The sequence below is a fragment of the Rhinopithecus roxellana genome, chromosome 18, assembly GCF_007565055.1.
Source record: "Rhinopithecus roxellana isolate Shanxi Qingling chromosome 18, ASM756505v1, whole genome shotgun sequence".
In the NCBI taxonomy this organism is placed as follows: domain Eukaryota; kingdom Metazoa; phylum Chordata; class Mammalia; order Primates; family Cercopithecidae; genus Rhinopithecus; species Rhinopithecus roxellana.
Genome location: NC_044566.1, coordinates 2,508,373 through 2,580,461, shown reverse-complemented (window position 1 = coordinate 2,580,461; position 72,089 = coordinate 2,508,373).

The window sequence follows — 72,089 nt, the reverse complement described above, 5'->3', positions numbered from 1 at the left end:
TTTCAGGATTGGCTAAAACCTACTTCAGAACAACACGGGAAGGAAACGTTCTCTTTGTTTCAGGAATGCCAGCTTCGGCTTCCCTGGTGAGTCAATGAAGAAACTGCCTACGACTGCTTGGCCTCAGACTGCCTTGCGAAGGCTCCTTCTGGCACAGTTTGGGCTTTGAACTTCTCCCTTAATTTCTGAATCCGTGTTGTGATCATTGGCTTTGGAAAGGTTACCAGAGGTTGAGTCTGGCCTGACAGGAGACTCTAGCCAATGCCAGAGAAATAGGTTTGGTGTCTGAGCTCACCTCAGACCCACATCTCCAGGGAGTGGACAGGAACAGAAAATCCGCCAAGCTACTGTGACCCAGTCCTTCCACAAATGTTGGAGCGTTGCAATGCCTGCCCCCACCCTACCCCGGAGCGAGGCTAGGCACCTGAACACTCTGTGGGGTACCCTGCGTCTGTGTTCTGGGGAAGGAGGCCGTGAAATTCACCCAGAGATCTGTTTAAGACCTGCCCTTTCGAAATGCCCTCAAACTCTTTTATCAGGACAGCACAGCTTGGACAAATGGCCACAACAGAGAGGCGGTGACATCCCTTGGACCTCCGGGAACAGCAGCCCTGTCTGCCTGTGAACGGACCTTCCCCCGTCAGGCTCCTCTCACCCCTCCAGGCTGCCCTCAGCGGAGGATGGCCTCACCCAGTGAAGGTTAACTGGGCCCTTTGTTTGCAAATGGCAGGACCCGAGCTGGTGCTAGTAGATCATCAGGCTTTTTACAGCATCAAAGTGCTGCAGTTTACTAAGAAATCAGGAAAGCATATTCCAAAACAGGGTTGTCTTCTAGGAAGGAACAGAGAGGACTCTGCCTTTCTACTTTCAGGCATGCAGCCCTGTATGTTCCACCTGGGTATCTGTGAGGAGAGGCGGCGTGAGCAGGCCCAGTGGAAGCAGGGATGGAGAAGGAGGGGTCTCCCATAACTCACTGCAGACGTTGGGTATAATGAAAATGTGAATTACATGTGTCTAACATGGTACAGAGGCGCAGGTAACTGAGCCAGGTTTTCTTCTTGAATGTAGAAATGTCTGTGTAAGGAGATCATTCCACCTTTTGGGCTACCTTTAACTGTGTATTTTCAAAGAAGTATTCTTTTTGTAAAAAAAAAAAAAATTTTAAATGCAATCTGTCCTTGTTCTCTTTAAAGCAAATATCTACAGAGATGTTTATCACATTATCATACCTCTGGTTGTAAACAATGTTTTTGACTTGATGGATTTTATGTTTTCACTATTAGAAGCTACTCCTTTATTCCCAAGTATAAAATTCTAGCTTCAAAGTAAATGCTTAGCCAATCAACACCAAATAAGGCTGGAAAGAAAGAAAGAAAAAAAAAAAAAACCCAGAAAACTCACAAAGCCTCAGATTATAAGGGGCCTAGTCAGGTTTCAGAAACGCTAGTCCAAACAGGCATTCCTAACCTAGCCCAGGCAGCTCTTACCTCAGGCACTTAGCAACACGCAGGCCTTTTGAATTTGCTTAAAACTATTAAGAAGTAATTAAGTAGTTAGAGGGTCTTTTTCAGCCCTGAGGTCCAGGAGGTGGGCTAAATGAAAGAAAACAAGTACAATCGCTCAGCCTTGTCTTCCTTTTAGCTGACCTTGCACGCTAATAAATTCATCCTGTATTTTTCTGCTACTGCCAATTTATGGCCTACAGGAAACTAATCTTGTACAATAACTACCTTCCTGTACTTAGTTCCTAAATAGAGCCAAATGGATTTGGTGGCGGAAGAGCTCCCCAGCAGTTCCTGTGAAGCAGTGCTGAGCCCAGCAAGATCTGATAGGGGCATGATGCTCTTATCGACTCTGACGATATAATTATGTTCTTGTTTTGGCTGCCCTGCACTTAAGCACAGAAAATAAAAAGCAATCCTCTATACAACGCCTACCGCAAGGATTTAAACTTCAGACTGGAGAGTAAGATGTGTATTTGAAGCAAGCCACATAGGCACAGTTATTGTGAACTGAGGGAGTGAAACACACACAGGCGATCAATATTTCACTGGAGTCTTTGATATAGAATATATATCTGCTCTGTGATTTCAAAATATGCACAAAGGAGTAAATTTTTTAATGAGCTAATGAAAGAACTGTGTTCTCATTTCAAACAGGGGAAGAGAGATAGAAAGACAGAGAGAGGAGAGAGAGAGAATAGAAATATAGAGCCATTTCTTCAGTAATAGTTTACAATCAGGTTGCCACAGGCTTGGATTAAAGTAAGGAAAGACTGTCAAAAGGCAGGGTAACCTGTATGATATCTTTTCAGACCCTCAAATAGCTCAAATACTACGCTGGGAAAACTCAGACTTTGTCCTTTAAAGAACCCGAAAGTGTTTAGTCTTTGATAAGTACTGGCTCCTCAGGGTTTCCGCTTCCCCGCAGCGGATGTGCCTGCCACCTGCCCACACCGATCTGATGACTTCATGTGGACATGGATCGGTCCCGTAGGACAGCGTCTTCTTCCTGTGCTCATTTGTTCTGGAACTATAGCAAAGCTGCTAATGCAAAGGGAAGCCTTCTACAAAAAGGCTGAAGACCAAGAGACAGAAGCAAAGATGAAAGGAAGGCATAAATAATCGCAGCTCGGGTCCAATGAGACTTATTGCTGAGGCTTTTAAACCTAGAGAGGTGGTGGGGGCGGGGTGGGGGTGTCTCTACGTGGGGGCTGGGGGGTCCCACCCAGTTGAACTGTATTAGAGCCCGTGGGGCTGCATCCCGGGCTTTTGTGTTTCCCAAAGTTCTGTGGTGGCGGGGGGCCTGGCTGTTAAGGATCTGAGGATGTGGTTACCTATGGCCTCTGAGGATGACACCAGCTATCCATCACTGTGAAATCAAACAATGGTAGTGGGCCAGAAAGATGGCTCAGCTTCCTCCTGAGTATGAGCAAGTTTCAATAACTATGAATCATCCTTCTCCAACCATAAAAGTGGGCATAGTAATACCTGTCTTGTAAGAATCCTGTGAAGATCAGGGATAACAAATGCAACTTAATAAAAATAACCTGTTATATGTTGGCTGGTGATGACATAAATGTATTTTGTAAAATCTTTATAATGGTGACTAACCAGAATATTATTATCATTATTAATAGCAATAGGAGTATTGTCTGATTCAAAGGGTGCATTTAGATTGTGGTAATTCTGTGTGTGATTGGATGGGAGACTGGAGGGGGCTGGAGGGGTTAGGATGAGTGGGACAGTGTTTATTGGAAGTGAGTAACAAAGACATCAAAGAAGTAACTTTGTTCCTATTTTTTAAAATCATCATTCTACCTCACTCTCCTAAAAGTGATGAGGATCATAATATTTATACCGTACGTTTATACAGGACTTTATACTTGAATAGCCCTTTTATATCTCTGGTCTATTTTAGAAATTTGAGCCTAAACATGGAAAGCAGAAAAAAAGTAAATGTGAAAGAGCACTGTGCTCATCCCAGTTTGGCCAGAATGATTTCAGATTGTTATCAAGAAAGGGAATAGTAGCAGCATAGTTTGGTTTTCCTCCCTCAAGAGGACTGGACACAAGGAAGGAACAGGAAAAAATCTCCTGAGCAAAGCAAGATTCAAGAACAGAGACTGACTCAAAGCCTACACGTGGTTAGTGCACAGCAGAGGTGCCAGCTCATGGTTAGTGCACCGTGGAGATGCCAACTCATGGTTAGTGCACAGCGGAGGTGCTGACTCATGGTTCATGCACAGCAGAGGCTCTGCATTTTGGGATTCATCTGTTCTAATTTTAGCCTTTCACTTACTGCCCTAAGACTGGCATGGAAACTGTGTCTTTGAGTGGTGAAAGGGCATCAGATGTGTGGAAGCTCCTTGCAGCGTTTCTCCACATTGTCTCCTTGACAGAATTTAGCTTGCTGCTGGCTTGCTTTGCACATGGCAGTCACTCAGTGCATGCTGGTGGAATAACTGAACGGAAGCTCCAGAGCCATCACCTACACCTAACTCTCTGGAGGCCCTTTCTTCTCTCATATCTCAGCTTCCCACTGCTGCCAGGAGGAGTAACTCGGCCGCCGCTCAGCTTGATGTCAGGGAGACATCCTTGGTCTCCGGGAGGTGAGAGGGAACAGAATACTAACACCCCAGTGAAACACAGATTGACTCACTGTTTAGCAGCAACCAGCCAGGCATGGGCTCCCTCCCCGCTGCCAGCATCCACATGCACCTCCTCCGTATCCATGGTAATATTTTCCACATGCCACACAGTCCCTGACATGGTCCTAATGAATATAATACTTTATGTTTAGCCCAGAACATGGACATTATCCATATATTTCAAAGAAAAGGCTCAAATAAAAACAAGTATGCCTGATGCGAAGCTCCCAGCCTGTGGGTTCTTTTTCATGGGCCTATTGGATGGGAGGTTTGGGCTGCAAGACGAGCTGCGACTTTACCTCCTTGAATGTGCTGATTTTAAAGAGTCGATTTCAATCTAAGGAAGGACGTTGGGGGATTGGAAAAAGTGAAGAGATTGTACAAAAGCTCACAGCTAGCGGGTGATGGAGGCTGAACCCAGGAGTGCTTTTTCCACTCTCCCAGGCTGCTTAAAAAATAAATTGTATCTGAATGTGCTCCCATTAGTTTTGCTACCCATTTACTTTCGTCAAGATAGTGTCAATGAACACAAGTTCTTAAAACACCTGCAAGTCCCACCTGGGAGGTGGGGCAGCACAGGACATGAGGAGTTGGTTGTGAGTGAGAATTTGAGAATGTTCAGTTCATCCCTCATTAGCCATATGACCTCAGGCAGCCCACTGATCATTTCTGTGTCTCAGGTTCCTATTCTGTGAGGGAGAGAGAGATAATGATTGCACCCCCTTTGAATGCAAGCATCTCCCTTAAGAGATGAATACACACAGTGGAGTGACAGTAGCCAGGTTTTTAACCTTTCTGAGCTTTCAGTTTCTCTTGCCCCATATGAGATAGCAACGGTACTCACTTCCCCAGACTATTGCGACGACAGCATGCAATAGGGTGAGTGGAAGCGTCATCACATAGATTAAATGATAGCTTTGGTTATTTTTAGTGCTGCCATTATCCTGGGTGCTAAGATTCTCTGGTCTCTTCCTACTGGGTGTTCATTTGACTAGATTCCAAGAACAAAAAATACTTGACCCGCACTGGTAGGGCTAGGCAATCTTTCCAACCCTCCTGGGTTGGCAGCTAAAGGATATCATCTGTTGGTCTCACTGTCCTTTACTGAGGACACTGGCAAACTTGGGGGGGGGGTTCATCACCCTGCTATGCACTGGCATCGTGGAGCATGCCTGTCTCATTACAGCAGAGACTCAAGTGACCTGGGAACCACTGCAGGTCAAAACTACAGGGCATGAAAGCCAGGAGTTTACCAAATGGGTGCAGAGGCTGCCCAAGTGTTTGGGGAATTTATTTTCATTGGAAATATTTGTTGTCTCTCCATGCATAAAGGTACCAGTTACAAGAAGTCTGAAAATTTTTTTTTCTAACAAGTACAAATTACTTACAAAATAGTTGCAAGGACAACACAAATAATTTTTTTGCTGGACCTTTTGAGAGTAAGTTGCCTACAGGAATCCTGTCATCCCTGAATACTGTAGTGTGTATTTTGTACAAACACAAATATGCTTCTACACAACCACAGCAGAGTTAACAGAATCAGATAACCAACGTTGATATATTACTAATGCCTAATTCTCAGACCCTGTTCATATTTGCCCCCAAACACTCTTTAAAACAAAAGGAACCATCTCAGAGCCACACGCTGCATTTGGCTCTTGTGTTTCATTAGGCTCCATTCACCTGGAAAAGTTCCTTGGTTTTTCTGTGACTTTCATGGCCTTGACACTCTAATGGCTCTAGGCCAGTTACATTGCAGGATTTGCCCCAGTGCAGGGCTGCCTGATGCTTCCTGATGAGCAGATTCTTTGGCAGGAGAACCCAGGAGCGACCCTGGGAACTCCTCACCCCATGCTCTCAGGTCGGCAGGACGGCGATTTGCCCGGTTACTGAGGATGTTCACACTGGCGACCTGATGGAGGTGGTGTCTGTGGCTTCTTCACTGCTTTCTTCTTTTGTAATTATTTAGTATTACATGGGGAACTAGCTTAAAACTGGATAAACACTCTGCTCTTCATTCCATATTTAATGTATTCATTTATGTTGTATCTATGTCAGTATGGACATATAGTTTCTATCTTATTTAATGGATTTTAACCAGGAATTATCATTGCTGATCTTCCTGCTCACGTTTGCTGGGGTCTGGAAGCTCTTCCCGCTGGCCTGTGTGTGGTCATTCTCTGAGCAGGTCCTCAAGACGTTTCTGAGTCATTGCGGACCCTCCCTGCTTTGGACCATGGGTCAGGTGGTTCTCCAAAAAGAGCTGGTTCCCAAGAGGAGAATGGGATTTAGGCACCATGATCTGGGTGCACCTCAGTGCACAGAGCTGGACAGCATATGTGCATAAACACACACACACACACACACACATTTACATCTGTGTTTGTCTCTAACTCTGTACGGAAAGCCATGAGTTTGTGCTAATATCTTCAGTTCACTCAAGCACCTCAGAGTCCACTCCCACTTTCTTCCTTTGTATATTTGTGACTCTCATTCACACCCTGTGCCACCCCTGCCATTTTCTATCAACACTGCCACCTCCCCCTGCATAGATCCATTCCAAATTCTGTATGATCTCTGAGGCCAGGCACTGGCCTGCATCCCAGGCCGGCATCTTCCCTGCCCAGTAATGCTGTGCCATTCCTGTCTGGACCATCCGCCCACATGAAAGCCCCTTTCCCTGCCCTTCCTATACCAATGCCCTCCTTGCCTTGCCCAGAGGCACACTTTGCTCCAGCTGCTTCCCCCTTAAACCCTAGTCATTTTTCTGGGGGTCTGCCACCCTTCCATTCAGTCCCTTCCCCTGCTTGGACACTCTCTCTACCCTACTCAGGCTGAAAGTCCCATGGTCCTACTCCCGCAGGGGCCCAGTCCTCATTCCACCGGGGCTCTGATACCACGGCCCAGCCATGTGGACCGCCACTGCACCCTACCAATGCCCAGCTCGGGCTCTTGCAAACCTCCCCCAATCCCATCCTGGCTCACTCTGTTCCTCTGTGGTCCCTTCCATTGGTGTGGATGTCCCCATTGTTTGGATACACACAGTGGCTTTAGGATCAGATTGTTCAGGAAGTGGAAGACCTGAAAAAATGTTTTATAGTTGGAGCTAACTTCTAGAACACACTGTCACTAGAAATTTGTCAGTGAGCCCTGGGGAGTAGCAGGCAGGAAGGTTGGTAAGGATGAGCCATTTCCCTCCAATCTGCATGTCACTCAGCAAGGTCTCTGCTTGTGTAACCAGGCATGGGAGTCACCCTGTCCCACCGCCTGCTAGAGACTCAGTGGCAGTGACCCAGCCAGTAGCCTCCATCAAAGTATTCTGCATTTAGATAGACTCTACCACACCAAGCTATTTCTGGAAATCCCATGCCTTCTTTATATATATATATATATATATATATATTTTTTACATATATTTGTATTTATATTTATATAAATTTATATTGTATTTATATATATTTATATATGTGAATTTATATTGTAAGATATATATATCACAAAAGGTACCTGGAATTTATATTGTATTTATATATAAATTTATATTGTAAGATATCTATCTATATATCACAAAAGGTACATGAAAATAGTGGTTTGTTGATTTTTTTTTTTATTCTACTTTAAGTTCTTACTGCTCCTCTTTACGCAGTGGGTGGATGGTGACGATTCCCCGGGGCAGGGGAAGGCAGTAATGTCAGCTCTTACTCCAGTGTGGTTAGGGCCCTTAGTGTCCTCATTTCGTGCCTGAAGTCTCTAGAGGTGTTCATCTTGCATATGGGCTACATTGTATCCTCTAACCTGCATCTCCCTACAACCCTGTTCTATTTTCTTTTTTTCTTTTTTTCTTTTTTTTTTTTTTTTTTGAGACGGAGTCTCGCTCTGTCGCCCAGGCTGGAGTGCAGTGGCCGGATCTCAGCTCACTGCAAGCTCTGCCTCCCAGGTTTACGCCATTCTCCTGCCTCAGCCTCCGGAGTAGCTAGGACTACAGGCGCCCGCCACCGCGCCCGTCTAGATTTTTGTATTTTTTTGGTAGAGACGGGGTTTCACCGTGTTAGCCAGGATGGTCTCGATCTCCTGACCTCGTGATCCGCCCGTCTCGGCCTCCCAAAGTGCTGGGATCACAGGCTTGAGCCACCGCGCCCGGCCCCCTGTTTTATTTTCTATCTCCATTTGAATTTTTCTTTTTAGATTCCACATATGAGTGAGATCATGCAATATTTTTCTTGTTGTGTCTGGCTTATTCCACTTAGCATAATGTCCTCTAGCCTCATCTACGTTGTGGCATATGGTATGGGATCTTATTCTTTATGAGGGCCAAATAACATTCTGTTGTACATATGTGACATTATTTATTTTAGTTTATTATTTTATTTTTCCGTAAGGAATTGTGAAACAGGTGATATTTGGTTACATGAGTATGTTCTTTAGTGGTGATTTGTGAGATTTGGGTGCACCCATCACCCGAGCAGTATACACTGCACCATATTTGTAGTCCTTTATCCCTTGTTCTCTTCCCACTCTTCCCCCCAAGTCCCCAAAGTCCATTGTGTCATTCTTATGTCTTTGCATCCTCATAGCTTAACTCCCATATATCAGAGGGAACACACGATGTTTGGTTTTCCATTCCTGAGTTACTTCAGTTAGAATAATCGTCTCCGAGACGGGCGGATCACGAGGTCAGGAGATCGAGACCATCCTGGCTAACATGGTGAAACCCCGTCTCTACTAAAAATACAAAAACTAGCCGGGCGAGGTGGCGGGCGCCTGTAGTCCCAGCTACTCCGCAGGCTGAGGCAAGAGAATGGCGTGAACCCGGGAGGCGGAGCTTGCAGTGAGCCGAGATCCGGCCACTGCACTCCAGTCCGGGTGACAGAGCGAGACTCCGCCTCAAAAAAAAAAAAAAAAAAAAAAAAAGAATAATAGTCTCCAGTCTCATCCAGGAATTTCTTCATCCATTTGTCTGTCAATGGACACTTAGGTGGTTTCCATACCTTGGCTATTGTAAATAATGCTGCAATGCACATGAAGGTGCCAATATTTTTGTAAGGTAGCTATTTCCTCTCCCTTGGGTATATACCCAGAAGAGGGATCCTGGGTCACGTGGTAGTTCTATTTTTCATTTATTTAAGAAAGTTCCATTTTGTTTTCCGTAATGGTCTTCCAATCTACATTCCTACCAACAGTGTACAAGAATTTCCTTTTCTCCACACTCTGCAAACATTTGTCCCTTGTCTCTGGTAATAGCCATCCTAAAGGGTGTAGGTGATATCGCACAGTGGTTTTGAATTGCATTTCCTTGATGATTAATGATGTGGAACACCTTTTCATATACCTGTTGGCTGATTTCTATGTATTCTTTGGAGAAATGTCTATTCAGGTCTTTTGCCTATTTAAAAAAATAGGTTATTTGTTTTTCCACTCTTGAGTTGTATGAGTTTTTTTTATATATATATTTTGGATATTAATTCCTGATCAGATATATGGTTTGCAAATATTTTTTTCCCAGTCTGTTAGTTGCGGTTTCATTTTGTTGATTGTTTCCTTTGCTGTGCAGAAAGCAATTCTTTTTAGTTTGATGTAGTGCTATATATTCATTTTTGCTTTTGTGGCTTGAGCTTCTGGTGTGATAACCAAAAACGTCCTTGCCAAGGCCAATGTCCAGGAAGTTTTCCCCTATGTTCTTTTCTAGGAGTTTTATAGTTTTTGGTCTTATGTTAAGAATTTTTAATTCATTTGGAGTTGATTTTTCTGTCTTGCATAAGAAAAGATTCCCATTTCACTCTTTTGCACACAAAAATTCAGTTTTCTCAGTGCCTTTTATTGGCCAGACTACTGTTTCCTCATTGTGTCCGTGTATTTCCCCTGTGAAAAATTAGTTGATCCTGTATGTTTGGATTTATTTCTAGGCTTTTCATTCTGTTCCACTGGACTATTATGTGTGTTTTTATACCAGTTACTGAAGTATTAGATGATAATAGTTTTGTAATACAATTTTAAGTGAGGGAATGTGATGTCTCCAACTTGGTTTTTCTTTCTTAGAACTGTTTTGGCTATTTGCTGTCTTTCATGGCTCCATATGAATTTTAGGATAAGTTTTTCTATTTCTGTGAAGAATGCCATTGGGGTTTTGATAGGGATTGCATTGAATCTCCATATTGCTTTGGTAGTATAGACATTTTAATCATATTGATTTTTTGAAATTATCTTTTCATGTATTTTTGTCTTCTCCATTTCTTTCATTCATATTTTGTAGTTTTCAGTGTCCAGACCTTTTACCTCCTTGGTTAAATTTAGTTTCTGATGCTATCATAAATGGGAAGTTTAAAATTTCTTTTTCAGTTAGGTTGTTACTTCTTGTTGGTAACTTCATTAACTTCTACAACTTACACCTGTTTTCAGAGGCTCACTAGATAATCTCAATGTACTGCCCCTCAACCAAGCTGCCTCCCACCCTATTTCCATGTCTCTAACACCCATTTATTCCTCTTATGAAGGAAAAGCCACTTATGTTCAAGAAAGATAAAATACAAAATATAGAAAATAAAAAGAAAGAAAAACACCCCACAATTCCCTTGCCAGAGCTAATCACAGTTAAAACTCTGGTAATTATTATTCCAGAGTTTTATGTATTTTGTTTATTTTTATAAAAAAGCAATCATACCTTGCATAATGTTTCGTAACCAGATTTTCTTCTCTCCATTTAACATTATGTGAGAAACAGCTTTCCGTCATCAAATAAATGTGTCCAACACTATTTTGGTGACTTAGAATTACTCAATTGTGGAATATACGCTCATTTATTCAAGTAATTTTCTGACTGCCTGACTGGTTTATTTTACCTAGCTCTATGGGATGGCCACAGTGCTTTGAATGTTTGTCCCTCAAAACTCATGTTGAACCTTAATCTCCAATGTAACAGTATTAAGAGGTAGGACCTTTAAGAGATGATTGGATCATGAGGGCTTTGCTATCATGAATGGGTTAATCCATTCACGGATTAGTGAATTAGTGGGTGACTGGATTAAGGGGTTATCACGGGAGTGGGTCCGTTTAAAAGCCAGTTTGGCTTGCTCTTGCCCTCACTGGTGTGTGCTCTGCTGAGTGACGGTGCAGGAAGGCGCCCTCACTGGATGCCTGTGCCTTCATGTTAGACTTTCCAGCCTCCAAAATAGTAAGAAATGTTTTTTTTTTTCTTTATAAACTCTTCAGTCTGTGGTATTCTGTTATAGCCACAGAAAATGGAATAAGACAATCCCTCTTTTATATCTTTGCTAAATTCTTGACTTTCAGGTTTGGGATTATATATATGCGTGTATGTATGCATGTCTATACATTTCTATCTATATGTATATGTAATGTTTAAAATTTATTTTTTATTAACATTTTGGCCTGTTTGGAGGCCCAGAACTATAACATGCTACAGGTTATGGGTATGTTAAAAACCATGGAATACACGCTACATTTGCATATAGTTCCTATATTTGTACCAAAAAAACTTGATTACCTGTATTGCAAGAATTTCAGAGCAACTGCTTCTTCCACTCCTCAAATATACTGTGTACAATAAAAGCATAGTCAGTAGGCTCAAGATTACCATGCCCATTTCAGAACCAATAAGGTTGTGGTTTGACATCTAAATGGACTGATTACCTTAAAACAACAACAACAATGACAACGATGTCTATTTATTATATTTTTCTCAATTTTCTCTGGAATCTGACTCTTTTTAATATGCCCTTACTGAACAGGTACACACTAAATATGCTTTGTAGATTGATCTCCTGAGACAAGAACATGATGTTTCGGAGACGTGGCTGTCGTTATTGTAAAGCAGTTACGAGAAATCACACGAGCTTGTTGGGGAAAGCTGATATGTTTATCTGCACCAGCATTCATCAGGGACAGATACCAGATCCACATGTAATTATTTTCCACGAACATTGGCGAGACATTACCAAAATCAGAATTGAGTTGGTGTGAGTTAGTTTGGAGACTGATTTGAGTTAGTTTGATACAGATACACACAGAGAGACAGATTTTTTATTTTTAAATGATATTTTAAAATCACAGCTGGAGCCTATGGGCTCCAGTCCCAGAGCACCACATCCTTCTCCATGGCAGAACTGCTGTGTTTGTTCTATTAAGATTTGCTTTTAGGATTTCCAAATTTGTAATTTACAAGAGTCCATCTAGGAAGATGAACAGGTTTTATAATTCAGTTTATCCTGGTAAGCAAACATATACCATTATGTGTGGAACATATTGATATTGTCAACTTAGAGGTTCATAAATACAAAATAAAGGCTTTTATTTATGTTCTTTGATACGGGGCTTAAGATAAGAGAGAACAAAGAAAATGCACTATTTTGTCTGCTTCCCTCTGAATCCCCTGAGACTCCTTCTTCCATCAAATTAAACAATTTCACCTTTACTATAATGCTTGATAGGGCTTGAGTTTTTAAAGAATATAAGCCAAAGCTGTGCATTACACATCCGAGACTCAGGAGCCTGCAGAAGTGCAGTGTTTGGATTCTGACTGTGTGACAACCTCAAGCACGGGCCCACTCCTCAGACGCTCCCCCGACATGCAGTGACAGATGCTGTGCTTGTGCATTCAGTTGTCACCAGCAAAAATGGACAACCATTTTCTATTATTTGCATTTTTAAATACAAAGATAGGATAGTGGGAAGGAGAGAATTAGAGGCAGAAGAAGAAAGATGTCAAGTATGAAATTCATGGGAATATGAGAGCTAAGCGATCCGGTCAGGTGGCAGGGCTTCGTAAGCCTTTGCAGTTTAAATTGTGGGGAACATATTAAACATTGTGAGGTTCCTCCCACTTGCAGATTATCCATGGGACAGGTATTTCCATCAAAATTAGCACATACAGAACCCATGGGTGAAGGAAGTTTTACTGTTTTAAACATCACCACTTAACCAACTTCATGATGATATTGTTCCTGTCATCTGAATTAGCAGAAGTCTCTCCAAACACATTAAACTCCCACAGTTTAAAAGAAAATGCAGAAGGGGAACTTTCAGGATGTGGGAAGTAGCTATCTTATGCTTCTCCTTTTAGAAATTTTGGAGGAGTCTAGAGGAATTGTGTATCATGGTGGAAGCATCCGTGGTATCCTACCATTTCTTACTTCCTGGTTTTTGTTCCTCTTCTTGCTCTTTTCTATGCATTATCAATACTTCCCACTTTGCATCTGGCTGGCTCTTTTCTTTCCCAGCAAGGGCCTTCCAGGGCGTCTAGCTGATAGAGTCTCTGTGGAGTCCAGATGGAAAGCAGGGTCTGTAGGAAGCCATCTATTCACTGGTAAGTGCTAGGCCCTGCCCTGAGCTCTTGCAGTCACTTTCTTTCTTTTTCCTCACAAAAGTAGTTTTACATATTCCTTGTTCATAAAGGAGGAAACTAAGTCCTAGAGAGGCAAACATGTATTTGACTTTTAGGTAGGGGGAGCCAAAATTCAAGCCCAGGTGTTTAACTCCAGAGCGCTTGCTCTTAACCAAGTTAGCAGCCTTCAGTGTGTTCCCGTGCACCACGCCTGATCTCCCTGGAGTGGCTCTTGAGGGACTGTGAGAACCCCAGGAAAGCCCAGGGGGAATTAGCCAGGGCCAGAAGAAGACAGCCAGCTGGTCTGTGCGAACCCTGATTCTCAGGCTCCCTTGGATACTCCAGAGTGACCTGGAATCTCAGGTGCAGGTATCCTGCCATCTCCGGTGCGGGTATCCTGCAGTCAGGACGGAGTTCTTTGAGTGGACCTTAAAGAGCTTTACTTGGAAGGCATGATATAAACAAGGGTTTCCATATCTAGGATTAAACCTAGTTCAGCTTCTGCATAGTTGCTTTGGGACTCATTCCTCCCCATTTTGCTCATGATATATGTTTTTCTCTTGTTATCCATCGCTGCTGTGGGAGAAGCCACTGAGAAATTTCCTACTTGTCATTCGATGGCTCTGTTATTTCTAAACTCAAGAGGAAGAGAAGGAAAAAAAGGGAAATGAAGACATCCTTGGTTTAGAATTGAACTCTTCCCCTGAAACTGGAAACAAATGTGTCATTTATGTTGAAACATCAGCCTGCCTTAGCTCACAAAATACCATTTATCAAAATTCCTAGCTTGCACAGTTACTCTGCCAGACTCAATTACAGAGTGAATTCCACCCTAACTGGAAACAGAGGTTTTGCTTCATTTCCTCTCCAAAATCTCTGGGGATGCCTTTGATATAATTCCAGTGTGTTCAAGTTCAAGCCAGTTCAGTTCGATCAATGGGCAGTTTTTGGCACATCTCCGATGAATGTAGAAACACATGCTCACACGCACACACATGCACACATCACACACACACGCTCACAGGCACGTGCATACACCACACCACACATGCGCACACACACACGCTCACAGGCATGTGCATACACCACACCACACAGGCACACACACACATGCTCACAGGCACGTGCGTACACCACACCACACATGCGCACACACACATGCTCACAGGCACGTGCGTACACCACACCACACACGCACACACACACACACATGCACACAGTCCCAGGGTCCCTTCCAACACTTGGTAAGCATATCGTTAGCCAATTACATTCTAAATCTGCATCATTTGCAAGCCCTGTATGTTCACTTTTTGCACTTTTTTCTCACAAATTGTTTTCTTGGATTGTTGCCTTCTTCCTCGTTGCAGAAGTCACATTCAGATTCACAGGAACTGTTGAGAACAGAACAGTGTGTCTCAGAGAGACCCATCACAGACGCCTATTACAACATCACTATCATCACCATTGCTTCCTTAGACCAAAACACTGTTTGCCAGTTCTGATACACAACTGAATTGTGGTTTTAACTCCTCATGCTAAGAATACCTTGGGCAGTCTAATGTAAAGTATATCACTATTCAGAGGCATGTAGAAAAGTATATTTGCATAAGTATATAAAACATATCTACAATATTACTTTTATTCATTAGCTTTAAGATATTTATAAGACTTTCCGCTTTTTGTTCAACAAGATGTAGTGAGCAAAACTGTATGAAATTATAATTTTGGTAGGTAAAAATGACTGAATATCATGAATTTTTTGTGTTTTCCTTAGAGATAAGTTAACATGGGTGGAAATTTCAGATATAAGAAGACTCTGACTTTGGACCTTTTTGTAAGAATTGTAACAACTAGCTCAAAGTAAAGCAGAAAACCTTAAAATATATTGTTAATAAATTAAGATAAGGTAAACAAATTCCTAACATATGAATGAAAAATAGCAATGTAGTCATATAAGGCGAATATATTCCTGAATAAGAAAAACAGTTTTGCAAATTTTGTCTAGTATTGCCACCGGAGATCCAGGATGACAGATTAAATGGGAACCACAGAAAAAACAGATTATGTAACTATCATTTAATGAGAGGAGAAAAAAGGTAGTTGTGTCTTTCTTATGAGAAAATGAGGCATTTTTATTCTAAATGAAGCTTCCATGACCAAGTCTCATGTGAGTTTTTCTTGTAACTGAGAAGTTATATAGCAAATGTTTAACCCCAGTTCTCAAATAGCCAGTTGCTCATAAGGTCAGCTCATCTTAGGAAGCCCCCCAGAACAACCCAGGTGGTATTCTGAGATGGGTGAGTTGGCTAATGGGAACTCTTAGGAATCCTGTAGGATGGAGGAACTCCAGCCTGAGCCATCCAGGACTGTAGTGAAGAAAGGGAGATTTGCCTTAGTCCAAACTTCATTTCTGTGAAAGAAAGTAGAATTGTTGGCTGGGTATGGTGGCTCAGGTCTGTAATCCCAGTACTTTGGGAGGCTGACGTAGGTGGATTAGTTGAGGCCAGGAGTTGGAGAGCAGCCTGAGCAACATGGCGAAGCCCTGTCTCTACTAAAAATACAAAAATTAGCTGGGTGTGGTGACGTGTACCTGTAGTCCCAGCTACTTGGGAAGCTCAGGCATGAGAATTTCCTGAAGTCGGGAGGTGGAGGTTGCTGTGAGCTAAGATTGTGCCATTTGGGAGGCTGAGGCACGATAATCACTTGAAGCTGGGAGGCAGATGTTGTAGTGAGCCGAGACCGTGCCACTGCACTCCAGCCTGGGCAACAGAGCAAGATTCTGCCTCAAAAAAAAAAAAAAAAAAAAAAAACCCAAAAATCAAACAAACAAAAAAACTGAAAGTAGAATTTTCATGTAGTAGGACAGATGTTTGGGACGGTAATTCTGGGCATTTGCATCGTATGTCCTTGGGTTCAGGTGGATATTAGCAGTTGAGAATACAGACTATGACCTCCAGGCCACTTGGGTTTGAGATCCTTCTTAGTTCTGTGACCTTGGGTGAGTTGCTAAACCTGAGTCAGTTTCCTCTTGTGTAAAGCTGGGGTAACAACAATCTTTTCTTCATCAAGTTGATGTGAGGAGTTAAATTAGAAAATTTATATAAAGCTTTTTGCGCTGTACCTGTCACACGTTGAGTACTCCAACATTTCCTGGGGAAATTCTACATGCCACTGAATCACTTTCCATCCTGAGCCTTTTAACCCTATATCTCAGGTCTTTGGCAATAAGGAAATACTTCATTTCCGGCATGGGAGAGAAAATCATGGCTGCAGCTTTATGACAGGAAATAGTATCCAAACAATAACATTTTCCCCCTGGACTCAAATTTCCTCTCTGAGAACTCCGTAGCTGCCTTTGCTGAATCTTGGCTGGTTATTACAACAGTGGCTTCCAAAGGCTGCATTCATACAAACATCCCATGCATTTCAGGACTTGTATATACACATACTTTGAATGTCTCAATTACCTTGCCCAAATGATTTGAGTAGCCTCTAACTCTCCACTTTGTTATTTTTCCTATGAGGAGGAATCCTAATGGGGTAAAAGAGATGCCCAAACTCATTGGTCCCACCTATAGTATCATAAATCTCAGGATGGAAGGGGACATTCATTACCATTATTCTAATCTGTTCAATTTGCAGGTGATGAAACGGACTGAGAAGGGAGAGGGCAAGTGTATGTGGATGTCCCTCTTAACTTTGCAGAGTCTGAATACCAGAGTCTAAATCTTAGGAGTGAGACATGGGAATGTGCTCTTCTAAACAACTGGTCCCTGTAACTCTTATCCCAGTATCCTGTGGGCAGCAGAGCTATTTACCTATCCATGTGTGGACAGTCATTAGGCAGAAAAGAGTTCCTAATTTGTGCAACTGATAAGAAAGTAAAACCCCAGGACTTTGCAAAATCTCCCTATGCGGGCACTGCTGTCATGTTGTTTACTTCCTTTTGGCATCTGTCTGGCCAGCTTGAGGGCCCGTCCTGGTCTCACCATTCAGTTATTCCCCTGTGTGCGTTTTCATTCCCACCTGCGTGGCCTCCCATCATCCAAAATACCATTTGAATGTTGCATAATGTTGTATTTTTTTTGGCCAGGGTTATAAGCAATTTCTCTCTGATCTGCTGTCACACAACAGGGTATATCCAGACTGGTCCCTGAGCCTGGGTAATTTGGGTTTACTCCCGGTGAGTGAATGACTTCTTGGTGCTTAGGTCTGACAGGCACCATGAGAGGAGACACACAACCTGTGCAAAGAGCAGATGTTCAAAGATGCTTGTTTTAACTTGTATTTTAAGTTCAGGGGTTCCTGTGGAGGTTTGTTGCCTGGGAAAACTCGTGTCACGGGGGTTTGCTGTACAGATTATTTCATCATCCAGGTACTAAGCCTAGCACCCAATAGTTATTTTTTTCTGCTCCTGTCCCTCCTCCCAACCTCCATCCTAGAACCCAGTGTCTGTTGTTCCCCAATTTGTGCCCTAAATGAGTTCTTATTATTTAGCTCCCACTCATAAGCATGTGGTATTTGGTTTTCTGTTCCTGCATTAGTTTGCTAAAGATAGTGGCCTCCAACTCCATCCATGTTCCTGCAAAAGACATGACATCGTTCTTTTCTATGGCTGCATAGTTTTCCATGGTGTGTATGTACCACATTTTCTCTATCCAATGAACTAAAAGTAGAACTGTCATTGGACCGAGCAATCCCATTACTAGGTATATACCTAGAGGAACATAGATTATTCTGCCATAAAGACATATGTATTCGAATGTTTATTGCAGCCCTATTCATAACAGCAAAGACATGGAATCAACCTTAATGTCCATCAGTGACAGACTGGATAAGCAAAGATGCTTTTAACCTTCTCCTCTCATAGTACTACTTTAAGGAAGTAGTATTCATTTCATATTTCTTTTTGTAGACTTCCTCTAGGATGGTGAAAAATGAAAGTCCTTAGTATTACTTTGGTCTCTGAATTAGTTGTGACGTGCCCATCTATAGCTCCTGCTTACAATGTGATTGTCATTTTTCTTCTTCATTTACTTTTATATTATTAACTGTATCAGCGATATTTTTATAGTTTCTAACATACGGCTGGGATAAAATTGCCAAGATTAGGGAAGCAAGCTGATTTTTATCCGTATATTTGTTAAGTAGTTTTTTCGTTATTGTTGTTGCAATTTCTCAGTAAATGTTTATTGAATAAAAGAATGACTCCCATAGCCACATGATTGTTGTGATTAGAGACAGACTTATTTCACACTCTGCATGTTTATTGCAAATATCTGTTTGCTGAGGAGTTTTTCTTTAAAGCCTATTTAAAAATTTTGGAAAAATTTTAGATTTACAAAAACATTGAAGGCGAGTACAGAGAGGTCTTCTAACATTAACATCTTATGTAACCATGGTACATTTATTAAAATCCAGACACTAGCATTGCTATGTTATTTTTAACTCACCTACAGACTTTATTCAGATTTGACTAGGTTAGCAGTGAATGCGCTTCCTTCAGGAAACCACATTGCATTTAGGACCTTTCTTCATAAAATTAAAAAGAGCAGAAATTTCTCCTTTAAAAAAATGACGAACTTTGTAAAGACTTGACAGAATTAGTCTGTAAATAGCAAGAGAGTTGGTCAGGCATTGTTCTTCATGTCTGTAATGCTGGCATTTTGGGAGGCCAAGGAGGGCAGATCACTTGAGGCCAGGAGTTTGAGACCAGCTTGGCCAACATGGTGAAACCCTGTCTCTATTAAAAATACAAAAATTAGCTGGGTGTGGTGGCGGGCACCTGTGTTCTCAGCTACATGGGAGGCTGAGGCACAAGAGTCGCTTGAGCCTGGGTGGCTGAGATTGCAGCGAGCCGAGATAGTGCCGCTGCACTCCAGCCTGGGTAACAGAGTGAGACTCTATCTCAAAAAAATAAAAATAAAAAATAAAAAAAGGAAAAAACAAGTCTGTACGTATTTCAGGCTTTGTGGTCCATATAATCTCTGTTGCAACTACTTAGCTCTGCCTTTGTAGTACAAAAACAGACACAGACATAAGTAAACAAATGGGCGTGGCCATATTCTAATAAAATTTTATTTACAAAAACATGTGGGGGGCCATATTGAAGCAATAGTTTGGCAGTCTCTGACTTCATTGAGCTGTGGTTTAGCGTCAAGCCTGATGTACTAGTCAGTCACATATACCTTCTCTTATTGCTACCAAAGCGTTTAGGGTCTTTTTTGTATTGTCCTGGACTGAGGGTGTTTTGTGCTGAAGGATCTAAATAGGCCTCCTGTCCTGTGGTCTAGACTGGAGGGGGCTGAATTCCTTACACTGAAGATTTCTCCTTCTCCCTCTGTTTATATCCAGAAATCCTCATCCACAATGCTAATAGAATAATCATTATAGACATTTAAGTTGCTCATTTACTATTATCTTCATGTGATAAGGAAAGGTGTGAGTTAACACCTGCTTTGGGGGGCAGTTTTGAACAGTCAGTTAAATCTAGCTAATCAATTCCATTTAACTAAAATGTATTTCTGTAAGATTCATTCACTTTTCATGTAGTTACATTTGGAGATTACTTTTTTGAAGAGTGCTATTCTTTCTGAGTTAAGCTTTTTTTTTTTTATATGGATTTTATTTTTAGAGCAGTTTTTTAGGTTTACAGAAAAATTGAACGGAAGATACAGAGGGTTTCTGTACACCCCCTTCCCCTCTACATGCACAGAGTCCCCCACTGTAATAGTGAACCTTATGTTTCAAGTTGACTGGGCCAGAGTGTGCCCAGATATTTGGTCGAGCATTATTCTGGGTGTTTTGGGAAGAGAGTTTCTGGATGAGATTGACATTTGAATCAGTGGACTGAGTAAAGCAGAGGGCCCTCCCCAGTGTGGGTGGGCCTGGTAAAATCAGTTGAAAGCTTGAACAGAACAGAAAGGCTGACTTCCCCCAAGTAAGAGGGAACTGCACCACTCACTTTCCTTGATGAATTAACCCCCTTCTTATAATGAAACATCCTCATTTCTCTTTGCCCATTTTTAAAACTTGGACTGTTCCATCAGTGATAGACTGGATAAAGAACATGTGGTACATATACATCACAGAATATTATGCAGCCATAAACAGGAATGAGATAATGTCTTTTGCAGGGACATGGATGTAGCTAGAGGCCATTATCCTTAGCAAACTATTTAATAACACAGGAACAGAAAACCAAATACTGTGTGTTCTCACTTGTCAGTGGGACCTGAATGATGAGAACAAATGGACATACTGTGGAGAACAACACACATTGGTGCCTGTCAGAGGGTTGGGGTTGGGAGGAGGGAGAGGATCAGGAAGAATCGTTAACGGATGCCGGGCTGAATTCCCGGGTGATGGGATAATCTGTGCAGCCAACCACCACAGCACACATTTACCTATGTAACAAACCTGTACATCCTGCACATGTACCCTTGAACTTAAAATATAAGTTGGAAATAAAAAAGAAGTCACAAAAAAATAAAAATTTGGCTGTTCATTTTCTTACTGGCAAGTTTTAAGAGTTCTTTATATATTTTGGATAACACTCCTTTATCAGGTAAGTTATTTGCAAATAGTTTTTCCGTGTTTTTGGCTTACCTTTTCTCATTGTCTTGGCAGTATCTGGCCACAGACTGAAGTTTTTAATTTTAATAAAGTCCAGCTTATTTCTTTCATGGATTGTATCTTTGGTGTTGTATCTAAAAATAATTGCCAAAACCTAAGGTCATTTGGATTTTCTCTGATGTTTTTCTTCAAGGAGTCTTATAGTTTTGCGTTTTACATTTAGATCTATGATCCATTATGAGTTAATTTTTGTAAAACTTGTAAGGTATGTGTTAATATTCTTTCTTTTTTCTCTTTCTCTTTCTTTCTTTCCTTCCTTTCTTCTTTCTTTCCTCTTTTCTTTTCTTTCTGTTTTTTTTTTTTTTTTTTTTTTTTTTTTTTTTTTTTTTTTTTGCATGTGGATGTCCAGTTTTTTCAACACCCTTTGTTGGAAAGTCTATCTTCACTCCATTATATTACCTTTGTCACATTGTCAAAGATCAGTTGACTGTATTTACATGGGTCAGTTTCAGGGCTATCTGTTCTGCTTTATTCTGATCTATTTTTCTATTACTTTGCCAGCACCACAGCATCTTGATCACAGTAGCTTCACAGGAACTCGTGAGGTTTGGGTATTTTTAGTTCTGCAATTTTGTTCTTCAATATCATGCTATTTGGAGTTTATTGATCATTTAAAAAATTTTATAACATTTGGAGATATGGCTTTTCCACTCTATTTTTTACGTGACAAATTGTGATATTATATACACAAATTTCTTGAAAATCTTTGCATGTAAGCCTTCTCTGAATCTCTTTAAATTGTGTCTCACTGACTTAGAATCTCTTGATTTTGCTTTATTTTTCCTACTGGGGTGACGATGTGCACAATGCTGTTTTTAAACAAATTTTTATAAGTTTTTAATGCCACAGTTAGATCATCTGTAAGAACCACAGTTTTTGGTTTAAATAGTTCTTGATATAGCTGGGGAAGATGAATTTCCCAGAGTTACAAGGTGTGGTTTTTGGCATGTTCAGTAAAAAACAAAACAATAGTCAAAAGGAATTTCTAAGACCATTCTCCTACCTATGAGTAATCCAGTTTTATTTCCTGCTTGGCCTGTCTGAAAGGAATTGATCCTCCTGGGAATACCCCCCGACACCCCCCCCCCCCCGCAAGTTTTGCTACACCCTAAGGGGATTGTGCGGTTTGTGAGGAGGAGGAGCTGAAAGGAGGAGATGAGCTTGGGCGTTATGGAAGAAGAACTCCATGGGTTTGCGATGGAGGCTCATTTTGCCCTTTTCCTGCCTTCCCTGTGAAGGTTGTGGGGCCCAGGAATGTGACTGGGGAAATCAACTAGGCTAGAAAATGTCATTACTAATGGTTAAACACATGCTTTTCTAGATTACAGTTTTATAGAGTACCGCAACTATTGTTATAAGAAAGAAATCGTTAAATTGTCCATTTTGAGTTTGAGATTTACTTTTAAACCAGTGTTTCTCATCTTTTTTTTTTTTTTTTTTTTTTTAACCCTTTGGGAATCTCCTGACAATTATGATTGAGTCCCTAGAAAAATGCAGTTACACACAATTTTGCTTACAATTTTGAGGGATTCAAGCAATCTCCGTACCCCCAAATGAGAATCCATACTTTAAAATCCTACTCAATAACTTACATTTTGAAAGGCATGTCTTATATACTGTATAATTGCTGCTAAGTCTTATTTCACAGATGTGTACTGTGTTAACCATGACAGTTTGGTTTCAACGCTATATAAATCCAGAGTCAGCAAAGTATGGCCTACGGCCTAATGTGACCCAGTACCTGATTTTATAAATAAGGTTTCCTTGGCCACACCATTTGCCTATGCATTGCCCATGGCTGCTTTCTTGCCACAAAAGGAAAGTTGAATAGTTGCAAGGGAGACTGCATGGCCTGCAAAACTGAAAACATTTACTTTCTTGATGTTTTTAGAAAAAGCTGGCTGACCCCATCTATAAAAATGAAATTTGAGAAAATGGATGTTATGGCTTTATATTTTATGAATTCCAATAATTAACTATATTTAAGAGATTCTCCAAATCACATGACCCTGACATTTCTGCAGGAGCATGCTCAATGCTGCTTTTCCTGTTTTTTCCGAATTTGATTGAAGTCTCCAAGCTGAAGGTGATGTGCGCGCCCTCCCCATATTATGCAGAGAAATACAAAACTCAGGCATGCAGCACTTGCAAAACGATAAGTAAATTGTTCTTATGGTCCCCACCTCAAAGAGCTTGTCTAAGAAAATGCTCAACATTTATTTTACGAGATAGCAACTTATTTATGTGATTTTGTAAAGTGAACCTTGCTGGGCACTTCTCTGCTCCCACGTGTGAGTGAGATCTTAGGGCCTGTGAGAATCCCAGGGAGAGATCTGAGGGTTTGCGAGAAGCGCAGAATCACTATGGTTGCTAGCTGGTCGCTTACTGAGCTCAATGGCCTGCAGGCCAGCTCAGTGCTCCTGCTGAAGTGAGGCCTGAGAATGGTTTTGGCAGATGTGGAACTGTGTCTTCTAGTGCAGTGATCCTAGGGACCAGTGCCTGTCCCCGTCCTGAAGGTAGAAGGATGCCTGTAGCATGGAGAAGAGAGAGAAGTCAACAGGTGGCCAAGCTGTTTGAAAGGACCATGAATTTAGAAAGGACCATGGACCATGAGTTTTTCTGTGGGTAGTGAAGGCCAGGGAAGGGAATAGAGTCCATCCACCTCAGAAAGACCTGACTCAGGAGGGAGGGTTTCTGGAGAAAAAGGACTCCAGCAAAGAGGACCTGAAGGGAGACCACAGGGCAGGAGCTGAGGGCTGGGAAAGGCAAGAGAGCTGGAAGTCCCTTGACCCTGCCAGAGGATCGTGGAGAAGGGGAGCTCCTGGGTGAGGAATCAAAAGGACCCTCAACTGCACCCAATGCAGAAGCCAGTCTTGAATGGCTGCCGTGACTCAGGGCCTCGGCCAGTGAGAGAGAGAGGCTCAGCATCAGCTAAGTGGAAAGTACGTTTCCATGTTCCCTTTCATTCCTTCTCACACGGCCTCCCTCTCCCCAGCCTCCAGGGGAAGCTCTGGGGTATGAAGAGTAGGAAGCCTCACAGGGGTTTAGGAAGGAGGTTGAACTGCAGCATGAAGGACCTTTCGCTCCTCACCCCTTGAGGTCAAGCCAGAGTGAATGGAGGGAAAATGCACTGAGACAGATACAAAATGGAAGAACAAACTGGGGTGAACTTTCTAATCCTGGAAAGTGTGTGGGAAGCTAAAAGATCCAGCCAGGGAAGGGCCCCTGGTTGGATCAAGTGCATGTGAAGATGAGGATGGGATGGAAGCAGAGCTGTTTCTGAGTGTGTCCTTCCAGTCAGTGGATTAGATCAGCGGAATCTCCCCCCTATTTTTTTCTTTCTTCCAAGTTCTACATTCAATAACTTAACAAGAATTATCTCTGCCACCCCTTTCATCCCTTCCCCCCCTTTCCTTAATTATATTATTATTATTATTATTTTTCCTGTCACTCAGGCTGGAGTGCAGTAGTACCATCACAGCTCACTGCAGCCTCAACTTCCCAGGCTCAGATGATCCTCCTGCCTCAGCCTCGCTGAGAGCTGGGACTACAGGTGCATGCCACCATATCCAGCTAACTTTTTGTATTTGTAGTAGAGATGGGGCTTTGCCATGTTGCCAAGTCTGGTGTCGAACTCTTGGGATCAAACAATCCTCCAACCTCAGCCTGCCAGAGTTGGGATTACAGGCATGAGACACTGCGCCTGGTCTCCTTACTATTTTGCAAAGATTTCTTGTAAGCATTGCTGAATATCCAATTACAGATTCTTTCCACTAGATATTTGCTTGCAATTATCCAATACTCCAGTACTTTTGTCTTTGCCTCTGGTCTCAGAATGTCCCCAGCCTCAGTACATTCTCCCCAGTGATGCTGGAGTGACATTCTGAACTGCAAATATGACTACTTTAGGCCTCTCCCTCCTGTTTAATTAATAGGGAGCCCACTCTTCTAACTGTGGAAAACAAGGCCCTCTCAGGCCCCCACGTCCTTGCCAGTCTCTTTTCTATGTCACTGTGGACCTGGACCTGTGTCTCAAATGATAACAACTGTCCTGCCTGTCTGGTTTCTCTCTATATATTCCTCGCTCTTTAAGCTTGACACATGATGTTTAACAAATAGTTGCTGAGTAAACAAATGGGTAAAATACAACAAGTCACCGTCATCTCATATTACCGGGGTATAACGTATGCCCAGCTTCCTCTCGTAACTGCTCTGAGAATCCAGTGGGAGTATGTGTCTTAGCCCCTAGCCATCACTCTTAGCAAATGTTTCTCAAGGATCTAGAACCAGAACTACCCTTTGACCCAGCAATCCCATTACTGGGTGTATACCCAAAGGCTTACAAATCATTCTTCTATAAAGAGACATGCACACATATGTTTATTGCTGCACTATTCACAATACCAAAGACTTGGAATCAACCCAAATGCCCATCAGTGATAGATTGGATAAAGAACATGTGGCACATATACACCATGGAATACTATGCAGCCATAAAAAAGGATGAGTTCATGTCCTTTGCAGGGACGTGGATGAAGCTGGAAACCATCATTCTCAGCAAACTAACACAGGAACAGAAAACCAAACACCACATGTTCTCACTCATAAGTGGCAGCTGAACAATGAGAACACTTGGACACAGGGAGGGGAACATCACACACTGGAGCCTGTCAGGGGGTGGGGGGCTAGGGGAGGGAGAGCATTAGGAGAAATACCTAATGTGGATGATGGGTTGATGGGTGCAGCAAACCACCAAGGCACGTGTATACCTATGTAACAAAACTGCATGTTCTGTACATGTATCCCAGAACTTAAAGTATAATAATAATAATTTAAAAAGTAGAAACTGTCAGAACTCACCTCACCGGGGAAAGCATCGGGAGCTTGTGAGAGTTTCTTTCATTCATTTACTCAGCAAGTGTTTATTGAACAGCTCCCACATGTGCAACTCTGTGGTTGGTGCTGGAAATGGAAAGCAGGTTCCAACATTGCTGAAGGTCATTGCAGTCAGTGGGAGGGTCTGTGAGCTGTCATTCCAGCTCCCTGTCTTCTTTCTCTTGACCAAACATCAGGATGGGGGCTGCCCTACTGGCTGGGTTTGCTTTCATCAGTGAATGAGGAAGGCCCAGTGCTACAGGTGTCTTGTGGGTGGGGACCTGGTCATCCTTGTTTGAATCAACTCACAAGAGTTTCAATGCATCTGGAATGAGCAGAACCAATATGAGAAGTGAATCTGCCATCTTGGCCAGTTTATGTCTCATAGTGAGAGAAGATTCCAAACACACAAACTGCAGATGGTGAGAACCTGTAATGACAGGCCAGCCTCATGCGGTTGGGCTGTAGCATCCCAGAAGGGTCCCTAGGTTTCTTAAAGGAACACACATGTGGGCGATTACCATCCTGCACAATAGCCTATGGGTCTTTCACCATGGGGAGCAGCACCAACTGCCAGGAGATAGGGCAGAGCCACGGAATCTACTACTATCCACAGACGTTTGCTGGGAAGAGTGGTCTCAGGAAGGGAAACCATGATAAGCCCCTTCACCCAAGCTTGATTTGTCAGAGCCACAAGAGTTGCAGCTGGAAGTTTTTGTTCCGATCGTTTGCAGGGTTAAGCCAGTGCTCAGCACAGGTTAAGATGGCACAGCTCTCACCTCTCATGTGAGGACAAGCTGTAAGAATCACACCTGTGACCTGTAAGAGACAGACAGTTTTTGATTAATGATCACATGAGCTGCACATACCTGCTACTGGACATATGCTTATCATTTTGGCCATCTGCTGGCCTGGCATCTGGCCCACCCTCAAACTTCAGTGACAAACACAGAGGGCAGAGGCATCAACCGAGGACAGATACAAGTGTGCATCAGTAGGGAATACACTCTGTTCCTGGCCGGGCTGATTGCTTCATGGAAACAAACTAAATGGGGTCTGCTTCCTTCTGCAAATAGGCCAGGAAGCCTCCCTTGTTGAGGGGTGGTGAGATACTGTGAGTCTTTGCATTAAAAAATTAATATGTATTTTATTTATTAATTTCGAACACCTATGATATTTAAATATTCTTTATCATGGTGTTACATAGTGAATTTTCTTTTCTGATTTATAATGTAAAGTGACTAATATGGTACTTGTCACTCAACAACATAGGCTCAACAGCATACTTGCCTGTTCCTCACCTTCTTACCTCTCTTGTTCAATCCCCAACCAAAGTCAGAGACAGGGAAGACATGCTCAGCCAGCAATACATTTCGAAACTCTTCCATCCTCCAAGGGAAGATGCTGACATTTCTATCCACAGGAAAGTACACACACATCTCACCAAATTTTAAGATCAAGATGATTGCATGTTAATAACTATTCAGTTGGAAATAGAAGACGGAATTTCAAAAGGTGTAGTTGATCTCCATGCACCTTTCCTAAACACGGAATAGAAAAATCATTGATTATGTAAATCATACATTCTCAAAAGGTGTGATATTATCCCCAGGAGGCAAAAGTTGATGCTTGGCTGGCAAGAAAGCCCTTAGATTGTGCAGTAGTTTGTGGGCCTTCAAGTGACCACAGCACACACACAGATATACATCTATGATATTAAAATTTCATGAGGAGGGTTAAGAAAAAATGTCTTAAAAGGCTCCTTAAGGAGGTAATAACGAAAGCAGCTGAGGGACACTGATGCAGAGGGAGAGCGTGCTGGTGACACTAAGCTACATGCATACTGCTGAAATGGAGCCCATATGCAAATGTTGCAGCCTGCACCTCTCTGTCTTCCAGGAATGGGTTAAGCAGGACACAAAGACATTTGGTCAATTACCTAACCATTGATTGATCCCAAGACTGATCAAAGGAGAGCTTCACCTGCTGGGCCACGCACTGGGATAATACAGTGAACATCACAAACAAATGTCTGCCTCCAAGGAGATTATACTCCAGCTGGAAAAAGGAGAGGAAATAACAAGTAAAATGTCAATTAAAAAAATAGAATGTCCTATCCTAGGTAGGTGAGCAGGAAATCTTCTTTGGAATAGTGACACTTAAGTTGAAATTCAAACAATGAGAAGGAACCAGCCACAAGATGTGGATGAGGAGAACATCCCGAGCCCAGGGCCAGTGGGATGTCCTGAGGAGCAAAGAACCACAGAAGGAGCTGAGCAGAGCCCAATGTGGCTGAAGATGGCAGAGAAGGCACAAATACGACCTCTGAAGCTGGATAGTTGTGCTGGGTAGAATAGTGTCCTTGCAGAAATTCATCCATCCTGAACATGTGAATGAGATCTTGTTCAGAAATAGGGTCTCTGCTGATGCCATGAAGTTAAAAGAGGTGGACTAGAGTGGGCCCTAATCCAATGTGTGATGTTTTTATGAGAAGAGGGAAACTGGGCACAAGAGGAAGAAGAGGAAGGCAGACATCGTAGCAGTGCACCTGCAAGTCAAGGGATGCCACATCTGCTGGCAACCATGGAGGCTGCAAGAGGCAAGTAAGAGTCCTCCCTTGAGCCTGCAGTGGGAGCATGGCCCTGAAAACACATTGGTTTTGGACTTCCAGCTTTTAGAACTGTGGGAGGATATGTTTCTATTCTTTAAGCCACCAAGCTTGTGGTTGTATGTGTCAGCCCCAGGAAAAGATGCAGGAACTAAAGAGCAGGAGCTCAGTCAGGGCTGACCCTATAGGCTATGGGAAAAGTTTGGATTTTGTTCTAAAAGCAAAGAGAAATCAGGTAAGGATTTTCAAATAATGTAGTCCTATGATCTGATTTTCATTTTAAGAAGGCCATTTGCTGCTGAGTGGCAAAATATTATAAACAGGGTAAAAAAGCAATGAGGAGGCTGGCAGGCCTCTGCCCAGACAAGGCAGTGATGCTGCTCTATGGTGGGTGGGGTGGTGGGGATGGTGGGGGTTGACTGCAGCTGTGAGACCGAGCTTGTAGGTGGGGTAGATATACCTGTCATGGGGATGATGGACTGTCAGGGGCAGCAGTGAACCAGGGCAGCTGGCAATTCTGGGGAGAGCTGGTGGAGTCACAGACAAGGGTGGTCATGGTGGGACATGGACAGATGACTGGGGATGGGCTGGGTTTTAGGGTGATGGTGAAGGAGGCAAGAAGGATGATTCCTGTGCTCCTGGCTCTAGGTACTGAGTGTGAACCAAGCTGGTAGAGAGACGGGGGTGAAACCAGACTGGAGGAAGAACGTCAAGTGTTCTGCGTTAGCCTTGTTGATTTTCAGATGCCTATAAATGTCAACGTAGAGTGTGTTCCCTTTTCTGTCCCACTCACCTCTCAATTTCCAGTTGCACTAATTCCCCCTCCCCCCTCCCCACCTTTTTTTTTTTTTTTAGTGTACTGGAGAAAGTAACTTTCCTCTTTGCCCTAACGTGTTTATTTTGCAAGTTGTATTTGGTGTTCAAGGCTGGGAAGCATCTTACTCTTATTCTCAACCTGGGGAAAGACAAACACGTAATGCTCCCCCAAAACATTAGCCCAGGCCCGGTCAGGTGTGGTGGCTCACGCCTGTAATCCCAGCACTTTGGGAGGCTGAGGTGGGTGGATCACTTGGGGTCAGCCTGACCAACATGGCGAAACCTCGTCTCTACTAAAAATACAAAAAAAAAAAAAAAAACAAATTAGCCAAGCATGGTGGTGAGTGCCTGTAATCCCAACTACTCAGGAGGCTGAGGCAGGAGAATCGCTTGAACCCAGGATGCAAAGATTGGAGTGAGCTGAGATCGCACCACTGCATGCCAGCCTGGGCGACAGAGTGAGATACCATCTCCAAAAACAAAACAAAACAAAACAAAACAAAACAAAACAAAACAAAACAAAACAAAACAGACATTAGCCCAGGCCCAGCTAGCTGTAAGGCAGGCCCTCCTCAAGCAAGGCGGGCCTTCAGTGGTGGCAGGAAACTGTGGTGACTTTAGTCTTGAAAATCTTAACTTCAGCTTATGGCCTGACTTAGCATAAAAGATCTGTCTGCCTTTTCATGCTTGTGCGCCTTTGTGTATGTGCCGCCTCACACCTGGCTGCTTTCCTTTGCAAGCCAGGATTTCAGCAGACGATGTGGTTGCCAGAAACACTCTACCAGAACCCTCACAATATTTGCAAATGTGTCTCAACTCTCTTGTCACAATCAAGATTCTTTCATGTGGAGGCAATAAGGAAAATTTATAATTTCTAATAAATTGATTTTCCCCAGAAACATAATAATCACATAAAATTAAGTCAAACAAACAATGCCACATTTATAATTATTTTTAATGTCTTTGATGAGTCTTCCTTTTTTCAAAAACAGGAGCATTTAAGTGCTAAAACATTCTTTAAGTTGCCAGACACCAATTCACATTTTGTGTATCATGATGCAGGGGTTTCACCAGGGCAATTGTATGAGTCTGTTCTCACACTGCTAATAAAGACATATCCATGGCTGGGTAATTTATAAAGGAAAGAGGTTTAATTGACTCACAATTCAGTATGGCTGGGGAGGCCTTAAGAAACTTACAATCATGGTGGAAGAGGAAGCAAATACGTCCTTCTTCACATGGTGGTAGGAAGGAGAAGTGCTGAGCAAAGAGAGGGAAAACCCTTTACAGAACCATCATATTTCATGAAAACTCACTATCACGAGAACAGCATGGGGGTAAACCACCCCCATGATTCAATTACCTCCCACTGGGTCCCCACCACAACACTTGGGGATTATGGGAGTTATGATTCAAGATGAGATTTGGGTGGGGACACAGCCAACTCATATCAGCAATTGTCCTCTTTAGGCAGTCATTTTCCATGTAGAGAGAAATTTCTAAAAGTATCAGAAAAGTAGAGGTCTTCTCATTTTCTGACCTAGAAGAGCTGATTCAGATTCATTTATGTTGAATTTGACTGGGTCAGTGAACATTTGTGCAAATAGAGTGCTCTGAAGTGTTAGACCTGATGGCAATTGCATAAGCAAAACAACTGCATCAAAACAAACCAAAATATTTTTGGTGTCTGTGAAAACCTGTTGCACGGTTTGAATTCATTGTACAGACCATATAATCAGTTGTAAAAAAGCTTGATATAAAAGATAATGAGTGGTGTGGGGCAGGGCAGATGCAGAAAAGGGACTAATATCACTAATGAAAAACTGCTTGTTTCTGCATCACCTAACTTGGTCTTCATTTCTCCCAAAGAGTAGCTCATTTGGACAAATTATGTTCCCAACTTCCAAACTCTAAGAGTTTGCTAATTCAGTGAAACCAAGAAAAATGGAAAGATTGGTGGAGAAAGGAAATTCAAATCAATTCAACAATATAAAGAGATTGAAAAAAAAATAGGTGGTGGGCCGTGTGAAAAGTAATGAAACATAAGAATAACATACAACTCTAGCCATCTCTCTTCAACCTTGGTCAGCCTGAGCCTCCTTTTCGAATGTGACACGAGTGTTGGAAAAACGAAAACGAAATATGGCAAATTGGTACCCTGTGTTTCTTCTGCTTCTGAACAGCACAGACTTTTTGCTTATGATGGAAATCAGTGCATGACAAGAAATCAATCTGTCAATATGTTCTTGTTTTTCTCTACCAGCAAGGAGCTCAGCTCATTTTCAAAAGCCAAAAGGAACATGGACTGCCTTTTATAATTAAGTCCCTCCAGGAAGCTTAGACTTTGGAAGTCACACTTTCTTGGGGGACGATCATAGCTACTTAGCTTGTCTGACCTTGTAATGTTGGTGAAAGCACAACCACTTTGATGAGATGTGCTTCCTCCGGTGCTGCTGAAGCTGGTCCTGTTGCCCACTGTGGAGAGTGAGTCAGGCAGAGGAATCAATAGGACCCCATGCTGTCTAGAGGAACACACGCTTCTGCACAATAAGAGGGATTTCAGGGAAGACAGGTCACCAGAGATCTGGGTCACCTTCTTAAACTCCCTTCCGAGGAGCTGTGTGATTGACACCTGGCTTACCTAGACAAATATACTAGGTGACAATTATCAAGTCCCCTGAGAGTTTAGGGAGTAGAGCAAAATGAGGCTACTCTAATGCCAACTCAATGGTTTGTTTTTTAAAAAAACGTAGCCTTAATCTGTCTTCTGTCTACAATTCCCTTTGTCCCTGAGCGCCATTCTACCCCAGACTTCTCATCTTGAAGAAAGGAAAAAAGAATTTTATATCAAGCTGTAGGGTATTCTTGCCAGACCCAGTAGACTTAGTGTTCAAAGCTCTTGGACTTGTGTAAAAAAAAACATGAAAAGCAAAACCATAAAACCCCAAGCAATTTGAAATACACAATAAATGAGTGACAATATTTATCTTTTGGAAAAGACCTTTAAATAAAGGCTCCGAGGAAAAACAAAGAAAAATAATCATTTGGTATATTTTCCCAACATATTGACTTTTTAATTGTCAGTGCATGCATTTTAACTTTGGCCAAGAAATCTGCATCTGTGCTTATTACTAAGGATTGAGCATCCCCAGGAAAGTCTGTTACTATGGCAAACACTTTTATCAGAAGAGGAATGGAAATGAGAGTAACGCTGACAAAATGTACGAGTAAACCATGAACACTGAAAAAAACTTCATCATCCTTGGGCCTTAGGATCTTAAAGGAGATAGTAACAATTAAATTAGAGCCACAAATATTTAGCGGTTATCTATTATGTAAACAACCCATTTTAAGAGCTGTAGGAGATACAAAGGCAAAAATAAGATCTGGTCTCAAAGAGCTGCGATTCTAATTGGGGAATGCAGACATAATCACACAAGAAGTTAAAGATAAGCTCAAGACAACGGGCAGACAATTATCTTAATGCAGTACATCCATGATTAACTGAGAAATAAATTATTTAGACAATAGCTGCCCTGGGAGTCCAGATGAGAGATAGATAATGCACAATGTTTGATCAAGAAAAATCTCACTGGGGAAGAGGTGTAGAAATTGATTTTTAATGGCGGGTTGCATTGAGATAATTCTGAGCGAGCATATGGATTATAAGAAGGTTAAAATGTGTATTTGGGGGCTCAGGAAGTAAGGCAAAATAGAGAATCTATGTTTTATCTAAGAGATAAATTGGGATCCTAGATTTAAAAGATAAACAAGTTTATATTCTAAGGTCTCCCTTTTGAAATGCTAGGGAATTTGGATATTATCCTACAGAAAAGGAGTCGATGCTGATGGGTTTTGAATACGTTTTGGTTTCCCACTTCTTTCTAGATAGTGATGACTGTCTAATGATGACAGTTGGGTGTACGCATCTGGAATCAGCTATACCCAGTCTAGCTCCAGGCAGGGCAATTGAAGGATGTCTTGATTCTGCAGAGCATTTGCTCATCATTCAGCCTTGTTCCAGGTACTGCTCTGAGCCTGGGAAACTAACCCCTGCATTGTATTGTACTTCATGCTTTCTAGGTCACCCTTCACATAGCTCAGCCTCTGCAGAGTTTAGGTTTGCTGCCAACATGTCCTAAAGCACCCATAAAGCAACCCTCAGTACCTCCTTCGGTATCTCTAAACTTCCTGCCCATCTGCTCTAACCTGCCAGTTTCCAATGGTATAGGCACAGCCAGTTCCCTGTTCCTGCCATGCTGACTGTTGTGGACAATTCCTGGTTTTTATTTGCAAGGCATGTACACTTCACACACCTTGACCCATCTTCAGACAGTTTTCCCACTGCTACTCAACTTTTGAGACTCACATTTCCAAGTGCCTATTGCTAGAAAAGTAGAAGCTTAATCATAGTTCTATAGCTAAATGTTTAGGCTTAATGAATACTCTGTTTCCACCTGAAATCTTGGCTTAGCTCTTCCCCACCCAAGCCATCTTTTAGTTAACCAACCAGTGGCAAGGAATACAATATGTAAAGCAATGTGTTAAAAGTGTTAAATGTACAACATGGTTCAAAATGTATTAGTAGAAGAAAAATTGGAAGTAAGGAAACTAGTTAAGAGGGTTTAAAAGTCTTGTGAGGTAATAAAAAGATCTGGGTTACGGAGGTAGTGCTGATGTTGAAAAAATATTGATGGATATGAGAGGTATAAAAAATTTAAAGATAATAGACAAGGTTTGGTTATTTCCTAGCTCTAAGGAATGTAAAGATAATGGAAGAGTTTCTAGGATGGGAGATGGACAGAATGCTAGTGCCATTAATCAAAACAGGGAAATGGATGGAAGGGATGGCCACCTTGGGATGGAAAGGATGGTGACCTTGGGATGGAATGGGTGGACACCTTGGGATGGAAGGCGTAGTCATATTGGGATGGAAGGGATGGTCATCTTGGTGAAAGGGATACTCACCTTGGAATGAAAGGGACAGTCACCTTGGGATGGAAGGGATAGTCATCTTGGGATGAAAGGAGAATGATCACCTTGGGACGGAAGTGGTAGTCATATTGGGGTAAAAGGGATAGTCACCTTCATATGGAGGGGATGGTCACCTTGGGTTGGAAGGGACGGTCATCTTTGGATGGAAGGGATGGATACCGTGGGATGGAATAGGTGGTCACCCTGGGATGGAATAGGTGGTCACCTTGGGATGGAATGGGTGGTCACCTTGGGATGGAAGAGATGGTCATCTTGGGATGGAAGAGATTGTCACCTTGAGATGGAATGGTTGGTCACGTTGGGGTGGAAGGCATGGTCACTTTTGGATGGAAGGGATGGTCGCCTTTGGATGGAAGGGATGGTCATCTTTGGATGGAAGGGATGGTCATCTTTGGATGGAAGGAATGGTCACTTTTGGATGGAAGGGATGGTCATCTTTGGATGGAAGGGATGGTCACCTTGGATTGGATGGATTAAATTTAAGTCACAATAAAGTAAAAACGGATTTTTTTTTTTAATATCTTCAAGTAAGAAGCTGACTTGTGGATAATTTTTCTAGTGAAGAAAGTATGGGAACAAACCAGTAAAAGGTAAATGAATTTGCTTGGAAAAATGTGAGTATTTAGAAGTTGTTAGAGGGAGGAAGCAGAGGGAGAACCAATGAAGTGAAACAGAAGTGAGAACCAAAGAGGTTAAAATTGAACCAAGGTAATTTGGGGCGATGGAAGTCAAGTAAATAGCTCAACATTTTAAAATAGGTTAGCCATGTCAAGTTTTGAGAGGTTATTGTGAATATGAATTAAACACAGATTTTGGAAGTGAGAAGTTTACTGAAGATCATTGGTACAGTTTCTCTCTAGTGGCAGAGACAGAAGTCAGGCCAAGCTAGCCAGGAAGTCAATACTTGTAAATAGCTCTCTATGTTTGCCACCTAGATTTTGGTGTAAATAAATAGGAATAATACAGAACTTTGTCAATGACAAGAATGAGGATGAGATAAATAAAAATTGCTCTGGGTGTGTGAAAAAAATAAGTTGCTGAAATCATAAAAACTGAAAAGACAAGCGCTAAAGAGTACGGTTATTTAGACAGGAAAAAGGAGTGCAATTCTTCTGTCTCTCCACTTCTGCTTTGTAAATAAGAGCAAAATATTAAGGAAACTGCAGCTGTACCAGACCAATCTGGCTCAGCGTTTATGTAACAAAGTTGTGAGTTGTTTCTTAGCTGCCATAGAACCCCAGGTTGAAGGTCATGGAAACTGAGCATGTCCAGATAGCCCAAGCTGGCAAAGCATGGGCAGAACCTAAGTGTTCATACTGAGGAGCAGGGACAGAATTTGGAAGTGGACACAGCATGGCAGGATCCAGCATCCAATCAGATCAAACCCTGGTGTCACCACATGGCAGGATCCAGTCAGATCATGTCTCCTGGCTTCACCTCATTTGAATATCCAATTAGATCACATCTCATTATCTTATGCCCATGAAATCCAACACATCCCCCAGCTCTGGAGACAGATTTGAGCCTTTCCTCATGTCTCCTTACCAGTCAACTCACAATAAAGTTTTCTTTCCTGAAAAGCTAGTGCCACCGTATTGGCTTCTATGTGCATGGGGCAGTGAGCTCATTGATGGCTTAGTGACAAAATTAAAGCAGTAAAGCAGTAAAGGCCAATTAATCCTAGAGAATATACATTCAGAGTGGGGTCAAGCAGCTTTATATAAAAACAAGTTGAGTCCAGCAGCCGAGATAAAATATAACAATAAAGATCACACAAAGTGCGACGTTGCCCTTGCAGACGTGACTGAATTTCAGAGGGAAGGAAGGCCATGGTAGTAAAGGTTAAAGAAGTGACCGTTCAGACTAATCTGGACACACTTGGAAGTTCAGGGTTATCAACTTGGGGCTAGAGAGTAAGGTGGACTTAGGTGACAGGAAGACAAAGAAGACATAGAGTAGAGGATCTCCTGTGTGGCAGAAGGTAAGAGGGCAAGGAGGAAGGGGAAGTTGAGTTGGGTCAGATGGTGGATGTGCGGTTCCTCGGCTGGTGTGGAGCATTTGGAATGGTCTGTGGAATAATGAAGTAAAGAAACACTTAGGCTGCGGTACTAAATGATCCACTAAATGATCCTGTTTGTTTGTTTGTTTATTTATTTATTTATTTATTTACTTACTTACTTACTTGAGACTGAGTCTCACTCTGTTGCCCTGGTGTCACCACATGGCAGGATCCAGTCAGATGATGCCAATCAGATGAGCCCAGGCTGGAGTGCACTGGCATCATCTCTGTTCACTGCAACCTCTGCCTTGTGGGTTCAAGCGATTCCCATGCCTCAGCCTCCCAAGTAGCTGGGATTAACCACACCTGGCTAATTTTTGTATTTTTTGTAGAGACGGGGTTTCACCATGTTGGCCAGGCTGGTCTTGAACTCCTGACTCAAGTGATCCACACGTCGGCCTTTCAAAATGCTGGGATTACAGGCGTGAGCCACCGTTTTAAAGTGGGCCAATCCTATGTTAAATACTGACATTATAGATCAAGATTTCTCAGCCTTGGGGGATTGACACTTTGGGCTGGATAATTTTCTGCTGTAGGGCTGTCCTGTGCCTTGCAGGGTATTCAGCAGCATCCCTGGGCTCTTCCTACTAGATGTCAGAGGCACTCCCCAGCTGTGAGAGTAAAAATGTCTCCAGAGGTTCCCAAATGTGCTGGGGGTTGGGGGGTAGTTGGGCAGAATCACCCTGGGATTGAGAACCACTGTGGTAGATGCTGAAGGATTTCAAGGAAAAGAAAAAGAAGCTACCTAAGTAAGAGAAAGGAGTTAACAAACGACACGGTTTGGCTGTGTCCCCACCCGAATCTCATCTTGAATTGTAGTTCCCATAATCCCCTTATGCAGTGGGAGGAACTCGGTGGGAGGTAATTAAATCACTGGGGCAGTCATCCCCATGCTGCTTTTCTCGTGACAGTGAGTTCTCACAAAATCTGATGGTTTTATAAGGGGCTTTTCCCTCTTTGCTTGGGACTTCTCATTCCTGCCATCATGTGAAGAAGGATGTGTTTGCTTCCCCTTCTGCCACGATTGTAGGTTTTTTGAGACTTCCCCAGCCATGCAAAACTGTGAGTCAATTAAACCTCTTCCCTTTATAAATTACCCAGTCTCAGGCAGTTCTTTATAGCAGCGTGAGAATGGATTAATACAACGTATAAAGTGACTCACTGAGTGGACAAACAAAATCACACACACACACACACACACATGCATACACACACACACACACAGGAATATTATTCAAGCTCAAAAAGGGAGGAAATTCTAATACATATCACCACATGAATGGAATTTGAAGACATTATGCTAAGTAAAATAACTCAGACACAAAAAGACAAATTGAGTTTCATTTACAGGAAGTCCCTTGAGTGGTCAACTTGATAGGGACAGAAAGTAGAATAATGGTGACTAGGAACTGGGGTGAGGGGAGAATGCAGAGTTATTGTTCAGTGGGTTCAGAGTTTTAGTTTGGGAAGATGAAAGAGTTTTGGAGATAGATGGCGGCGATGGTAGTATGACAAGATGAACGTGCTTAATGCCACTGAACTAGGCAGTCCAAAATAGCTAAAATGGTACATTTTATATTGTGTATATTTATCATAATACAAAGTTATTTGCATGTGCCAGCCAGGCAGCATACTACATTTGTGAGAGTCTCTGGTGTAATAATTCTCAAAGGACAAATAAGCCCCAGGATGGTGATCTGGGAGGAGCGGAGCAGAATGATCAAGTACTTGCCATGGGAGTGAGTGTCACGTGCACCTCTGCATGAGCGAACCCAGGCGGCCATAACAAAACACCACAGATGAGGGCTTCAGCAACAGAAATGTATTTCGTCACAGCTCCAGAGGCTGGAAGTTCGAGATCAGGGTGCCAGCAGGCTCAGGTTCTGATGCGACCTTTCTTCCCGCCTGCAGCCTTCTAACTGTGTCTTCATGTAGCCTTTTCTCCATGCATGAAAGCTCCTGGTGTCCTTTCCTCTTCTTGCAAAAGGACACACACCAGTCTTATTGGGTCGGCGTCCCACACCAACGACCTCTTTTTACCTTAATTACCTCTTTAAAGGCCTTTTTCCAAATGCAGTCACATGGAGGTTTAGGACTTCAACCTATGGATTTGTGGGGGCACAGTTCAGTCTCTAACAGCTTTCTGCCCCTTTTTCTTTTAGATTGGGCAATGGGCAAAGGCAAACTTCAGAGCAACCAGCAGCAGCTACTTCAGCGTGCTGGTGAGTGCGGCACAGATTTTCCTTCAGGGAAGGGGCTGCTGGGGAGCACTGATGGCAGTGCAAGGAAGACCGCTTGAGCCCAGGAGTACAGGACTAGCCTGGGCAATGTAGTGAGACTGTGTCTCTATGAAAAATAAAACAAAATTAGCTGGGTGTTATGGTGCACATCTGTGGTCCCAGCTACTCGGGAGGCTGAGGTGGGAGGATTGCTGGAGCCTGGGAGGTCGAGGCTGTGACTGCCACTGCACTCCAGCCTGGTGATGGATTGAGACCCCGCCTTAAACAAAGAGAAAAAAAAGGAAGACAAAGCTGCTGCCATCCATGAGAGCAGAAACTACAGACTTGCCCATGCATGATAATGAGAACTAAATGCTGCCAGTAAAATGCATCATGGTTCATAACTTCAGGAATAAATGATGACCAAGGCGTTTGTTTACATAGCACAGAGCAGCTTAAAGCCTACAGATATTTACAACATTTAAAATATATAATTCCTTCAAGGGGAGTAAGATAACCCACGATTTCCCAAAGTCATTAAATATTAATAAGTGAGAGATAGCCTACCCTTTTAAAGCACTCATGCAGATTTCTGCATAGCAGGTGACGGAATTTGAGTTAGTCTCTTGACTAGTCAGACTGAAAGTACTTGAAGCAGCAATCTGTACTGGCCCAGTGTTTTTCCCTATTTATGCTAAAGGGTTAATCTTTCTATGCTTATATTCTCATGAAGCTATGTTGAAATAAGTGGTACTTAGCTGTTGAATAAGATGGAATGCTAAATATGTTTTATGCCAGATTTAATTGCAACTACAAATGACACCAAGACTCTGTCCCTTGGCATGAAATTGGATGGCAGCTTGGCTGATCTCATTTTGGTCATTCCTGTGATTGGTGCAGATTGCTGCAAGATTGATTTGACTGGTATTGATCGTGATGAGAGCAGGAGTGAACAGTTTGGCTGGACTAAGTCTAGTTCAGATGCTCAATACAAACACAACCATAACGTAGATGTACATTTTAAACTACCAAATTTCAGAAAAGAACACTTAAGGAGAAAAGATTGTATAGAAAAACTATTTATTTAAATATTCTTCTAGGCGAATTGAATGAGGCGGTATAGTGTCGACATTCCAGAGCATGCAGGCACTCCTTGAGTGATGACTGGGCTACTGGGAACTTTCATTCATTCATTTATGCTACGAGCCCTGAGCCCTGATTGTTCCCCCTTGAACATTCCCTCCCCTCTTAAGTAAATTACCAAAGCTTATGTGTGAAACTGTTGGCCCAGCTCCTCGCACCGCCACTCTATTTAATTACAGTGGGTTTCCTTTCATTTGGTCTTCACTGCTCACAACTCAGTTAATTGTCCTCACAGGCGACCTCCTATGTCTGTTCCCATTCACCTCTTCCTTTCCCAACTCTTGCTCGCTGACATCAGGAACACCTTCCTTTCTCCCTGTGTGATTCCGTTTCCCACACACAATAGAAACTGGGTTCTTGGAACTGAAGAGCTGTGTCTCCAGACTATCACTGAAAAAACTGAGAAGCAAAAATTAGACTTGCACTGGCCTTTCCTTCCTAGGGAAAAGAAGGGCTTCTCAACAGCCTGGGATTCTATGTCCCTTCACTCAGGTGCTGAGAACACACTATCAGTTAAGTTACAGAGTTTCTTGGAAAAACCTGTTGGCATCTGTGTTAGTTCCTTCTCGTATTGCTCTAAAGAGCTACCTGAGACCGGGAAATTTATAAAGAAAAGAGGTTTAATTGGCTCACAATTCCACAGGCTGTACAAGAAGCATGGCTGGGGAGGCCTCAGGAAACTTAAAATCATGGTGAAGGGGAAGCAGACACCTCCTACATGGCTGGAGCAGGAGGAAGAGAGCAAAGGGAAAGGTGCCACACACTTTTAAACAACCAGACCTCATGAGAACTCACTCACTATCACGAGAACAGCAAAGGGGAAGTCCGCCCTGTTGATAAAACCACCTCCCACCAGGCTCCTATTGCAACATTGGGGATTGCAATCGAAGATGAGAATTGGGAAGGGACACAAATCCAGACCATATCAGCATCATCTTATAAGTGCACAATAACAGCTTTAGCTGATTCTCTCTCTTTTCCATAACACACTGAGTCCTGATTAGGTAACCATTTCTGCTTTGGCAGTTAGGTCATTTGTACTTTATATTATGGGGTTAAAATGACAACAGCTCTGTAAGAAACCTGTGGACATGTATCACGATATCATTAGCAGCATTATCCTGGACATATTTCCTGTGGTCTCGGATATTAAAAATACATAAGGCCTGTGAATCACTCAAGTTCTATATCTGTACTAGACCTCTGGTTTAAATCCATGAGGATATTAACTCTTCACTCTTTTTATAGAATGTTGCTTTTTATTGTGAGGGTGTCATTCATTGGGCTTGAAGTTGCTGTCAAACCTTCAGGAATGAGAGCTCTGTGCTAGTGCAATCCGTGTGATTCATAGTAGTCAAATGGTCACAAGCTGAAGAGTCAACTGGAGCATTCCTTGTGCCTATGACTCTCCTGCTTATTTATGTTCCTGTTTCCTCACCCCAAATTCTCGTAACAAAGAGGAATGGCATCCATGAACCAAAATAGCAGTAGCAGGCACTGAGGCAGTTCTATCAGTGGATTTTTGAGGGATATCATGTGGTTCTGAAATTTGGACCTTGAGGTTGTGCCAGTCCCCACTGAGTGGTTTTAGTCCTTCAGTTCACTTCCATCTGTGTGCTGCTACTCTTCTAGGTCCAGGAGAGACACCAGAGAGAAACCAGACTTGAAAGCTTAGAGCTTAACTGATAAGCTGGAGATTAAATAAACGATGAAAAAAGTGATAATCATAACTATGGGGGTAAATGTTGCAGTGTGAGCCCATCAGTGAGATCCCTAAATTAGCTTGAAGGTTCAGAAAATGCCATCCTAAGGAAGGGACTTTGAAGTGGAGACTTGAGGGTGAGAAGGAGTTGGCTGGGTGAAGAGGTGGAGAGCTGGCTGAGAGAACACTCTGGGCAGAAAGATGCAGAGCACATACATCTCAGATCTGAAACTGTATGAGGTTCAGTTTCAAGAAAATTAAAAAAAATACAGTATCGCTTAAAGCACAAATCGGAATGAAAAAGAGAGTGGCATGAGATCATAGGACAGAAGAGTTAGGCACAAGATCATAGAATAACTTGTAAGAACCAGACTAAGGATGTCAGATTTTAATCATATTGGGAAGCTACTGAAGAGTTTTAAGTAAGACATATTTGTATTACAACCTGGCAAATGGACTGTAGGAATTATGAGTGAACTCAGGCAGACTCGTGCTGCCACAATCAGTGAGAAAGGTGTGGTCTAGCCTGCGACAGAAAAGCTGACTGAAGAACGTGGTAGACTTGCGTTATCATGCTGTGTGCAGTTAAAGTTGCGAGCGTGAATTTCTTATGGTCTAATACACATGGTTGTGAGATATTCTCTAGCATCACTCAATATCTTATACGGGTGCAGATCAGATGGAAATTTAGACTCATCCCACCCCTACCGCATCATTTTCTAGTTGGATTGATGAATAGAAATTGGTTAGGATATTGGGAAGAGAGCAACTGAAATTGCTGACAAGAGAATATAAGCTGAAAAGATGGGGAAATGAAGAGGGAGAGAGATGATGGGGAGAAGAAGAGTAGAAGGGTAACTGGACTAGAAGCATGGTTTTTGTGGCAGAGCAGCTTCAGGAGTTAACAAGTGGAAAATGAAGTAGAGATGAAGAGGTAAAGTAATGAGTGGTCGAGATACTGATGGTCTGTCTGCACAGTCACAGAATTCCTGCAGACTGCTGGCAAGAGTAGTTAGTGTGGAGGACTCTGACTCAGCAAAATCTCCAGTCAGTGAGCAGGACTGATTAGGAAAATGGCAGGAAGCAAGCTGCAGAGTTTGGGTATGTTGCTATGGTTACTATGAGCCAGGCGTTATTCTGGGGGCTTCAGATATAGCTCAAGACAAGGCAGCTGATGCCCGGCTTGCATGGAGTTTCCATTCTCAAGGGGAAAGGAGGACGGTTGCTCACCATGCAAATAAATAAATGGAGTGGCAGGAGGGCAGAATGCATGCAGAGAAGCTAAATATGGTGACAGGAGAGCCAATGACTTAAGAATTACCATTTAAGCTGAAATCTAAATGACAAGATGGAGTTGGCCACGTTGAGTTTTGCACTGCTCTAGGTAGTGCGAGGCTCTTACTCAGAGACACTGTCAGTCTCCTTGCAGGCTCAGCTGTCTTTCTTGCTCAAACAGCAGGGAGCTTGGCTTTCTGATGATGTTCTGTCTGACTTAAGGATTTCCCTGACAAGAATTGCTGTTGGCCCAAGGTGTTTCATGGGCAGAAGATCGCTCTTGCCAGGTTGGATTTCATGTTCGAGTGGGAGAAGAGAGATGGTGACCGTCCCTCTTTGGGTATTTGTCCTTCACTAAAATGGTATAGAGTGATAGGCTTAGAATAAAACCAGCAATGGCAACCTGCCTTTGTAGACAGACTTACCCTTTGCAAATATTTAACAAGACCCTTTCAGAAACTTTTTTAAAAAGTGAAAATGTGGATTTCATTTATTATCCCCTTAAGAATGATCTTTCTAAAAATAAGCCTAACTTTGTGACATCCCTGTTGATTCTAGGACAAGTCCCAGCCCCACAGCACGACATCGAAAGGCCTCCAGGTTGGTCCTATAAATCTTTCCAACCACTTCCCACGAGACATCTACACCCCAGGCATCCAAATGCTTATCCGTGATAACACAGCTACAATCTGTGATTCCAGAAAACTGTCCCCCTGCCCGGAGTCCACGCTCCTCCTCTTTCTGTCTAGTGAATGGAATTCATCCTTCAAAATCAACCCAAGCATCCTCACTAAACCTCCTCAGACCTTCCGGCAGTTAGTGCTTGCTCACTAGTCTTCTCTGCATGCACAATTCTGAGTTATAATGTGTGCTGCACTATGGGGCCAAGACCACTCTTAGAATGAAGTATGTGAAACCGGCTCTTTGAAGATGAAAAACAATCAGATATTAGCAATTTCATATGTTAATAGTTCAACCTAGTGGTTGTTTCTCATTGTCTGTATTTCATCTTAATAGAAATGGAATCCCTAATTTTTATGTGAGCCAGTGGCTACCCATTAGAAAGATTACATTTTGTGGCCAGGCGCGGTGGCTCACGCCTGTAATCCCAGCACTTTGGGAGGCTGAGGTGGGCGAATCACGAGGTCAGGAGATTGAGACCATCCTGGCTAACATGATGAAACCCCGTCTCTGCTAAAAATAAAAAAAGTTAGCCGGGTGTGGTGGCGGGCGCCTGTAGTCCCAGCTACTCTGGAGGCTGAGGCAGGAGAATGGCTTGAACCTGGGAGATGGAATTTGCAGTGAGCTGAGATCGCACCACTGCACTCCAGCCTGGGCGACAGAGCGAGACTCCGTCTCAAAAAAAAAAAAAAAAAAGAAAGAAAAAAGAAAGAAAAAAAATAACATTAGAATAAATTCTGGCCAATGAGATATAAGCAGATACATTGGCCAGCAGCTTCTAAGAATCTTAAAAGATAGCTCGTGCATGTCATTTGTCATTTCATATTTCTTCATAGTCCCGACTGAACGCAGTAGCTCACACCCAGAATCCCAGCACTTTGGGAGGCCCAGGCAGGAGGATCACTTGAGTCCAGGAGTTTGAGACCAGTCCTGGCAACATAGCAAGACCCCCATCTCTACAAAATGGAAAAATTAGCTGGGCATGGTGGCACATACCTGTAGTCCCAGTTACTCTGGAAGGAGGCTGAGGTGGGAGGATTGCTTGAGCCTGAGAGGTTGAGTGAGGCTGCAGTGAGCCATGGTTGCCCACTGTACTCCAGCCTGGGCAATAGATCAAGACTTTGTCTCAAAAATTTTTTTCTTCATAGTCCTTCCTCCATCCTGCTGCCTGGAACGCACTTAGAATCACCAGAGCTCTGGCAGCTTTTTTAGAATATGAAGTTAAAGGGATACACCCTAGAAATTATGGAATGGAACTAGAAGTAATGTGAGTTTCTAAGGTCTTTGGTGATAAAGCCACCATATCAGCCTTGGACAAATAGAGAATTTCTATTTAATAAGCCAATTTATTTGCAATGGAATCTACTCCTAACTGATGTATAATGAATTTTAATTATTTCTGTATATTTTGCTTTGTCACTGGACTGTGAGTTCTTCAATGGCAGGGGATACATTTTTAAATCTCTGTTCCATCAAGCATCAGGCAGCAAGTACTGGGCATGACACATGCTATATACTCAACAACATTTGTAATCTACAACACTTCGTTGTCATTTTGAACAGAGTGAGTCAAGTACAGATTATATGAATAAAGATAACTTTTAAATAGTATAAAAAATAAAGACAAACTCTTTCAAAGAATACCAGTAAATGAATGGGAAAATAGATCAAAAGTACAGTCCATAAGCATTTTTCACACAAGGCAATGTCAATGCATAACAAAGCATGACAATATTTATTTTATATTGGTGGGAAAAACTCACCTAAGGCTCTTATTCCGAGACTCAAAGGATTAAGGCCAATAAATAATAAACAAAGTAATAATCAATAAACCCTTCTGGAGAAAAATGGAGGGAAAAAAGGAATGATAGTTGGCGATACATGTAACTTCTTCCGGTAATTGACTTTGATGGGCCTAAACCTAAGTAAAAACTGCAGACTTAGCTTCAATGGGAATCAATAATGTCTGAGCTTATGTAACTCCAGCAACCATCATCTCCAAAATCGAGAAGGTTAGAAACTCTAAATCTTCCCTTTGTAAATTATGGCTTTGTGTTTAACTGCCAGGAACATTATAAACTCTGCAAATAACAGACCGTAAAATTATTATAAATCAGAAATCAAGCACACAGCTTCTCAATAACCGTATGTTATGGGATATTGCAGCCTGCACCCAATTCAATGCAGTCCACTAGGCATAGGCTTAATAATGAAATTATAGCAACTCCATTTTCACTTGATGTGAAAAGTTTATTAGTACAACGAAAACTATCAAAATAATCAATTTATAAGTCTAAACAAACCATTAGGGTAAAGGAGTCCTAGTGAATATTAGGGTCAATGTCTAAATCAATAACATTGTACGTAACTAGTGACAAGTCAGATGCACAGTAGAACATCAGTTTTGCTGCTACAAATAAAATGAGTAGCAATCAAATATAATTTAGTATCGCAAAAGGCATGTGGCAGTGCTAACAGATCTAATTCCCCTCCTCTGATCAAGGAAGAAGCAGGAGCTCAATCATTATCCCAGTCACTGGAAAACAACTTGCTAAAGAAAATATGTTTTTGCTACATAAGAGAGAGAGAAATGCAAAGATGGCTGTGGCAGTATAGCATTACAGAAATGGAAATTGATGAGGGCAAGAGAACCTGAGATTCTAATTTGGTCCTTCTTCTTCCTAGCTGGCTGACCCTGGGCAAACCATTTGACTTTTCTTGGAGTTCGTGTTTTCCTGTGTGAAGTAAGGGAATAATGGTTTCAGAGAAGAGAAAATGTAATGAGTTGTAAAATGTTTTAGGAGGCAGCATTTCACCTGGCTAGGAGTCATGTGCAAGATTTGGAATTGTAGTGAGAGGGCTGGCTGTAGCGCAACTCAGAGCTCCTATAGCATCTGGAAAGTAGGGATAAGCACCTGTGTTAGAGAACAGGAAGGAAACCAAACTGGCCAAGTAACCCATTCAAGCTCCAGTGTAGTAGCCACTAACATTTAAATGAGAAGATGGGCCAGTGTGCTGGATCCCTCTTGGGCACCATGGTGAAGGCCTCCCTTTCTTCCTACTCACTTTCAACAACCTACTCTGCACAATCTTCAGGTAGCTGGGTAAAGCTTCCCCCTAACAGCACCCCGTTTGGGACCCACACCATGTATATTTGTTTCCAAGAGATACTGTCACAAATGACCACAAACTGGGTGGCTTAAAACCATAGAAATTTATATTCTTGCAATTCCGGAGGCCAGAACTCTGAAAATCAAGGTGTCAACAGGGCCATGTCTCTCTGAAGGCTCTAGGGAAGAATGGAATTCTTCCTTGCCTCTTGCCAGCTCCTGGTGTCTCCTGGCATTCCCCAGCTTTCCCAGCTTGTGGGAGCAGTGGTCCCAACCTTTTTGGCACCAGGGACTGGTTTCATGGAAGACAATTTTTCCATGAATAGGGATGGGGAATAGGGGGGAATCGCACGGTTGGGGGTTGGTGGGGAGATGCTTTGGCGATGAAACTGTTTCACCTCCGATTGTCAGGCATTGGTTCAGTTTTTATAAGGAGCACACAACCTAGATCCTCACGTGCACAGTTCACAGTAGGGTTCATGCTCCTATTAGAATCTAATGCCCACTGATCTGACTGGAGGCGGAGCTCAGGTGGTCATGCTCGCTCACCCACCACTCACCTACTGCTGTGCAGCCTGATTACTAACAGACCACAGACCAGTACAGGTCTGCGCCCTGGGGGTTGGGGACTCCTGTTGTAAAGGCGTCACTCCAATCTCTGTGTCCATTTTCACACGGTCTTCCCTCCTTGTGTCTCTTTGCGTCCCCTCTTCTTCTTATAAAGACACCTGGATTTAGGCCCACCTTTATCCAGTATGAGTTCATCTTAATTTACCCAATTATATCTGCAAAGACCTTATTTCCAAGTAAGTTCATATTCTGAGGTTCTGGATGGACACGAATTCTGGAAACATGGTATTCAACCTATTATGCCATGTTTGCTTTGGTTTGTTTTCTGCCCAGTGGCTTCTCTGACATTGCATCAGGTGCCTGCAGAATCCGGGGAGACACATGTGTGAACGCTGGACATGACCTCTGAGGGGCTGGGCATGTGGAACTTGCTCCTTAGGCACTGGCAGAGCTGTCAGATTGGCAAAGTCATCAGAAATTGAGCAGCAGGTGGCACTGGGCTTCCCTCCATGTTCCTTCTTCCTGGAATCTTAGATCTTTAGGTCCTGGCTGCCTTGGTTGCTCTGGAATGCCTTTACACTGGTCTTCTTTGGAACTGTATTCAGCTTTTATAGTTATTCTTGGAAGGATTGTCGTAATACAGGCTACTTGTCATAGCTGGGAGCGGAAGAAGCCTGATGTCTTTGCAATCTCTCTTTCCTTCCGTATGTCTTACATTTAGAAAGAGATAAACGAGTACTTCATTAAATTTATATGCACTACACCTCTCCTCGATTATCATAATTTTAGGACTATTTCCAATCCATAAAAATCTGATAAAGCGGTGCTGGTAACTTACTTCATATCACCATTCTCAATCCGTTCTGCAAAGTTAATGTAGGTATCGTGTTCTCATTTCAAACGTCGGTAAATTATGATGCGAAAAGTTACATTATTGTTGCAGGGACTGTCACTAATCAATGGAAGGGCAAATCCACATATCCATGCTTCCTAGCTTCAATACAGTGCTGCAGGGAAGATTTATTAAATGACGTTATCGGGTGGCAAAATAAAAACTAAAAATTAAGATGGATTCCAATACTTGTTTTACGCAAAACAACTGATGGATACATTTTTCTCCTGTAGTTCTGTACCTGTAAGTTTCCATTTTGTTTAGGACACATCTAACTAATTAAACATTATTTAGTTAACATGCAGAAGATAGTGCTTCCATTGGAAATAATGATTTATTCCTCCCCATAATTAAATTGGTTTTTGAGCACTTTTCTCATTTATGGTCTAGGTAACCCAATATCTCCAGGGAAATGATTCCATTTTGAGCCTACATTTTTTGTGATTTTGGAAAATGTAACTCACAGTAAATTGCAAGTCAGCCATTTAACCTTTTTGCCTCGGTTATTCAATTTACAAAAGAGTGGTAATGAGGCCTTTTTTAAAAAGAAAGGAGAGAAGAGAGGAAGGAAAAGAGGTGGGGAAATAAACCAAATATTCGATTTCATAGGAATGTGTGAGGAACTAGCATGCTGAATGTATGAAAACACTATATATGTATGTAATGTTACCATGTGAAAATATTTACGTGAACTAACATTATGTTAAAAATGGTATGTACTCATAATATGACTGAACTTTAAAGATAGGAGAAAACAGAATTGATAATGATTTTCCTGTTGCAATCAGAAAGTAATAGTAGTATTCAAAACGGCATGACCCTTACAGTTTATAACGACTGTGCGGAAGTCCTTTCTCAGTCTCCTCAGTGGAAAGGCCATTGGAAAACGGGGGATGGCAAGGTGAAGTACAAGTTTTTAAGAGCAAACAGTTACTTTTCTCTTTGGATAATTTCTTTAGCTATTTTCCCGTGACTATGGAAACTCCCTTTTTTCAGCATCTCCCAAAATGCGACAGAGCATATGGCTTGCCAGGTGATTTTAGGTGCTTTGGGGGTTATTGGTTATGCTTTTATTTATATTGCTACCCTCCACTTATGGCAAGTGGTAATGCCATATGGCAATATAGCAATGAATGTGGAGGCTCCATTTAAATCAACCTTAAGTAAAACATTACCAATATAAAGAAATACATTGACTGGGTGCGGTGGCTCATACCTGTAATCCCAGCACTTTGGGAAGCTGAGGAAGGTGGATCATGAGGTCAGGAGGTAGAGACCATCCTGGCTAACACAGTGAAACCCTGTCTCTACTTAAAACAAAAAACAAAAAAATTAGCCTGGTGTGGTGGTGGGCGCCTGTAGTCCCAGCTACTCGGGCGGCTGAGGCAGGAGAATGGCATGAACCTGGGAGGCAGAGCTTGCAGTAAGCCAAGATCACGCAACTGCACTGTAGCCTGGGCGACAGAGCGAGACTCAGAAAAAAAAAAAAAAGATATATTAAGTAGGTACGGTGGCTCATGCCTGTAATCCCAGCACTTTGGGAGGCCCAGGTGGGTGGATCACCTGAGGGCAGGAGGTTGAGACCAGCCTGGCCAACATGGCGAAACCTTGTATCTACTAAAAATACAAAAATTAGCCAGGCATGGTTGCAGGCACCTGTAATCCCAGCCACTCAGAAGTCTGAGGCAGGAGAATCGCTTGAAGCCGGGAAACAGAGGTTGCTGTGAGCTGACATTGCATCACTGCACTCCAGACTGGGTGACAAGAGAGAAACTCCGTCTCAAAAAAAAAAAAAAAAAAGAAATATATTAAGTAAATAATAGTATCAGTGCTGTGCGGATGTGGCAAAAATTATGTAGTCCTACTCAGATGATGCAGTTGGGTAAGCATCATTTTACCCCATTCCTGAGTGAGGCTCTACATCATGGCAAACTGATTAAAAAGAAACTATGGACATTTTCAATATGAACTGTCTAAGAAGGAGCTACACCCACTGCATTATGGGTACAACAGCCTGGAAATTCAGGGAGGCATCTAGAACTGGTTCTCGTGCCTTAGAAAAGAGATTTTAATCTATAAGTCATATTGCAAAGATTCTACCAGTGACTTTCAACAAACTTGAAAAGAAATACATACAAAGAGGAAAAATGAAATGCAGGGTAAGTGACACAATTTAAAGTTTTTTTTTTTTTAAGGATTTTTCTTTTGGCTTAGAAAATCATATCTTTTACTTATATATTAGGTGAGCTTGTTTCCAAGTCTTTGATTTTAGTGTGGTAACTTTTACTTTGTGCCATCTGTTTCTTGGGATTCAACAGAAGATGGGATGGGCAGGTAGAAGAAAGAGAAGAATGGTGGGCAATTTTGGACATGAGGCTTCGTCATAGTAGAGTGTGGGTGATATGGTTTGGCTCTGTGTCCCCCACCCAAATCTCACCTTGAATTGTAATAATCCCCACATGTCATGGGAGGGACCAGGTGGAAAGCAATTGAATCATGGAGGTGGCTTTTTCCCGTGCTGTTCTTGTGATAGTGAATAAGTCTCATGAGATCTGATCGTTTTATAAAGGGCAGTTCCCCTGCACATGTTCTTTCACTTGCCTGCTGCCATGTAAGATGGGACTTTGCTTTTCCTTCGCTTTCTGCCATGATTGTGAGGCCTCCCCAGTCATGTGAAACAGTGAGTCCGTTAAACTTCTTTTTCTTTATAAATTACCCAGTCTCAGGTATGTCTTTATTAGCAGTGTGAGAACAGACTAATACAGTGGGTAAGTGCTGGAGACTGGGCATAGGAGGGGGTGCAGTTTGGTGATGCTGGGGGATAACTAGGGGGTGTGACACAAACGGGAAAGTGGTGAATGTGTTGAGTGAGCTAAACATAAGAACAGAAACTCCACAATCTAACTTATTACGCCACAGGCTCGTAGAAAGACCGTAGTCTTGGTGTCCCATCTTTACTGGGACACAGGTTAGGTGGCCCAAACATACGGGATGAGCTGAATAACTAAAGCATATAATCAGATAACTCTATGGAAGAAAACCCAAACCATGATCCGTTTTGGTTGTAACATTCTTCTGAAGAACTGGCTGGGAATTTAATTTATACATGTACTTCAACATTCTACATGTACTTCAACATTCATTAGTGACCTCCTGTATGGATGATACCAAGGTCTTTCTCGTTTTTTCTTTCAATCTGTGCCTTTGTGCACATGTTTCTTCTCAATGGACTTTTGTTTCTCCGTGGTCACCTTTTGCCCACATTCCTCTGTAACCCCAAAGGAAAAGGTGATAATGTTTTATTTACATTTTAATTTTTTAAAATCCCTCTAATTTTATCAAAGGTACTCATAGTTCTGTGGTGTATTTCTCTTTTGAAGTTTATTTTTTGCTGCTTGTCTTACTGTAGTGGAGAGACAAACAATACATTGGGTTTTGAATTTACTTTTTCAATTTATTTTCTCAAAAGTGCTGTTTCCTCACTAATAGCCAATTAGCCAGGTTGATTTATTGATTTTGTATATTGAGTTATGGAATATGCTAGTCACTGAGCTATAAAATAAATAAATATATAAAATAAATGAGAACAATGAAAAAGTTGATGCTTTTTATGTACAGAAATTGGTCTTGGAGACAGGGTTAACATGCACTGAGTGACTAGGAAAGATAACAAATCATGATGTAATCCAACACCACACTGTGCGAGGAGATTTCAGGACTGTAGAAACTGAGAAAAAAAATAAAATCTTCAATATTTTATTAGATTGGAATTTGGAATGGAAGGAATGGAGAAATGGGCATTTAAAATGAGAGCATTTGACTCCGTAAATACTAGGAATGAGAGAATAAGAAAGTGGGCAAAAGAATCTAAAAAATAAAGTGGGTTTGAGAAAGATCATGGTGTTTGAGTGTGACCTTAAAAGGTTGTCTTTAAATGCTCGTCTGTAAAAGGCCTTCCTCAGGAGACAGGTAGAGGGAATGTGATTAGAAGTGGTGGTAGTCGACAGGCAGTTGGAGGGGTTCCTCCCTGCCTGGGTGAAATGTTAGATTTGCCTTGTGAACAACTAAGTGAAACTTTGTTATCTTATCAGTATTTTCTGATATTAAAAGAAACACCTATTTTATTGCAGAAAATTTAGAAAACACAGAAAAGCCCAATGGAACATAGAAGTCCCTTGTGAACATGTCACCAAGGAAGATGCACTAGAACAGTTTCACTGTTTTTTTCATCATGTCTTTTTTGTTTGTTTGTTTGCATATAGATACATATAGTTTTGGCATAAAAGTAGAATTATTCTCCATATACTTTTAATATCCTGATTTTTAAAATTAATATTATCCCATAATTATCATTAAGCCACTATTCTCAGAAACGTGTTGACTAGCATTCATAAGTTCCCTAATGTTTAACTGTTCTTATATTCTTGGAATAAATTTTACTTGATGATAATGTAATATTCATTGACGATGCTCCTGGATTAAATTTGCAAATTAAAAAAAGTCTATTGATAAGGGAAATTGGCCAGTAGTTTCTCCTTTTAATGTATGTATGTATTTATTAATTTACTTATTTTGAGACAGAGTCTTGCTCTGTCACCCAGGCTGGAGTGCGGTGGTGTCATCATAGCTCACTGCAATTTCTAACTCCTCGGCTCAAGCAATCCTCCTGCTTTGGCCTCCCAAAGTGCCGGACTATAGGTGTGAGCCATCGCTGTGCCTGGCCATGAGTACAGTTTTTAAAAATGCAACAGGATGGTGTCACTGAGTTGATTAAGAAGATTTTCATATTGCTATGCTCTGGAAAAGTTAACTACAAATTAGGCACTCATTGCCAGTATTGGGACTTCTTGTTCCAGCATCATGTTTGGCAAAGTTAACATAGAACATGCCTTCTACAAATACCTAGATATGCTAAGTAAAAATACAAGCACAGAAATTTAATGCATAGCTAAGCTCCAAGAGAGAAAGGGAACCTTGAAGACGCCAGAATGAAAGCCAGCACCGAAAAGACATAGCAGTAAGTAGGTGAGCCAGTGCTACAGAAGGTAGTCAACAGAGCCAGAGATGGCCCAGGCGTTGGCGCTAGTGTAAACTCAAGGATTGGAGATTAAAATGTCCCTGCATGGTTGGGGCTTGAAATTGTTTGCTTTGCATAAACCTGGGGCCTTGGAATATCAATACCCCTGTGAAACGGGCAGTATAAACCCACATTCTCTGCATTTCAGGTTCAAATTGTATATCTGAAGGAATAACAGAATTATTTCTGTTATCTCAACAGTAACAATATTAGGAGGATGATAATAGGATATCTTCAATGTTCTGGGAAAAAATACTTTAGAATTCTGATCCAGAAAAATCTCTTAAAATAATAGAGACAAAATAAATTTATTTTTAGAAAAACAAATGGTGAGAAAATTTGAGGCCAAAATACCCAAATTAAGAAAAATTCTAAAAAAAAAAAAAAATACTTTAAGCAAAAAGAAAGGTATACCAGATAGAATATCTGAGATTTAGGAAAAGATAAAATTCTTGTGACTCATTTTGGACATGATGCCCTAAGTGGAAAATTCCACAATTGACTTCAAGTGACAAGTTGCCGTCAAAACGCCGACATGCCAGTTTATTCAGCATCCCCATGGGAAAATAAAAGTGATCTTAGCCCCTTTCAGCTGTGTAATATCTTTTCCACACAAGCCCAGATTTCCCCACACTAGCAGCCCGCAAAGGGTAACAAACTGTCATGTGTACAGGCTGGACTTGCCAGTGGCAGATTCCCCACTGCACGCCATGTGGTGCAAAGACCTGCGTGCATTACCCATTGTGGATTTCTCTCTTTCTTTCTTTCTTTTTTGCTTAGTTTCTACTCTGTGGTGTGAAGATATTGTTAAATATCTGAAGCTGGAAGTCATCACTCTCAGCAAACTAACACAGGAACAGAAAACCAAACACCGCATGTTCTCACTCATAAGTGGGAGCTGAACAATGAGAACACATGGACACAGGGAGAGGAACATCGTACACCGGGGCCTTTTGGGGCGTGGGAGGCAAAGAGAGGGAGAGCATTAGGACAAATACCTAATGCATCTAGGGCTTAGATGATGCGTTGATAGGGGTGCAGCAAACCACCATGGCAGATGTATACCTATGTAACAAACCTGCATGTTCTGCACATGTATCCTATACCTTAAAGTAAAATAAACAAATAAAATAAAAGGCCTGCAGATACCTCCATGGGTAACAGTGACTAAACAAAGAGGAAGCACTTATGTTTATCTCTAGCACAGAAAGTCAAGCTGCTGGAGAAACTGCACAGCAGTGCCAGCGTAAAACATCTTATAGAAGAGCATGGTGTGGAAATGACCATACGGGACTTACAGAAACAGCAGGATAAAACTGTTGAAGTTCTATGCTGAAAGTGGTAAACAGAAGTTAATGAAAACTTTTTTTAAAACACTGCATAAAGCTAAAAATGAAGATCTCAATTGTGTATTGGGAGATTGGATCTGTCAGCATGGCAATGAACACAGGCCACTTAATGATATTCTGATTATGAAACAAGCGAGGTTCTATCATGATGAAATGAAAATTGAAGGGAATTGTGGATATTTAACAGGCCGGCTGCAGACATTTAAGAAAAGACATGACGTTTGATTTTTAAGGCTTCATGATGATAAATCATCTGCTGATCATGAAGCAGTGAAGAAATCATTGATGAGTTTGCCAAGGTTATTGCTGATACAAATCTGACACCAGAAAAAGTCTGTAATGCTGAGGAAACATCACTATTGTGGCATTATTGCCCCAGAAAGACACCGACTACAGGTGGGAAGACAACCCCTGGTCTGAGGATGCCAAGGACAGAATAACTGTGCTGGGGTGCACTAATGCAGCAGGCATGCATTAAGGGTAAACTTGCCTGGTAGGCAAAGCTTGCATCCTCTCTGTTTTTAAAGAGGGAATTTCTTATCCATCAATTATTCTGCTAACAAAAAGGCATAGGTCACCAGGGATATATTTTATGATTGGTTCCACAAACATTTCATACCAGTGGTTTATGCTCACTGCAGGGAAGCTAGACTGTATCACAACTACAAGATTTCGGCTTCCCTAGACAACTGTTCCATTCATCCCCCAGCTGAAATTCTCATGAAAAATAATGATGCCATGGACTTTCCTTCAAATGTGACTTTATTAATTCAGTCATGTGACTAGGATATCCTGAGATTAATGAAGAGTAAACGTGAAATGCTATCTTGAGCAGCATTCCAGCAGCAGTGAACAGAGGTGTAGGTGTGGAAGGTTTTCACAATGAGTTTAGCATAAAGGACGCCCCATATGCTGTTGCCAATGGCTGGAACACAGTGACTAAAGATGCAGTGGTGCTGAGACTATGTTCAGTGATGATGATGAATAAGGTGGTGACTTTGTAGGATTCTGTGTATCAAGTGAGAAAAAAGTGTCTTTTGATCTCCTTACATATGCAAAAAATATGCTTTCAGAGCCCATCAGTGACCTGGGAGAAGTGAATATCAAAAAAGTTTTTAACAACAATAATGAGGCTCCAGTTGTTCATTGACTGACAACTACTGAAATAGCCAAAATGGTTCTGAATCCGGGTGATTATGATCATGGTGATGATGAAGATGTTGTTGTCAACAATGCAGAAACAATGCCTACAGATGACACTGTGAAAGTGTGTCACGGTCTCACTGAAGGAACAGCACAGCATGCATTCATCGCAGAGCAAAACATCATGTTAGTTTATAAAGTCAAAGAGAGATGTTGGAGACACAAAACATCGTTAATGAGGCGGATGACTGTGGTGGAAACACTTTGAAAAGCCACCCAGTAGAATGCCTCCTCATCCCTAGAGGACCCACTTTCTGGTCCTTTAACTGCTTCTGAGGTTTCTTCTGCTCTAAAAAAATAAAACACAGTGTACAGTAACCTTTTAATCAAAACACAGCACTGTAGATGGAGGCTGGAAGCTGTGTTGTTTGTTGCTGCCATTGTCTGACAGCTGATGCAGGTGTTCTGGGGATGTTGCAGTGCTGGTTAGCTACCAGGAACACATATTGTTTTCACTCTATTCATGGTATGTCATATTTTTTACCGTTAAATACTTACGTGAGAATAAGGGTAAGAAAACGGTTGCTTATCTGTAGCATGTAGCATGTAAATTTAGTCAGGAATAATGGTGATGCCAAATAACTACAGATTGTCCACAGTGGGGGGGTGGTGGCTGAGATGGACACCTTTGCTTTGTGCTGGTTCACTGTATACAAACTTTGTTTTATGTACAAAATTCTTAAAAATGATGTATAAACTTACCTTCAGGCTATGTGTATAAGGTGTGTATGAAACACAAATGAATTTATGTTTAGGCTTTAGTCCCATTCCCAAGATGTCTCATTATGTATATGCAAATATTCCAAAATCCAAAGCACTTCTGGTCCCAAGCACTTTGCACAAGGGACACTGAACCTGTATTACTAAAGTGAATTAAGTCATGCTGTAAAGAAGATATTTGTAATATAGCTCATCAACAAAAGACTCATGCCAGAACATGTTAGTCCATAAAAAACAAACTAAAACTGGTGATCCAATAGACAAATGGTCAGGAATCTGAAGAGACACCTCAAAAACACATGTCTAAATGGCCAGCAAACATATTCAAATAGGCTTGACCTTATAATCAATAAGATAAGTGCAAATTAAAACCAAAATGAGAACCAATTACCCATAAAACTAGCAAAAATATAAAAAAGAAAAAGAAAAGAAGTCAGAGGCAACACTGTGAGTGAAGATATGGGGCAAAGGGGTCTCTGACACAATGTCGGTGGGAATGTTAAACCTACTTCGGAAAATAGTTTGGCAATATCTAACATATTTGAAGATGTTCACATCTTTTGACAAAGCAGTCCTACTCTTAAATATATATTCAGAAAAGCAATTGCCTTTGTGCATGAGAATACACATTTGAAAAAACTGTACAAAGCAGTGTTTTTTTATAAAATCAAATTTGAAAATAACTTAGATGTCCACCAAGAAAACAGATATAGTAAATTTGTTTGGACATGTGTTATGGAATTCTAGCCAACAGTGAAAATGAACAAACTATAACTGTTTTCAACAAAATGGATCAACTTCACAAAAATAATTTGGGGCGGGGGCAACATCACAAAAGAACACGTTATGGACTGAACGATGTCCCGCCATCCTCCCAAAGTTCATATGTCGAAGCTGTAACCCCTCATGGGGTTGACAGCAGTCCTCCCTTATCCATGGTTTTGCTTTCTGTGGTTTCAGTTACGTGCAGTTAAACAGGGTCCAAAAATAGGTGAATCAGAACAATAAGATGAGAGAGAGAGAGACAGAGGGAGAGAGAGCACATACACATAGCTTTTACTACAGTATATTGTTATAATTATTATTAGTTATTGCAAATTTCTTACTGTACCTAATTTATAAATTAAACTTTATGATACATATGTATGTTTAGGAAAAACAGCATGTCTAGGGTTTGGTACTGTCTGTGGTTTCAGGCATCCACTGGGGTTTTAATACAAATTCCCCTTGGATATGGGGGTAACTGCTGTATTAGGGTCTTTAAGGAGGTAATTAAGGTTAAGGGAGGTCATAATGGTGTGGCCCAACATGACTGGTGTCCTTACAAGAAAAGAATAGGACACAGGCGCCTGTGCTCACAGATTCAGGACCATGTGAGGACACAGTGAGAAGGCGGCTGTCTGCAAGCCAAGGAGAGAGGCCTCAGGAGAAACCAAATCTGCTGGCACCTTGATCTTGGGCTTCCAGCCTCCAGAATTGTGAGACAATACACTCCTGTTGTTTTAAGTGCCTCCACCTAAGTCAGTGGCATTTTGGTATGGTATTTGGTGTGGTATTCCCACCACACTAATACAGAAAACACACTTTTAGGTGTTTTTATATAAATTTATATATAAATTTCAGGAACAGGTAAACTTAAATTATCTTGTTTAGGAATGTAGATGAGGATGATAAAACAAGAAAATGATTTTCACAAAGAGTCTAGATAGTGGTTTTCTCTAGGAGGAAGGAGCTGAATACAATGGAGGAAGAATTCATGGGAACTTCTGGGGTCTGACAAGGAACAAATTCTTGGCCTGGATGGTAGCTATATAGATTTTTCTGCACAATTCCTTATACTGTATATATGTTTTATGTAGTATTACATATGGATGGTAAATTGCACAACTAATCCAAGGGACTGCTAAGTAGGCAATTTAAGATGGTGTTTGATTTTGTGGGAAGAGTCAATAAATATTTTATGGTGAATATGCATTTTCTTAAACTAGTAGGCAGTGGGTATAAAAATGATCATCTCATTGTGGTTATTCATAAGCTATATATATTTTACATTCATTTTGTAGGCACTTAACATTTTAGAAATGCAGTTTTTCTTTTAAAAAGGGTAAAAAGAACAATGGTATCTAGTGGCCACAGAATTCAATGACTATTTAGCTTACAAAGGTGCCTAACAGTGTTTAAAAAAAACACAGAACACCCAGTGAAATTTTAAATTTAGAGAAAATATGAAAAAAAATTTAGTGTAGTTGATCCCAAATATTGCATGTGATATACTTATGCTTAAATTATTCACTATTTAGAGAAAATTCATGTTTAACTGAGAATCCTCTACTTTTATTGATCCAATCTGGTGAGCCTAGTAAATTTCAGAGCTGGAACGACTCTCCAGGAATCCTCCCTCCTGCATTCTCAGTTCAGGGCAAAGCATCAGTATCCATCCTACAATTTAATTCCCTGACCACATCATCAATTCTTCTCTCTCTTAGCAAAGGGCTGTCTACAGATTTATGCATTCCTTGGGCATCTCTACCTAAATGTGTCTAAGAACAAACTCATTATCTTTTCTCTAAAATGAGATAATGGTCTACCCTGAACTTTCCTGTTTATGTCAAGGATCCTGTGTTAGGATTCTTTGTCATAAGTGAGGGAATCCCAGATGGAGCAACTGGCAAGTGACAGTTTAGGGCTGGGTGTCAATGGCCCACCTGAGGGGTGGGAAGCAGTAGGGTCCTCATGGTACGTGGGACATGGACAGGAACCCACTGCACTCCCCACCTCTACCCTCTGCTGTGTGGCCTCATTCTCATGGGGCTTCCAGCAGCTCTTGGGTGGGGCTCCCACAAGACAGCCTGGGTTCCATTCTGTCTCTGCCACGTAAGAGTTATGGCCCTAGAACAAGTCGTTGAACTTTTCTGTGCCTCGATTTCCTCATCTGTAAACTCCTTTTTAAGTCAAGTCCTGTGGAAGCAGAGCCTGAGATGGGTTTGGTCCACTGAGAAATGCTCTCAGGAGAAAGGGAGGGACGGATGCAAGACCGTCCTGGCGAAAGCATGGTCTCAGCTGGAGTCTACGTTCTGCCTGGTTCCATGGGAGCTCTGGAGAACAATCGCTGTACAAAGTTGATCCCAGCTTGGGGCACAGACTGGCCTTTGTGCCCCAGTGTTAGTAGACTGCAGGTTGTCAGCTGCCTCTTGTGGGGGCCAGGAGGTGTGGAAATAGCCTCCCAGGAAAAGTGTTTTTGTTTTGTCTAAGGCAACTGGGAAGAAGGGAATATCTCTGAGTTATTAGCAGTCAGCTGTGTGTCGGGGGGTGATGAGTGCGCCAGCCCCGTGTGGGGTCCGCCAGTTTCCACGATGTTGGGCACGACTGCAGAACCCACTCTGGGGTTGGCTGGAATGACTGAGTGGATGAATTTATGTGAAGTGCTGAGATCATCATCTGGAATGCAGTAAGCACTCAATGCATGTGACATGATGACAATTATTTTTTATTTTCACTAGTAGCTCATGAGAGGTATTATGTCTAGGAAAACAAAACAAAACAAAACAAAAAACAGGAAAAAATAACCCAGACGCCAGTATTTTCCCAGCAGTCCAGGATCCAAAGCTTAAAGGTCTGGTTGGTTCCCCCTTTGGTGTCTATCAGAATCAACTGGTCTGAGGGCTGGATCTGGGCTTCACACACTGGAGATGCTGTATTGTGTCCAGGCCCACGTGGCTGAATCCCTTCACTCAGCAGTGCCCTCTACACACACACATCCTCAGCCACAGGTGTTTTTCTCATGGCTTTCCCTCTGTCTCTCTCTGTCTCTTCCTCTGACTCTCTTCCTCTCTCCCTATCTGTTTGCTTTCTGAGGTATGCTATGATGTTGGTTTTAAATATTTATTTTTACCCAGGTAATATGTGCATGGTTAAATAAAATCAAAGAGAAAGAAGGCATATGACAAAACCCAGCAACCCCCAGGCCAACACTCCCCAGGCCTTGATCCCACTTGCTAGGGCCAATCACTTTTCACTCTTGTGGATGTTTCCTTTTTCTTTTTTAACCTCTTCCATGTATTTATAATCTCGACTCATCATTTATTAACTTAGGCATGACTTGTTTTCTTTCTTCTATCATGAACGAGCTCCCATAAGCAACACCTCACCTTCTCTATCACATCCTCGCCAACGCATTCTATCACAGTGTTAATAGACAGATCAGGAACACGGGCACATATGTGCATTTCCATTATCCCTTGCAGAGCCAGGTGGTATACTGCAATTATATTTCCTTTCTGATATCACCATTTTAGCTGGAGAAAAATGTCTTTCTTTGCTTTTTTTTTTTCCCCATTACGTTTGTGTTGAATTCCATCCCCAGGCCCTCACATGTCTTCAGATGTCATTATTTTTCCTTTGTACTTGATATGTTGACTAATTTTAGAATTCTAAATGGAAGATTATTCTCTGTCTGAATTTTAAATGCATTGTTCTCTCTTCTTCAGTAGCAGACGTCACTGTTAGGAAGTGCTGTACCTTTTGATTTCTATTCTCAGTATGTTGTTCTTGTTTGCTTTTGTGTTTAAAATTCAGTTGCATGAGCATGTTATAAAGAGGGTGTGTATTGCGTGGGGAAGGGATCTCTGAAGCCACCTTCCACCCATCATACACATTCACAGCAACTTGGATCTGTCCATAGATGACGGGCTCACAATATGACTTCTTTCCTACATCCCTCCCTGCTCCTAAGTCCTGTTACTTCTTCCTGTGCAACTCTCTATGTCTTAGCATGCAGCACATTTTACAGTGAGTTACTTTTTAGTGAATGCCTCCAGTACATCAGTTACACCCTCCTGCTTCAGAGCTTGGGCAGAGTGCACTACACTTCTTTATATCCCAGCTTTTAGTTTTTGCTCATAAAGCTATGTTGATTCATAGTCCAGCAGTCTTTTTTGTACAACTGAAGAAAATCTCAGATATTCAACAAGGTCAACATGTATTATAATCTTTTAACTACTGTTTGTTTTTAAACAGTTTTAAACTCTGTATCAGAGGCCATTTGTTTTTGTTGTTGTGAGTCAGGGTTTAATGTATGGACAAAGGAGACAGTATTATCCTGTTCCGACTCATTCATCGGCAATCAGTCCTCAGTTTTTGTTCTGGTGACAGTCCTAATGTACACAAATGTGTTTTGCAAGTGGGATTTTGTGCAACACTGTATCAAGTGTATTACAATCATCATTCTAATGTATTACATCAACTACCTTGCTTTCATCTGTAAATCTGGCAATTCCATCAAAAAAGCAATCAAGTTGTCTATGGGATGATTTGTGCCTCACAAACATCTAGTGATTATGGTTTCTGGTTCCATTATCCTATGGATGCTTTCAGAATTCCACATCTCCTTCCTCCATTATTTACTGGAGATACAAGTTGTGCACAGATAATTCAAATTTGCCAGGTTTCACTGATGATTTTATAATGCCATTAAGTAGGAAGATGGTGTTGTATTTCACAAATGAAGCTAAAACAAATAAATGTGTGAATTGAAGAGCAATGATTCAATCATAATTTCAATCTTAAAAATCCTCAGTTTTCCTGTAATTGAAAATTCCGTTTTGGCAGAGCTAACTTTGTCCATAGCTTTTTCTGAGGTCTCTCAAGCCCTTCCAATTTAGCAAGGTTTATAAAGAACCACCATATTTTATCTGCCTACGTAAAACCAGAGAAATACGTAGGGTTTGCTTCAAACTACTTACTTATTTTGCAGCCATAATTTTTCACACTTTCTCTCCTTTGTAGAATTTGGGAACAGTTCAAATATTGTAATTTACACAATCACATGAGCCAAAACACATGAATGTGCGTGGGTTATGGGTGGCCCTCAGCCTTAACAGTCAAGGGGAGGAAGCCACAGAAAGGAGGGAATGTTTCTGTGTAGCCAGCTCTGCTGCCCTCCTCCTGGGGACAGAGCACCCCAAGATGTGTGTGTGCATCCACCCCTTTCCTGACAGATGATAGGAGAGGTTTAGGGGGATGCCTCCAGTTCTATTCACAAGAGCAAATACATGAAATCCACTTAAATACCCATCAGTGGTAGACTGCCTAAAGAAAATGTGGACATATACATCATGGAATACTATGCAGCCATTAAAAAGAATGAGATCATGTCCTTTGCAGGAACACGGATGAAGCTGGAGGTCATTATCCTTAGCAAACTAATGCAGAAACAGAAAACAAAATATCCCGTGTTCTCACTTATATGTGAGAGCTAAATGATGAGAACACATGGACACAAAGAGGGGAATGACAGACATGGGGGCCAACCTGAGGGTAGAGGGTGGGAGGAGGAGGGAGAGGAGCAGAAAAAATAACTATTTGGTACTAAGCTTAGTAACAGGGGACAAAATAATCTGTACAACAACACCCCCATGACACAAGTTTATCTATATAACAAACTTTCACATGTAGCCCTGAATCTAAAATAAAAGTTTTTTTTTTTTTTTTTTTAATGGCCATTCTAGAAATAAAAATCAAAAAGACAGTGTTGGGGGGAAAACGTGGCCACAATCTTTTCCAGCTTGAATGGTAGGTGGTAAGCAGTACAGGCCCATAGCAGTTACTATCTTCAGGGTGATCTTCAGTTACTATCTTTGAGTACTTTTCATGTAAAACAGCTCTTTATTGCCTAAGGGAGTAGAAATTGGTGTGGACAGTTAAGAATAGAGGGTTGGGCTGTATCAGTAAGGGAGGTTTTGCAATATCAAGTTTAGAGACTAAAGCTCAAATTGCAGTCAGAGCAATTCTAGAAAACTATTGGCACAATTGCTTCATGACATTGTATTTTGTTGAAAGATGGACAGAGTGAAGTGACTATCTGGGGACGCTGAGGAAGTCCCTAAGATTCTGGGTGACAAAGGAATCTGAGTGCAGGAAGCACGTGGCTTACCTACCTGGCCTGAGTCTTATGAAGAGTGCAGGTGTTGACAGTTTCTGAAGACAGAGCAGAGGAGGCTCTGGACCTGATGTCTATTTGATGGCAGAAGTGAGTAAGGGTACCTAGTCACATTGCTTTGTAAGAACCATTTTTACATGTGGGTGACTGTCTGTAGTTGTAAGTCAAATTTGACAAACCACAGTATAGGTTTATAGTTAGAACTTACACGTATATATTTACTCTCATTTGATTTTTTTTCCCTAGGAGAATGATATCATTTAGTTTTTCTCATTTTCACACTGATCACAAAACACACATGCAATTCCTGAAACTAAAGGCAGAGAAGAACTTCCAAAAACACCGGACTGAAGAGATACCACAGATAAAGATGTGATGCATGGACATCAGCCAGTTTGTATAAAAAATTCTGCCATTTGTTGGGTTTTATTGGTGCCATAATAGCAATCAATGGGCTACATAAACACTTTATATATTTGTAACAGAAGTGCTCTGAACCAAATATGCTAAATTCACTGTGGGGTCAAATATTTCCAGCTGCGTGTGCTCTCCTGCATGTACTTTGCACATAATTTGAGCCATGTGCTTTTGAGTGTATATAATGTATAACGTATTTATTCTTAAAAACAAGTAAGATTTGCCCCTATTTACTACAATTCAGCCAACTACAAGTTAGAGATTGTGAAACTGGATGTTTCAGATTCCTCCTTTCATGTCCATAATAGCAACTGCCTTTTGGAAATGAAATCATATTCCAGAGAGGGGAGAGAGCTGGTGAGCGACACAGACGCCTTTTGGGACTGGGCTCAGGTCAGGCTAGCCATAGCCCAATGGTGCCAAGGCTTAGGATTTGGCCCTCCGGCTGTTAGGGTGAAGACATCCATGTCATTGAGATGATGAATGTCATTGAGAACGGGCAGACCAGTGTGCTGTTTTCTGTGCCAGTCTACAAGGTTGGGTTGGGAACCCTTGGTGGGCCTGTGTGACACGTCACGTCTGTTGTTTCCGTTTGTGGAAATGACGCCCCTGCAGGTTCTTGATTCCTCTTCTCCATGAATGGACACAGTTAGGTGAAAACACTACGACTCTGAAGTTAAACAGATACGTGTTTTAATCCCAGCTTTGCCTCTACGTGATGTTCGTCCACTCATCTAATTTGTGTGAAACCTGTTCTCTTCTGACTAAATTGGTGTTCATGACGACAAGCTTGCAAGATTGTCAAGCGCATTATCAACAATGTATGTGAAGTAGTCAGCACAGCGTGGTTGTTCTATAAATTGTAGTAATTATTGCTTCTTTAATCAAAGCAGGTAAATAAATAAGGAAGCATGTTAGATTTTCTGGATCTTTTCTGCTTTACTTTGATCTTTAGCACTAGGCACAAATTATCCTGAAGAGCAAAGAAATGCAAATAGCTTTGCAAAGCTGATTAAGTTTATATTTCTTGTAAAACCACGGAATCAAAAGGCTATCGATTAGCTCTGATGTCGGGTGACCTTTGACTCTTTGAATCAACATGCCCTGCCTGAGAAAGGTCAACTTGGTTAGTTCTTTCACCAAGATCAAGCATGAGAGAGAGAAGATATTTCTTTAGTAGAAGGCTATAGAGAAACTTTAAATGCTTTCTAACCCCCGCCCTCCCCTGCCCCCTGGCTTTTTGTTTTACAAAAAAGAAAAAGTAGAAGTTATTCAAAGGAAATTCAAGGTAACTAGAAATTCAAGAGGATAGGAAAAAGGTGGTTACATCATTGATCAGGATCTAAACTTAATCTGCTTAATTTCTCTCCCATTTTATTAGTGCTAAGGATGAGAATAACTGTTATTTCTGATAGATATTTGCATTTTATTCATAGTTGAAGTTGGAGATCTTAGGAGGTGTTTAGTAGTAATGTTGGGGTGGTTCTAGTCAACAGAAATGTATGTCCAAGGAGCAGAGAAGCAGCCATGCTTGCTAGAGTCCATGCGGATGTGCCCTTAGATGTGCAATCTCACAGGAACTGCTGCGGGAGGCCCAGTGGGGCAGCATGGGAACAGGAAGGTGATCGGGAAGTGTTTCTGTCCATGCCGTGGCTCCCCCGCCTCCAAGGCTCTCACCTCCAGTCATCTGTGAGTGTAAACATCTAGACTCTGGCCCTCTCTGCAGGTCAGGATTCCTTGCTTCTACCTGGCTTGACCAGTTTCTAGTTGATTCTCATTCTTCACAGTAGTTATCTGCTATAAAGTTGCCATGAATTCTAAATTAGTGAATACTAAATCACTGCTTCCAGGGAAAATAGAAGGGTACCTTCCTGTGAACCTCCAGTCACAAGATTTTCATTCCCTGGTAAGTAATAAACTTGCTTTATGTGTGTTTCTGTTTCACAACACCATATTTAATACATAGTCACTGATTCATAAGCACTGAGCTCACGGCCAGCAGAGCTGTCACTCACTCTTGAACCAAGTTCCTCTAACTCATATCCATTCTCCATCAGCCACATCACTGCCTTCCTGAATGAAGGAACATTAGACGGTACTTCATTACTATACTTGGGAGCCGTTCTAAACAGTGAAACCACCAACAAAAAGCACAAAAATGCAAAAAATGTGGTATGAAATGGGCTGCAAAAGCAAAAGGCACTTATTTATATAGGATGACCAATGAAACAAGAAGCCAGGGTGTTGCTCTGTTTGACCTCAGGTGATATCATGAGCGGCCAGTGGCTAAATGTTTTGTTGCTCTGTGCGCACCCTCATATGGTCAAGAAAGCACTAAGGGTATTGATTTTGGGGCTCTAAGCAAATGCAGTGAGTCTGAAGATTGGCAGATAAGGAATTCACCAACAATGAGGATGATCTCTGACTTCACAGCTCTCATGGCCTCAGCCTCTGTATTTTAACACCAAATCTGTGGGAAAAAATCTGATTTGCTCCACTTGGATCAGGGTGCAGTCAACTGTGGCTGGCAGCAGACAGGGATGGGCAGCTTTGTAGGGGAGGGCCCTTTCTCCAGGACTGTTAAGGACAGAGCTGTACTTCAGCAGGAAGTGTGGCTGAGGAGGAAGAAACTGAGATTCCTGGCACATGAGTTAATGGAAGGGCCCTTCATCTTTTTACACTGCTTAGAAAGATGTACTTAGCACCCTAAATATTGAGTGAGTTTTAGAGGCAAAAAGTGACAGGACCTCATTTTTGTAATGGACGGTGCCGTTAACCTTGGAACAACACAGGGGTTAGGGGCACTGACCTCCACACAGTAGAAAATCTAAGTATAGTTTTGACTCCCCCAAAACTGTGAGCAGCAGCCTACTGTTCACCAGAAGCCACACTGATAGCATAAAGAGCTGATTACACATATTTGTATTTATTACATGTATTATACACTGTATTCTTACAATAAAGTAACCTAGAGAAAAAATGTTACTATGAAAACCATAAGGAAGAGAAAATATATTTACTACTTATTCAGTGGAAGTGGGTCATCATAAAGGTCTCCGTTCTCATCTTCTTCATGGGGAGCAGGCTGAGGAGCGGGAAGAGGTCTTGCTGTTTCAGGGATGGCATTCACGGAGGAAAATTCACATGTGAGTCAACCCGCACAGTTCAAACACTTGTTATTGAAGGGTCAGCTGTAGTTTCTCACTTTTCCTTGCCACAGAAGTTGTCATGGGAACCAAGAGAAAGGTAGCTCACAAGCTGTACAGTTGAAAACAATGTGCCCCCTGGTCTGGAACCTTGGCGTTACCTCTGTAGGATGCTAAGGCCAATCCTCTGGGTAGCTGTGAGGATCCGTCGAAAGCTTTCCAGCTTCCAAGTCTATATAGCTATGAGACATGGGATGGGTGGAGTTGGGGCTTCTGACCACACCACTGTGACAATATTGACTTACAGCCTTGGCAGCAAATAAAAACAAAAAAGCACTGAAGATACTTCCACCCTGAGACTCTTAACAGAAGTGCTTTTATGGAAAAGATAATGGCCATAGCTACGCTGTGTCTGACCCTCTCTTCTTCGACTGGGGTGTGGCCAAGGCCTCTGCGTAAGACACGCTCTGCACCCCAAGGGTAGAATGATGAATGAATCACCTCTCAACCACAAAGATGAGGAGAGGATAAAGTAAGAGAAGTTGTGTCTTTTTCTTCCTTGCATCAACAAAGAGGTTTTTGAATTTTCTAAATAGATTTCTTTCTGGGCTCTGCAGGTAGAGGAATGGAGTGAAAGGCCCTCCCAGGGATCCTCCAAGCTCTCAAGCCTGAGATTTAAATATGCAGACACAGACATAAACACACACATTGACTGATGCCACACACCGTGTCAGGCAGCCCACCTGTGCAGAGCTGGGTGGTCTCGCGGAGAGGCACTGGGAGGGGCTGCCGGCTCACTGGGGTCCTGGCATGGCGGTAGAGTTCACAGTGGGATTTCGTCGCAGAACTAAGATCCTCACACATACATGAAGTTATAAATGAGACCAATGACATCCGAACTAGTCACAGTCCAGCACGAGTCTGTAAGTTTTGTTTGTTTGAGTCTACTATGGTTTGAATCATGGTGTCTCCACCAAAATTCCCATTGAAACTTAACCCCCGGAGTGGTGGTATTAGGACATGGGGCCTTTGGGGAAGTGATTAAGTCATGAGGACTGGAGGGAGCTAGCTCAGGACCATCTTTGCCCTTGCATCCTTTTGGCCATGTCAGGACACAGAGTTCACGGCGCCATCTTGCAGGCAGAAGTGAGTCCTCACCAGCCACAAACCTGCAGGTGCCTTGATCTCAGATTTTCCAGCCTCCAGAACTGTGATATAGATTTTTATGACTCATAAATTACCCAGCCTCTGGTATTTTGTTGTAGCAGCACAAAAAGACTCACAGAGTCAGATATTTGTCTCACCAAAATCTCAGATGGGATGACAAAGGGATTTAAAGAAATCAAGTCTGATAGCTGCTCAAAATCTTGAAGGTCCACCCTTAGTGATAGAGGCAGTCCTCAAATTCATATGAGAGGAGATGTACTGTTCAAAAACTGCGCTTGGAAGCCACTGTCCAAATGTTTAGAACACATCTATCTGCCTGTCATAAAGAGCGAGAAGCCCCGTTTTTAAGAGGAAGCTCCAGGTATCTTTTCAGTTCCTTCTCCCAGGACCCCGCCCTGCTTCTGGGGGTCCAGGCCCCCTGCTTCTCCTGCCCTGTCAGCTGTGATCTGCTCCTCTTGAGAGGGCGGGTGTGGCAATACCTTCCCCAGGGACTCAGCCCCACTCAGCTCCTGGCCATCCTGAGAACAAGGTGGCTTTGCCTCTGAATGTTACACTTTTCTTCCAGAATTGCTATGTATCTGGAGGTAGAGGGGAAAAATTGTTGTTCTCCTTTCAGAAAGCAATGTTCATATTTGGGCTTGATAATCCCAAGGCACGTGTTCAAGCTGCCAGCCCACAGCCCATGGCACATCTGAAGCAGTGAGGGTGCTGGCTGGGCACGGCTGGGGATAGAAAGCTTCTGTGATTTGAGGGAGCACCGCCTTCCTTGTTCAGGGGACCCAGTGAGGAAGAGACCTCCAAGTCCTCTGGGTTGGGGGAAGGAGAACGTCGTGACCAGTCTCTGTCAAGCCTATTCCAAGAGAGGGGACGTATCTGGGTTAACATTTACTGAGATGCCTCAAGGCCCGGAGCTGGAGGCAGTTGAGAGGCTGGAAAAGAGAAGCGGAGAAGACCAACAACAGATTTTGCTACCTCCAAGGCTGATGCAGTATTGAAGCACTTTTAGCACGGCCCCAAGTCCCTGGCGCTCTCCCAAATTCCGCAGTCTCAGCATCCCTCTTCCTCTCTAGGCACCCCAGAACCTGAAGACCCAGTAACTAAGGGATAAGAAGGATTTAGCTGGAAACTGTGTCCTTTCTCATAGATCCGTTTCTGGGACATACCAGTTAACTATTTTGAACATCACCCTTGTCTCTGACAAAATACTGCCTTGGAGGGCAGGGGTACTTAATTCACAGAGCACATTGCAGAAATGGAATTGTCAGCAGCCGAATGATGAGAAAGCTGGAAATAAAGAGATGATATTAGGGGCATCCATGGACTGGGGGGCTTGGCGGTCATCTTAACTGAGATGGTGTCTGCTCTCCGTAGTGCTCCTAAGAGGACTCTCATCCAGTCAGTGACAGCTGAATGGGAAACAGCAAAGGGGTACCACAGTCACTTGGCAAGGATGGATGGCACAGGGAACAGGGGATGATTTATAAATCCTTCTGAGAGCAGAAAGTCGTCTTCCCATCATCTTTATAGCTGACTCCCCCGGCTCTTAGAGACCTGTGATAGCAGCATCATTACCACTTCCCTGCATCCATCCCTTGCACTTTTGTAATGTGGGAAAGAGAGATTAATTGTATGGTGAAACTCTTCAACAATTTGCTGAACCTCTGCATTCCTGACATTAATCTTTCCCCAAGTGCCCTATCATTAACTTGAAAAATCAACTGGCCAAAACCTTAGAGTAGGTTCATGCAAATGAAAATACATAAATAGTGTGTGGGGATGGTGCAGGGATGGAGATGGGGAGGGCTGTTGGCTGCCGGAGAACCTGTAGCAAAATGATACATTAAACTGTTTTCCTGAATGCTTCACCCGTGAAACATGTCATTTATCCACTATACTATGTCCTGTACTATTTCATTAGAATCGTTTACTTTGGGCCTGGACCTGCTAAAAGCATGAAAAACACTTCCAGTTTCAAGTTGTTTTCAAAGTATGCTAATAAAAAAATCACTTTTCTTCCTCTGTCTCCAAAAGAAAATCTCTATTCTCCCTTCATTTGTGGGATTCAGCAACTAACCACCTTTTCCTAGATTTTTTTCCATTTGAAAAGAAAATAAACAAAACACACTTGTTTTGAAATGTTCCCACATCATAAATGTTCTCATTATGCCAAATTTGATTAATCCTCTTATGAAATATAAAATTGGCTAGAGAAATATATTCATTTTTGAAGTTTTGAGTTCATTTTTTTAATAAGACCTCTCCACATGTAGATTTGTTTTTATTTAAGTGGAGGTCTCGATCTGTGCTCACAACATCATTATAACCAGCCAGATAGAGAAACAGAGTTTCCATCAAGAAGGAAATGGCCCTTGAGTGGGGCTCATAAGTGTAGATTTCGACCCTGAGGTGCCCGTGGGTGGCAGAAGCCAATGCGTGGCTTTCCCCCGGCCAATCTTCTGTTTTCTTTCTTTGTAGCCCCAACAGTGATGTAAGTCTTATGCTACAGAGTTCAATCATGAATGTCAGTAGTTTGGGAATGAAAAGCAAGAATGCACCCATTTTTCTACTTGACTACTTTTGAACTAGATCTTTAAAAAAAAAAAAAAAAAAAAAAAGGCACTAAGCCAAATCTCCCCAGAACGGAGTGTCATCTACTTTCCCATTCATAACCACTGGTCACCTGAGTCAGGCAGAGGGAAGAATGTATGATTCATATCAAACCAGGTTAAATGAACAGACAGAATTAGAGAGTCCTGGAAAGGGAAATTCAGGGATTTGCTAAGATCACTTTCTAGATTTAGTTGAAAGTTAAATACATAAATCATATAAAATCTGTGATGTTTGTGCTAGGAACAAAATTTAAAGTGGAATTTAAAATGAAAAGTGATTCACCACTTATCATACTTTTTCCTTTGTGAATTGTAAGTGATTGTGTGATCAAGAAAGTTAAAACTTAGCAAAGGCTTGGATTTAAGTAAAAAGGCAGTCAGGGTTTTTTAAAAATTATTCATTCAATTAATATTTATTGAGGGGCTTTAGCATGCACATCTCACTCAAGGCAAACAGTTGAGAAGCTTATAATTTAGACAGCACAAGACAAATACTTGAGTAATAGATAATATAATTACATATAAACAGGTCATATGTGGAATCTCCCAGAGCAAACCTTCTTCTCTCGAGTTTGCTGATGTCTGTAGCTACGAAGAACAAAAACAAATGATTAGAGTCTTCATGATTACGGATTTGTTTGAACTTTGATTACTAACTAAATTAATAATTTATTTTTATAAGCTAACTGTTCAGCTTAAATTAAAATCATTTGAGCTTATGTGCAAGGTAAATATGTTTGAATTTTTAACACTTTCTATGTAATATTAGGGAACCCCATTTGACAAATTTAGTAGAACCATCATTAATCTACATAGATTATTTTCTTGAACTAAAAGCAATTATTAATATTCATTAAGTGCCAGGCAGTTTACACACACACACACACACACACACACACACACACACACACACACAAAATTTATCCCTCTAAACAAACAATCTTATGAAGGGCATACTATTATCATCTGCATAAAAACTAACAAAGTCGATGATACATTGCAGTGAAAGTGTAAACAGAATTTTTCTTTTGCAAGGAATTTGGGGATAATGGTGATCCACAGTTACACATTTATCATTTACCTATTGCACGGTAAGCCCTCGGGCTATAAAGATGATCGAGACCTGATACTTCCTCTCCAGCTCACCTTCTAAAGAGAGAGATGGACATGTAAACAGGGGTGCACTGAAGGAAGTGAAGACACTGTCCTGGAAATCTTAAAGGTGGAGTGGGGCAGGCAATTCCACCTGGAGCCTTCACAGAGCAGGGACACATGGACTTTCTTGATTTGATTTGTATCTAGAAGGCATCCTGGACAAGTTGAAGCCATGTCTAAGCATTCTCCAAGTTTTAACAGTGTACTTGAGGCAATGTGGTGATTATTGTTGTGATCTCACA